Genomic DNA, 72,089 nt, shown 5'->3' with positions numbered 1-72,089 from the left:
TGTGAACTATGAAGGTCAAAGAGCTGTTATGGCTGAAATTCATATTCAGCTACCAACAATTTTCCTAGCGTCAAAGCAAGAATGGGCTACACAGATAGCTGCCTACTTCTTCATATTAGGGAGAGAAGGGGTTCCAGTCACTCAGGGGAACGTCCTCTTGTCCATTCATGTAAAAACATTGATTAAAGGTTTCTCAAGTGCCAGGCACTGTCCCAGGTAATCAAAGATGAAAGGGCTGCGCTCAACCCCCAGGAGCTCAGCATCTAAGGCGGTGTGGGGCGTAGGGGGATGTTTGAGGAATGCTGTTTGTGTACCCAACTATATGTCGGGCACTATGCATTTATTATGTACCTACTATATGTTACACACTATGCATTTTGTTTAAATTACAAATACTCATTCAGGTAGACATTGCTATCTCTTTTGCACAGATACAAAAACAGACCCAAAGAGTCTGTTCCCACAGCTGGTAAATACCGATGTTGGGATTCAAATCAAAGCCACTGTTGGTGGTCTCCTTAGCATCCATTATTCCCCCTTCTCTTTCCCAACAGAACCTCAACTTTGTTTAGTTATTTACCTCAAAAAAAAAAAAAAGCTTCTGTGGGCCAAGGGATGATGATCCTCTTCTGCACTCTTTGGGGTAGATAGGAAGATAGATCGGTCTAAACCAATCATAATCCCTTCGGCTTGGTGGTGACTGATTTAAGAGCCAGGGCATTTAAGTCACTCAATACATGGCATTCTCCCGGTGACTATCTTAGGTCTAGGATAACATAAGTGGGCATAATAAAACTGAAGGAAAGAGCATATATTCCTTGTTTGGGGGTTACATTTTTCTGTCTTGCCTATTGGAAATAAACTAGTAGGTGCATTGCTTTTTGTGACTCTGGGGGAAGCCCATGCTTCTGATGGAGTGTTGAGACACCAACCAGTACTGTGGTACACTTCCCCAGACACAAATGCAGACCCCACCTGCGCTAGTGCGATTGCACAGGGACAGGGCACCTTCCCCAACAAGACTGCTACTCAGATGCCAGCTGCAAGTGCGGTCTCAGCCAAAAGGCCTTATGACCAACTGGCTACAAATCTCTAGTGTTCCTACAACACCCCTCAGGTTCCATACCTGGTTAAAATGACTCATAAAACTCAGGAAAGCGCCGAAACCGGTTTGGCTCAGTGGATAGAGCGTCGGCCTGCGGACTGAAGGGTCCCGGGTTCGATTCCGGTTAAGGGCATGTACCTTGGTTGTGGGCACATCCCCAATGGGAGGTGTGCAGGAGGCAGCTGATCGATGTCTCTCTCTCATCGATGTTTCTAACTCTCTATCCCTCTCCCTTCCTCTCTGTAAAATATCAATAAATATATTTAAAAAAAAACAAAAAAAAACCTCAGGAAAGCGTTACTATGCGTACAATCCTATCTAATAAAGAGGGAATATGCTAATTAACCATCACTCCCTCACAAAGATGGCTGCACCCACAGCTGAGGCCAAGTTCCCATAAGGAGCCTTAACAAGCAATCAGCAGGGACCTGAGGCTACGCCCTCCCCTGCCCCCATGGGACTTGACAGGGGACCTCAGGCCGGCAGGGCTTCACAAGGGACCTCAAGGTGTGCTTCCCGTCTGGTGCTGGGCTAGGGGACCTCAGGCTGCTCCCCCGGCCCCAGCACCAGGCCAGGGGACCTCAGGCCATGCCCCCCACCCAGTGGGGCTAGACAGGGGATCTCAGGCTATGTCCCACACTTGGCGGGGCTTGATGGGGGACCTCAAGGCACACTCCCCCACCCCGGTCTGGGCTGGGGGACCTCATGCCATGCCCCCTGGCCTGGCACTGGGCCAGGGGACCTGAGGCTACGTTCCCTGCCTGGTGGGGCTTGACAAGGGTGGGACTAGCCAGGTCTGGATCTATCCCAATGAGGGGGGGCGGTGGCCAGGTCTGGGTCTCATGTGATTTTGAGGCGCATGTGGGTAGGAGGACTTGACTCTGGGTCCCGTGGTGTGCCCCAGACTCTGACAGGAGGAAGGTTTTCATATACATTTTACTAATTTTCTTTTATCTCTGACACTTCTATTATAGAGAAAGGGCAAATAGCAATATTAAATTATTTCCTCTAATTAATCCTCTTTTAATGTTCATGAATTTCATGCACCGGGCCACTAGTTCTAATATAAAGGATACAAATCAGGATCAACATGGAGCACTGTGTCCTCTCCCCAGGGAATTAGGGGGCCCTGACAGTGTGGAGGGCTGAGATGCTCCCCAGGGGGGAAAGGGGGTGGAGGCTGTGTTCAGCCAGGAAGCTCTGCTGAACTTGAACTTCAGCATCAAGGTTTTTATTGGAATTTTATTGACTAGGTATGATTGATTAAACATTGGCCACATGATTGCAAACTCAGTTTCCAGCTCTTTTCCCCTTCTTGGAGGTGGAGCTGCCTCAAAACTCCAACCCTCTAATCACACGCTTCGTCTTTCTGGTGACCAGCCGCATCCTGAGCCATCTCAGCAACGTCATCTCAGGGGTGATTCATGGGCTGATGAAAAACAGACACTGCTCTCACTCAGGAAAGGGTTTTAGAAGCTTTGTGTCCAAACCAGAACTGGGACAGAGGCCAGGTGTGGTCTTTATTCTCCACCCCGACCTTCAGACAAACATGGAGGAAAGTATTGATGGGAGCGCAGGACAGAGCAAAGCTGGAGGCCTGCTTAAACTGCTCCAAGCCCCCACTCTGGACCCTCGGAGATTGCGCCTGTCCTCATTGGGTAAGCCAGTTTCCGTTGTTTCTGTCACTTGCAGCTAATTGCTTTTATATTTGTCATTATGCTTTGAGCTGCAGGAAACAGAAAACCTGACTGAAAGTAACTTAAACAGTATGATCTTTTATTATTCCACATAATAAAAAGTCTAGAAGTAAAACAGTTCTACAGTTTTTATTTTCACTCTGGGCTGGGCCTAGGTGAGGTGAGGTGAGGTCAATTTTGGCTAGGGTGAAAAATTTAAAGGAGTACAAAAAATGTAATAATTAAGTTAAATAGTACTTAATGCAATATTTTAAAAAATGGAAACAGAAGCATAAATTCACAACGAACAGCATAGCAACATTTTAAAGGTATTATCAATATTACTAATTTTTCCGTTGGTCTCAGCACAGTGCTTGCCCATATCTAAACCAGCCACTAGCAAGGGTGTTGGAAGGCCCCCTTGGCTTAGAGCAGTCAAGGTCTGTGCCTATGGAGAGGACCACCTTCCCTGACCGCATGCCCCGTGGAGGTTGCATCCTATTCAAGCTCAGGGCTTTCTGTGTAGTCAGCCAGGACTGCCATAACCAACTACCACAGACAGGCTGGCTTAAACAACAGCAACTTATTTTTCACAGTTCTGGAGGCAGAAATCCAAGGTTCTGGCTGGGAACTCTCTTCTTTGGCTTGCAGACAGCTGCCTTATCACTCTGTCCTCACCTGGTCTTTCTTAGTGTGCTGTGGAGTTGAGAAGAGGGAGAGAAAGAGGGAAAAGGTGAGCTCTCTGGTGTCTCTCTTTTTTTTTTTTATAAAATATATTTTATTGATTTTTACAGAGAGGAAGGGAGAGGGATAGAGAGCTAGAAACATCGATGAGAGAGAAACATCGATCAGCTGCCTCCTGCACACCTCCCACTGGGGATGTGCCCGCAACCAAGGTACATGCCCTTGACCGGAATCGAACCCGGGACCCTTCAGTCCGCAGGCCGACGCTCTATCCACTGAGCCAAACCGGTTTCGGCATCTGGTGTCTCTTATAAGGACACTAATCCTACGGGACTAGGGCCCCACCCTTATGACGCCATATAAACCTTAATTACTTCATTAGAGGCTCAATCTCCAAATAGGGCCACACTGGGGGTTAGAATTTTAACATATGAATTTTGGGGGTGGAGTAGACACAAACATTCAGTCCATAACACATGCTATATAGAGTTCAAAAATAAGCCACACCAATCTAGGGTGTTAGAAGTCAAGAGATGTCACCTTTGGAAAGATGAGGAAGAGTAGTCATTGGAAAGAGAGACAAGCAGCTTGTGGAATACAAATAATTTTCCATTTCTTAATCTGGGAAGTGTTTCATGGGTGTGTTCATCATTAAGCTGCTGCTTATGGTTTGTGCATTTTTCTGTATGTAGAGTGTATCCTGCTATTCAAAGTGTGGTCCATGGCCAAGCAGCACCCACATTACCGGGGAGCTTGTTGGAAATGCAAAATCTCATGTTCCACCTACTGTGTCAGAAACTGCATTTTAACAGATTGCCAGGTGATGCACTCACACATAAAGTGGGAGACATGATATCATACATCAGTTTAAAAACTGCTTTCGTAGATTGTAAACAGGGCCCCAGTCCCTGGTCCAGTTGGCTTATCTCAGGGCTGGTGGGAATGGGGGAATCTGTGGAGGTGGGGGGTGTGGTGCCACACGTGGCTAAATCTTTCACAAGTATGAACGGGGCGGGAGGACAATTCAGAATCTCCAGAAATGTGGATTGCAAGAATATATGTTTTGCAAGAAGGAACATAAACTGGGATTCTAAACTCTAGTAACACAGACATTTTAGAAACAGTACACTTTATTCCTTTGCTCTGATTTAAGATAAAAAATCTGCTCTGATTCCCACCTACACTTTGAGCGCTCTCGACTCGGCTGTGCTCCCACCTGCGGGGCTGCAGAGTCCTGAGCAGTGGCAGAAGGAGCACGCAGAGGGGCTGTCCGCAGAGGAGAAAGGCGTCTGTTCACATGTATCAAGCACATCCTCCTTTTAAAGTCTCAGGTCAGGGTTAAAGGTCAGCCCTGGGGGGTGGTTCACGGGAGCCGTGGCTGTGACCACACAAAGGGCTCATCCACCACCCACGGGCCCAGGTGAAAGCTCTTGAATATCCCAGGCTTACTACGTCAGGGAGGTGACACTATGAGTGGCCTGGCCTCATGGGCATGTGACCTGTGCAGCCACTGAGAGCCCTTGTTCAGGAGACCCTTTTCACTGTCTCAAAATTCTTAATACATTTTCAAAATTTCATACTTCTCACACTGCATCACCGTGGCCACCCTCTTCCACTGTCAAGGACCCTCAGGCCCTCCTGCATGATCTGCGTCTCAGGGTGGCTTATTTTTGAACTCTATATAGCATGTGTTATGGACTGAATGTCTGTGTCTACTCCACCCCCAAAATTCATATGTTAAAATTCTAACATATCAGGGATCTCAGTTCCCCACTGGCTATGCAACAACATGCTCACAGATCTGGGCATTAGGATGTGGCCGTCTGGGATGGGAGGGTGGAGGGGACTCACTCTTCTGCCTATAACACCGTTTTGCCTTCTTCCCAAGCCTGAGGTCCCAGCTTATCTTGACCCTTGGCACACTTTTTAGCCCAGCAGGGTTTTTAAAGCTCCTCCAAACTAACCATAATAGAAATTGATGCAAAAAGAAAGGAGAGAAAAACGGGGGAGGGAGGAGATTTGTGATTTTACATTTTGCAACTCCCTGCACCACCTCCACCTGTCTTTAGCACATCTGTGCCTGACATATTTGAAGGTCATCAAAAATTTGAAAGTTTAAAAAATAAATTACTAATGAGAAAGTGGTAGGAATTATACCTATTGAGCAGGTACAATAATTAAGGTTCTAGAAAATGCATTTTAGAAGAAGACATAAGAGAGACCTTGAATAATTGCATCTCCCTCTTCCACTTCTGAATGTGAAATCTGTGCTCTGGACCCGGCGAGTTGCCCAAGACACTTACATGTCCTTGGAAAGTCTTCATTCCATCCCTCCTTCCAAGGTCAGGGCCCCCCCTTCCTTTGGGGGATTGAGGAGCTCTGGGGTGAGTGCAAAGGTGCCCCTGTGTGTTCCTGACCCTGCATTTCCCCCGGCTGGGGTTCAAGCATTGCAAACAAGAACTCTTGGGCAGATTGCTGAAAGAGGATCCTGGCTTGGAAAATGTTGCCAGCTGGTCTCGTACCCACATCTTTTCAGTAAATCTCTCTCAAGCATATGTACACATACAAATACGCCTTCTGTTGATGGCGATGAGATAATCTCTCACCATGGAGGCTGGAGGAAATGTGCCGAGCCCTGAGACTGCCACAATGCTCTCAGGTCTGGGTCCGGCTCTTCAGAGCAAAGGCCCTGTTCCACTGTCGCCAAGCAGTGCACAACTCGGACATTCCGCAGATGGCAGTGCCCTGGGAACATGATTCCACAGCGTGCAAGTCCTGCTGGGACGTGCTCACCTCCCCGCTGGCCACCTGGCTAAGGAGGCTCCACGTCAGCCCTGTCCCATCCCCATTTCACCTGTTCTCTGCACAGACCACTCTGGGAAATTGCCTGCCTGGCTTGTGTACGTGTTGTCTCTCTCCCCACAGGAATGTAGGTTCCTGATCTGTTTTGCTCATAGACGTATTCCCAGTACCGGGGACCTAGATGCTTGGTCCACACTGTCACAGTTCTGTCTGTGGATAAAGCTTGTCTGTTCTGGACTATCAGTCATTGCACCTGCCTTGCCTACAGGGAGTCGGGCCCCCTGCCCCTCAGCCACAGGGCTCTGGGCAGTGACTTCTGACCCACCAGCTTCTCCTTGGGAGTCTGACCTCAGGTTCAGGGAAAGGCTTTGCCAGTAGAGGTCACTCTGCAGGAGACCTGGGCCAGCCCGGGGCCACAGGGCAGCAGCGGCATCAGGTGCTGCCAGGGCTGGGAGACAGTGAGGAGGAAGCCAAGAGGCCGCCCTTTGTGGGTGTGCATTGAGGGGAGACAAGCAACGAGCCACTTACAACTCAGTGCAGTGGGCGCTCTCGGAGCCGCCGGCTCCGTGCTGCTGAGGGCCCGGGGTAGTCTCCGAAGGCTTCCTGAGGAGGTGCCCTCGAACACAAACTTGAAAAATGAGCGGGAGTTTGCCAGAAGCAAGGACACTCATGCAAAGGGGTCTGGGTTCAAATCCCATCCCTGCCCCTGTGTAAGGCAGGCACTCGGCTTCTTCCTCTTTGGAAGAGCGATCATGGCCGCCATGCTTAAGCTTGTAGGAGTCACAACATGGAGCAGAAGGGCCGGGCTCCTGCATTCATACGAGGCAGCGCTCATGCCAACAGTAGGGGACACACATTTCTTGTCCTCCCTCTACTCTCCTTTTCCTCCCTGTCACCTTGTCTGGGTTCAAACTCTTCTCCTGACTGGGCTTGCACCTGGACTCTGGCTGGGCCGACTTAACAGCTAAGACCCATGGCCTTAGCGAGAGCCCTACCTGGACCCCACCAGCATGGCTCCTGCCCAGCAGCCCAGGCGTGCCTATATCACCTGCACCTGCGTCTTAGCAGCTTTCCCCGACCCACCCCGGGGGCTGGCCAGGCGTGCCCATCTCTGCCTGTCCCGGGCTGCCCTCCCCACTTGCTGCTGCACCTCCACGCCCCTAAGCAGGTTGTGTCCGAGGAGCAGTGTGGAGGAGCAGATTGAAGGAGTGAGCACTCAAGTGGCATCCATGGTAAACTTTCAGCTGCCAGCTCTGCTGCTTGAGGAAGTCACCACATTTGTCCCCCGTCCTTCTTGCCGATGTTTCTCTCAGGGCTCTGGAAAGAGGAGGCCTGAGCTCATGCCTCAGAAATGCTTTGAAGATGAGAAGCACTGAGCACTTCCCCAACAGCCCTCAATTTACTTTTTCAACATTCTCTCTGGGCTGTCAAGCCTTTGTAGTTATTTTTATAAATAGCAATTGCTGGCTGTTTCCATTTTTACCCGGGAAAACTCCACCTCCGCTGGAACTGGCTACCACCCTCTAGCAGGCCAGCCATGGGGCTGGATTTGCCCTACTTCTCCTGAACATCCCCTTCTCTCCGCATCCCTTCCACACTCCCGCAGACCCCACTCTCACTGCCTCAGGTGTGTGTCCAATGTCACCCCATCTCCTGTAGCCAAGCCACTCATCTGTCCAAATTGCTCCCCTCCACACACAGACCCCACGGTCTCCAATATGGAACCCCAAGTCCTCCATTCACCTGCTCAGTTTCATCCCTTCCTTGTCCCCCGCCACGCCCTGGGCCCAGACCTGCTGAGCGGCCTGCTGTTCCCAGAGCACAGGCTCACTCACAGGCCGGGAGAGAAGCTGGCTCACAGAGAATGGGAATGGAGCCTGGTGGTGGGCCTGCCACAGCATGGAGGGGAAAGCAGGCACCTTGACTGATTAATGTATGTTTTTGGAATAAAATATTTAAATCATATAAAAATGTATGGGGAATAGTATAATGAACCACCTGGCTTATGGAACTAAATGCTATCTTTATATTTATGAATCTCTTTTTTCCTCCAACTTTGCCCCCTCCCCACACTCAGGGGACCCCCCCAAACATGTATACACACTTTGAATAATGATCTATTCCAATGGGTTAAATCCGAAAAGGAAGAAACATCAATTGGTCTATCAGCTGTTAAAGTGTGTATACATTTTTTGGGACACTCTGTCTATAGATGATTTTTTGTGTGTGTCACTGGTTATCTAGTTTGGCTTGATCTCTTCACTAAAAAATAATATCAATCTTACCTTTGCATAGTGTTTTCACATATTATTCATTTAGTTCTCACAGTCAGTCCACGAGGGAGCTTCTTTGCCAGCAACTTGGTCAAACTCAATGGTGTAGAAAACTGATGGGCCTGTGGTTGGCTGTGAGGCATCTGGGCCAGGCTGGGCTCCAGACTGAGGACTCCCGGCTCTGACCTCAGGCTAATGCTGCTGTTGGGTTGACATCTGCTCCACGTGTCTCTGCTCTTCCTTGGGACAGTGGGTGTTCAGGGCATGCTCTTCTTGTGGTGAGTGGCAGGGCACAGGAGCAGGGGCAGAAATGTGTGAAGCTTCTTGAGGCTGTGAACCCTGAGAAGAATTATATCTCCAAAATGAACTCCTCATGGTTAACTGGGCCCAAATTCACCACCAGAGTCTAGCAGCTATTGCTCACCCTCCCACACACGCTGCATGTGGGGAAAAGCCACAGGCTGAGCTGAGCTCTCAACCTCCAATACTGTGCCCTGCCTGTTTACCCTGCAGGAGTCAGCCACTATAAGAAAGTTCCTGGTTTCATCTGTCAGCCAATGGACTGAAACCTGCCCAATCCAATCAGAATTGCACAGATTGTATCCTCATTTGCATCCATATCAACAAGAACTGCACAATTTGGACCAATCAGATTACATGAATTGGAAACCTCATTTGCATAAAACAAACCAAAATGGGAACTATGGATAGCAAGTTTCTCTATAAAAGGTGGTCTCTTCTTTGTTTCTGCAGAGAACAATTTAGGTTGCTACCTGAATCTGTCTCCTAAGCAGTAGCTCTTTGTGCTCAAATAAATGCTTTTATTCCTTATTACAGTCTAAAATTAACTTTGGTCCACAGGCCTGGGATAGGAATTGTCACTCTGTCACTTCTGTCTATATTCCATTGAACAAAACAAGTATGACTGTCTTAGTCTGCTCGGGCTGCCATAACAAAATGCCAGATTGGGTGGTTTAAACAACAGAAGTTTATTTTTCTGACAGTTCTGGAGGCTGGAAGTCCAAGATCAAGGTATTAGCGGGTTTGGTTTCTCCTGCAGCTTCTTTCCTTGGCTTGCAGATGGCAGCCTTAGCATTCTCACTGTGTCCTCACCTGCTTTTCCTCTGTGACACTTTTCAATTAGAGAGGAAGCCTTCCTTATTTCTCATCCAGGGGATGAGAAAAACTGGGCCTTGTTTAAGAGGATTAGCTTCCTCTGGATATGGGTGTTTCTGCCTAGGAAAGTTACCTGTTCCTGAAAGCGCCTGCTCCAGTCCATGTTTCGTGGCTACCTAGGTGCCAGGTGTGTTGTGACTATGACTCCCTTGAACATTTGCAACTGCCCAGCAAGAAGGCATTATTGTCCTCCCTTTACAGATGAGAAGCAGACTCAGAATAAGCAACAGTTTGAACTTCCTGGGACACAAACATGAAATGGATTTACTTTTTTCTCCAATATCTTTTAGAGATTTATACCAATATCTTTTTCACAATCCTTAATAAAATTTTGGGCTGGTCCCAGAGCTTTTGAGTTGCTTTCAGGTATTAAAAATCAAACAAATCCTGTCCAACCTGGTCCCTTTTCAAGATCTTAAATCTTGAATCTGATGTGGTGCCCACTGCCGGCCCCTCTCCCAGCACCAGCCTGCCCTTAGCCAGGAGACCGGGTGTGAGGCTGAGGCTGTGCTCAGACTTCTCACTCTTTCGGTCCCTTTCTCTTCCTGTGCTTGGGGACCTCAAGAAGGGGCGGGGGGAGGATATGAATCCTTTCGCTTCATTGGGCATGTGACTGCAGCTGCCCTGGGCTTTGTGGGTCCTCTATTGCTGTCCTCAGGATGGCAGGTGTCCCTGACTGTGGGGCCGCTCCCCTGCTCCCTCAACAGCAGGAGTCCTTCTACTCGGGGTGGCTTTCATGGGGAGAGATGCTGGTAGGACAGCCAGAAAACCTACTGCCCCATGGTACTCCTGGATAATGCCTACACGTGCAAGCCACTTCATCGCAGCTGCTCCATTTTGCCCCAAAGTCTCTCTCCAACCCAGGAATACCCTTCTCACAGGCACCTCCGATTTCAAAAGGCAACACTGTGACAGGGGCTCACTTGGCTGAGAAGGGAGAGCCAAACAGTGCTCCCTCAACTCAGGTCTCGTCATCCACTGACATAGTCTGAGGAGGTGGGAAGGCTGGGATGTGGATCTACCAGAGTCTAGTTGAGACATTGATCCTGTTAAGAGTACTGTATTTATTTTTATTGGGCGGAAATCCACATAACATAAAATTAACCATTTTAAAGTGAACAGTGCCATGGCACTGAGTACATGGACAACAACGTACAACCACTGCATTGATCTAGTTCCAAAACCTTTTACCACCAAAGTAAAACCCCACACCCACTGGCCAGCTCCTCACATTCCTCCCCCTCCCCGGGCCCTGGGACCATGAGCTGCATTCTGTCGCTGTCGATTTACAGGTGGAGTGCATTTTGATACTTTTTTGGGACTCTTTTCCCTAAGATTAGCTGGCTATTAGCCAGCACTGTGACTTCCTGTGCCCAGTGGATCAAATGCTCCCTGAAAATCCAAAGGGACGTCGTTTGGAGTGAGATTTTAGCCAGAAACCACTATTTACTTTCACCAACTATCTCTAAAAAGCCACAATTTCACTCACCTCAAGTAACTAAAAATCAGACCCAGAGCCATAAGACATCTATTAGACAGCCGTCATTTAGTGAGCATTTCCCATTTTTCAGGGAAAAGGGCAGCCGGAGGCGCCTGGTCCAGAGGAAATCCCCCTCAGATGGTGCGTCCTGGGCAGCCAGCCGGCCACGGTCCTGAGATAAAGAATGGAGCTACCCCAAGCCTCAGTTTTCTCATTTGTAAAACGAGTGGTGGCCTGACTGATGCAATTTGTAAAGCCATAAAGAATAATCATGGCTTAGATGAGATGATCTTGGAGATCCCTTTGTGGTTAAAAGTCATTGAGTGGCTTAGTTTTTGCTTCCACTTGACTTTACACAATAGTATGGAAACAAAATAAACAAATGTAGGAAAAATTAAAAAGTTAAGTATTATGCAGTGGTGCAGTCTGTGGGGGCCACAGGAGGAGAGGGAAGGGCTGTGGGGACCACAGGGGGAGTGGGAAGGGCTGTGGGGGCCACAGGGGGAGAGGGAAGGGCTGTGGGGGCCATAGTGGGAGAGGGAAGGGCTGTGGGGGCCACAGGGGGAGAGGGAAGGGCTGTGGGGGCCACAGGGGAAGAGGGAAGGGCTGTGGACTGAAGCTGAGGAACCAGTTTGTGGAAGGGGCTCTGGGAGAAGTGGGCACAGCAGGGGGAGTCAGGGGCTCAGTGTGGCTGTGCTTCCAATCATGAGCACGTGTGTGTGTGTGTGTGTGTGTGTGTGTGCGCGCGCGCGTGTGTGTGTGCACGTGCATGCACATCTTGTGGTGAAAGGATTGTTCAAGGCGAAAAGCACTCAGGAAACATCTACCAAATACCATGCATGGACCTTGTTTAAATCTTGATTCGAACAAACCAACTGCACACTAAACACCGTTGGAACAATGGGAGAATTTGAATGTGGATTTGGTATTAGAAAACCGTAAGAAGCCTCTGCTCATTTTGTTAGATGTGAATGTGTGAACATGGGTGAGAGCAATTTAAATATGCTTGTTATGTAAGAAAATTTCCTTATTTTTTAGAGACACATACTGAGATCACTTAGCAGCATCATGATGTCTGGGATTTTTCCCCACAGAAATAAAAATAGCTGAAGTATGGCAGGATGGCAATGGTTGTGAAATCTGGGATGAGTGTTTGGGTGTTTATTGCACTGTTTGTATGAGTCAGGATCTAATGAGGAGTCAAAAACCACTTGAACATTTAAAGCAAAGGGACTTGAGAAAGAATATTGGTTGCACAGGATATGGGAGACTGGGGAGCCCTCAGAGAATCCAGAGATTAGGGCCAGCATTGCCAGCTCTGGGCTGGGGGGACAACGCCAGAAGGTGCTGTCCTGGAGCCCAGGGCCTGGGGTTACGTTGCCAAGTAGGAACCACAGCAGGCCATTGGTGGGAGGGGGTGCTGGGGTCACCGTGGAGCCACTGCTGCTGGGAACACTACCCAAGGCAGAAAGGAGGAGAAAACCCTGCCCCCGCACCCTCAGTCTCCTCCAGTGTTCGCTTTCAGCCAAGCATAACCAATCAAAATGAGCCTGTCAGGGGCCAGCCTCTCACACCACAGCGCAGAGCAGGGGGTGGGCACGTGGAATGGGTGTGAGGGCAAACAGGTCTGGGGCCTGTGTGGGATTCTCTTGATGTGTGTGTGTGTGTGTGTGTGTGTGTGAGTGTGTGTGTGTGTGTGTGTGTGTGTGTGTGTGCGCGCGCACACTTTAAAAAGGGAAGCAAAGGCCGAAACGGGTTTGGCTCAGTGGATAGAGCATCGGCCTGTGGACTGAGGGGTCCCGGGTTCGATTCCGGTCAAGGGCATGTACCTTGGTTGCGGGCACATCCCCAGTAGGGGGTGTGCAGGAGGCAGCTGATCGATGTTTCTCTCTCATCGATGTTTCCAGCCTTCTATCCCTCTCCCTTCCTATCTGTAAAAAATCAATAAAATATATTAAAAAAAAAAAAGGGAAGCAAAGGAGATCTTACCCTAAAGCATTACTTGCACTGGGACATCCCAGCCTTGCCACCCTGCCACGCTCTTGGGGTAAAGAGCATTAGCTCCATTTTTCAGCAGATGATGCCTTTCTGGCAAATAAAGTAGGAACCTCTGTGTCAGTGCCAGCTGCTGACAAGGACCCAGAAAAGCATTGACTGCAGAGCCTGCAGCTGTGCCACACCATGGAGATGAGGCCCAAGATGCCACAGCAGTCCTGCTGATGACCGACCCAAATCTAGCTCCATCTTCCACCAACAGGACCTGGATTTTGTTCCTGTTGGCAAGGTGCCCAGCTTAAAAATGTGCTTCCCCAGTTCTCTTGGAGTTACTGGTGGCACCTGAACATGTCTGGCTAAGATGGTGTAGTTGGAAGTCCTTGGGGAAGGTGAGCCTTCAGAGTGAAACGGCAGGTCTCCTTGCTGCCCCTGCTTCTGCCTGTGTAAACATGGTGCAGGCCTGGTGATGCAGCAGCAGGCTGTGACAATGAGGACTGAAGTCAGATGCTGGAGTGGGAGGGAGTCTGGGGTAACAATGACATCTTTGAGCAGCTGTACCAGGCCTGGCCTGCCTAGCCCTGGGCTGCCTGTTAGGTGAGTAAAATAGATCCCTTACTTATTTAGCCACTGAAGGGTTTTGTGTGATTTTCAGTTGAACACGTACCTTGACTCAAAGCAAAGAAATATGCTTTTACTCAACAGAAGGAAAAGACGGAAGTAAGTAAGTTGGCTACTGAAGAAGAGACTGGCAGTATGATCTCCGTGTATAGCACACAGCAGATGCTCGGAAACATATGCCAGTGCCTGGGTGAATCGATGTGGACAAGCAAGTAGTGAATCTGAAGGGTATAAAGGCTTCAGGTGGTAAGATGACCTCTCCCATCATCAACTCAAGAGAAACCAACAACAAACATGGCCCGCATGCCTGCTGTTATCACAATTATCTTGGGATAAAGAATATTATTTCCCGAGTGTTCTGGTAAAAAATGCAAATAGTGTACATGAAAAGCAAATACATGTTTGTTCACCACTCAATAGATAACAGGACTCTGAGGGGATAGGTGTGGTACACACACTCTAAGGTGACCCCCAATGAGTCACACTCTGTATAATTCCCACCCTCTGTCATTCCGTTGATAACGTTACATTACAGGCATGCCTTGTTTAATTGTGCTTCACTTTATTGCGCTTTGCAGATACTGAGATTGTTACAAATTGAAGAAAAAACCCTCCACCAGCGAAAAGATTATGATTTGCTGAAGGCTCAGATGATGGTTAACATTGTTTTTAGTAATAAGGCATTTTAAAATTAAGGTAAGTACATTGTTTTAGACATAATGCTATTGCATATTAATAGACTACAGTATAGTGTAAACATAACTTTTATATACAATGGAAAACCAAAAAATTCATGTGACTAGACTTATTGCAATATTCACTATTTTTGTGGTGGTCCGGAACTAAACCTGCTATGTCTCTAAGGTATGCCTGCATATGGCAAAGGTAATCATATATGTGTGTGTTCACACACACACACACACCCCTGGGCAGACTGGAGTGAGAGATTCTTCCATGCTGACTTTGAAGAAGGAAGCTGCCATGTGGTGAGATGGCCACTTGGCAAGGAACTGTGGGCAGCCTCTAGGACAGGGGTGGGCAAACTTTTTGACTCAGGGCCACAATGGGTTCTTAAACTGGACCGGAGGGCCGGAACAAAAGCATGGATGGAGTGTTTGTGTGAACTAATATAAATTCAAAGTAAAGGAGCGGAGGGGAGAGCAAGAGAACCCTCCGCTCTTTCAGCTCCGCGGGCCAGATAGAACAGCCGAACTGGCTGGGTCCGGCCCGCGGGCCATAGTTTGCCCAAGGCTGCTCTAGGAGCTGACAGCCAGCAGGAAAACAGAGACCTTCATCCTACATCTAAGGAGATGAATTCCATTACAAGCTGGATGAGTCAATAAGCTTGGGAGTCGACTGCCTGTGCCCAGGCTCTGAGACCAACTCCAGCCAAACCTTCAGATAAGAACTCAGCCCCTCCAGCCCCTTGATTGCAGTCTGTCATCTGAGCAGCAGCCACAGCTAATCTGTGCTCAGAAGCTCTGAGATAATAAATGCGTGTTGTTTAAGCCACTACGTGTGTGGAAAATTTTTACACAGCAATAAAAACTAATACAATGGGACAGAGAATAAAGATCCTCTCAGAAGAAAAGGCGTCCTAGGACCCAGCCTGGGGAGGGCTGATCCTGGTAAAATATTCATTTCTTCCTTCATTGATTTGTCAACTACTTATTAAGAGCTACTATAATATACTGGGCACTAGGTCACAACATACAGCTTTTGTCTCTTACACCTCATTTCTTCTTTACCAGGCAGCTATAGCTGTAACTTTTCCAGTCTAGACAGGGCTGCAGGGATAGAAGGGGAAGTCACAGTTCCAGTTCCCATGATGACCTGGGCATAGGGCCAGACTTTACATACACTGACTCATCCAGACATCACAACGACCCTTACGGTATGTATTAAAATAATCATTTTACAGATTTTAAAAACTGAGGTCACACAGCAGTGGTGGAGCTGGGATTCTAAGAAATTAAGTCCCCTCCTCCTGCTCCACGTTGGGTTAGAATTTGGCGTTGGGAAAAATCAGGTCATCTGAGCTCATGTGGCCTATTTTATCAAGCAGCCTCCGCCTTGCCCTATTCCTCTCCTCAGAAGCACCTTCTTGAAAGAATTAAAACATTATGTACTTAAAAATACAACCTGTAACTTATGGCTATTTTAAAATGAAATAAATGTCGAGTGTACCTTTTTACCTTTCCTTTGTTGGCATGCTCTTCCCTTCCGATAAAGACACAGTCAGAACATCCCTTCAAACATTTCTAAATGTGAGCCTGGTGCCAGCCCTCCTCCTGGCCTCCGGCGGCACCGCTGTGAGGGATCCGTGGCATAATGCACCTGGCCTTTCTTCTCTGCAAAGCTTTGTATTCTTTTCTTTTCACTTAACATGTTACCAGTCAGAGTCCTGGCAGGAAACAGCTCTCACCCTGATGGCTCAAATGGAGAGCCATTTAGTGAAGGATGAGTTACTGAGATGTGGGTAGGTTGAAGCCATCCAACAAAGGCTGCTGAGGCACCCAGGAGCTGGCCATAGCTGGCAGCTGTTACCACTCTCCACCAAAAGGGCAGGGGGAAAATGGTGGTAGCAGGGCCCCAGAGGGCTGCAGGCTTAGAGGAGGGCGCCCAGCAGGACCTGTAATCCTAGAGGCACTGAGACAAGGATTGGATGGAGAAGATGTATCACAGCCTCTCCGTCCTCCCACCCTTCCATCTCCTGCTGATGTTCCCCATTGGCTGAACCCAATGCAGTCCGAAGGCAAGGGAGTCAGGATAGAGTAGTCGGCTGGGGTCAACTTCCTGGCATGCAGAGCAAGGCGGAGAATAATTCTGGAAGGACAAATGGAGACGAATTAGCACATTATATTATGAGCACTGTCCCATGTTGTTAAATGTCCTTTGAAGACAGTATGCTTAATGGCTAAGTAATATTTCATCATTTGGTGGGTCTACAATTTATTATTAGTAGTAGCAGCAGCAGTAGTAACATTATTGCTATTCTCACCTGCCATTTCTAGTGACTCAGTTCATGGAGGTCTCTCCACAGTTCACAGGCTTGGAGGGTCTAGGCAGGAAATATCAGAGGCCCACCCATCCCAGGATCCCTGGAAACCACCTTGAGCCATCAAGTCCTAAAGTTTCTTTGCCCAGTTGCAAGTCAGGAGAAGGCTTGGGCGGCACCTGAAAGAACAGCTCTTCAGAAAATGCAAGGCTGGGCTTGGGGCTGAGGGAGGGCGATGGACGCCCAGGGTTGGGTCTGACACTCACAAAGGTGCCTTCTCCCTAGAAAACTATTAAAGGCCAAGAGACTCAGCACTCTGGGCTTCCACCCACCCTTCTGCCTGTGGCTTCTGGGCCTTGGGCTGAGGTGAGCTTGCTCCCCCTGCTGGCCAGCCATGGCATCTGCATGAACCGGTACCCAGCCCTACTCCGGTGGTCCTGTGCATCATCAGCCCTGAGCATAGTCACCGGTATGGGCCCAGGCTCTGGGACTGCCTCCTGAAAAGTTCCCACAGGGCTTTGAGCACCAGAGGGATGCTGGGATTCACCTCCCTGTGAAACGGAATTTTTGGACTGGAACCCGGATTCTTTGTCCGCCGGAGTCGAAGAATGAATCCACGGACAGAAGGTGGTATAGCAAAGGTGGAGATTTATTGAAGAGCAAGTACAGACTTCCAGGTGGGGAGTGGGAGAGGGTCCCACAGACTTCCTGTTTCCATGGTTTATAAAGACTGAAGTTCCTGTGTTCTGATATCCCCTCTGATTGGTCAATATTCCCTTTCCAATTGGTTACTATAGTAACTCCTGAGGCCCTCCTCCCTCATTGTCCTCCTATTCCCTATGGGCTTTCTTCCTCCTTCTTTATTTTGTAAATATAGACCTCTTGTCTGCTTCCAGTTCCTTTATCTTATGTAGATGTAGTTGTTGCCTCTCCCTTGTGTTATGGAGATGTAATTGCACCTGGCTTCCTTGTCTTATGAAAATGTACCTTCTCCCAGTCTGTAGCCCTGTGTTTTTTTTCATGGACCCCAATTCTAAAAATTCCCTAAGCCTGCCTATATTCCCCTAAAATTCCTGTTTCACCTGGAATAGAAAATGTCGTGGTTAGAACAGGATCTCTTGGACATTGGTGGAAATTTACTGAAAGTGGTCTATCTACTGAAAGCCTTCATATTTTTTATTCAGCCTCACCTCCTCCAGGAAGCCTTCCAGGACCACACTTCCAACCTCCAGTGTAATATATATGCTCCCCTTTTCTGCTCCTGCAGCTTTTCTGCTGGTCTCTGATTCAGGTGAACAGTAACTTTATTTTGCTCTAATTTTTTAACATCTCTATTTTGAACTCCAATTCTGCGAGATATTGTAGTAACTTGATTTCAGTCATTTCAGGGTTTTTCTCTGTTCTTTCCCTGGGATTGTGAACTAGAGGGAGGTGGAGGGAATGCCTACTAGCCAAGACCCAGGGGATGTGGACAGCCTCTAGGCCTCTCAGTCATCTGTCCTCACACAGGCACCTGCTGAGATGCCCCTGGGCAGCAGCCAGGGAGTCCCTACCAAGAGGCCCCGCATTCCTGACTGTGGGCTTCTTTACTGGCTACATGGGATCCCTGGCAACCCCTCTGAGGTCCTGTGCACAGGGGCACAGGACTTTCTGAAAGAATAGCTAAGGAATAAAAAAAAAGCAGAACTCTTTTGACCTCTCCCCTCCCCCCACCTGGTGCTTCCCTGGAAAAGAGGTCCTGGTTCCCTCTACTCTCACATCATTGCCCCGGCTGGTCCTGTCACACCCCCGGGGGCTCAGCTCAGGAAGCAGGGCCAGGGCCCACCTCTCCCCTCCTCCCCTCTGACGGGTCTCCGCCCAGCCTGGGCAGGAAGCCTGGCTCTCATTCCCCTCCCAGATCTTTTGTCCTTGCCCAAGTGACTCTTCCTCTAACAATCTGGGAGGGATTTTGAAAAACAAAAGCCAGGAAGTGACTGCTTTCATTCTGCTTTCCTCTCTCACACTTCTTCCCTCTTCCAGGAGGAAGGGAATGCTGGCTGAACAGTGGGGAGGAAGGGAAGAAGGGAAAAGGAGATGAGGAGCCCTGGCTGGGTAGCTCAGTTGGTTAGAGCACTGTCCCAATACACCAAGGTTGTGGGCTCCATCCCCAGTCAGGCACAGATAAGCATCAACCAATGAATGAATAAATAAGTGGAACAACAAATTGACGTTTCTCTCTAAAAAATAACAAATAAACAAATAAATAAATAGTTTAAATAAGAAAAGGAGGTAAGGAAGTGGAGGAGAAACCCTCTGATGTTTTAGTCATGCCACCACACATTCCTGCTTTCATTCTTGCATCACCTGTCCTCACCCCTCCTGTCCCAGGGTTGGGGTGGGGCAGTCAGGACTTGCCCTCTCAGAGGCAGAGGAGGGGCTATCTATGAGCCCTTGGCGGCAGGCCTATCCCTGTTGGCACTAGCACGGGCCTGATCTGCAGCTCATCCTCAGTCAGTGCAAGCCATGAGAAAGATCTTAAGACAGCCAGAAAAGAAAGGAGGTAATCTACTCCCGGAAGAGAGAGTCGAAGATAGCGAGAGGCAGAGAGAAAAACAAAGGGGGAGAAATCTGCCAGGAGAAACATCCTTTGGAGAAATGAGCACTTGCCTGGAAGCTGGGAGACCCATGTGCATGGAGACCTTTGAAATGGTGCTTCCACCTTATTCTGGGCTGGTCTTTCCATTGAGACCGAGAGGCAGAAGAAGACAGAAGAAATCATGGTCTTTGCTGTTGATACTGCCTATGAAATAGCCTACTGGTAGGTGTGACCGTGGGCAATTAGTTAACCTTTTCTAAGTCTCATTTTCCTCATCTGTAAAGAATTTCCACATTGCAGTGATGGTTTTGAGGATTTGTTGCAGAAGACCAAAGAAAAACCAAACAACGCTTTTAGAGAAAAGGAGTTACACTGTTTAATATACTGGCGGACTCAGCGGAATAACTTCCCAAATCTGAGTAAAGTAACATGCAGGGGGCTTCTCTTTTATATCTTTCTGGGGTCTTTGTCCTGCAAATATAGATTATGCTTCCGGTCCTTTTCTCAGCTTAGCAAGAAGGCCCCCAGGTGTTGGGGGTCTCCAGGCCATATCTGATGGTTTGGCCTGGTGCCAGCGTTAATAACTTTCCCTCCGGGGCAGTGCACTGTTCACAGTTTTATGGCCTCTGTAACAGGTTCTGCAAGACCAGTTTCTGGGAAAGAGGCAATGACTTAATTATAGGTCATCAAGAATGTACACTGGGTTTGCTGGCACAGATCCAGATTGCTAGCCCCCCAAATATGGGTTACATTGGAATTAGCCCTTTTTAGCCTTCTCAGATTAAGTGAGAATAGTTGTGAAAGTGATACCATTGTAATTAATCCAGTTATTAATTAGCTGGAAAGGGGCAAAGAGAAGGCCAAGTTTTGTAAGCATGCCATTTGTGCAGCTTTGCCAGGAAGCTGCCCTTGAACACTCCCCAGGTAACCACCGGAAGGGACAGGACGGGGGAGAATAGACACGTGCCCAGGAAAGTCTGGATGAAAAGGGAAGGTACTTGTCTGTCAGTCACACCTGGGAACAGGTCATTGGCCAGAGTAGGCATGGCCACTGCAAGCTCAGAAAGAACTGAGATACTTAAACTCCTAAACAGAGGTGCTCTCTCTCTTGTCTCTTGCCTCTTGGCGGTTGCACTTGGCTCCTGCCTGCAGGGGCTCTCAGGTTCCTGCACTCGCCCACACACAATGGACTGCGACTAGCCCTGATGCTACACAGGACCAGCTCCACCCGGGAAGGAAACTCTGGACGCTGGCTTTGCTTCTAGCTCTGCTGAAGCCCCAGCTGCACCTCTCAGGACTGGGTTAGGGAAAGTTGACTGTGCAAACCCAGGGGTGCAATTCCATGCAAATAAAGCTTTTCACCACATCTCATCCTCCTGTGGGGGCCTCCGGAAATGCTTATTCCAGCAGCACCCCAAGAACCCCACTCCCACTGGCAATGGAGAAAGGCCATCCACGCATCTCTCTGATAACAAAAGGACCCATGGAAAGCCGGCCTGGCATGAGCATTCTCCCGAGGTGGACAAGCCATTGTTTAAATGTCAGCTCCCAGCACAGGTAAATGGAAGACTCAGTGATGTGTTACCTTGGAAGCCTGCAGGCTCCGACCATATCCTCCCCCTCGGCCCCCACCTTGTCCCCGCTTTCCTTCCAGGGCCTGGGAGCACGAGCCTCCTGTCCCCAGCTCCTGTTTCACTCCCAGCCCTGGTCCTCTCCACCCTAAAGTCCAGCCACCAGAACCAGGGAGCCAACACTTGTTGTTAAACAAGAACTTCCCGAGATTTCATGCAGAGGCAATAATGCCTGTGTACAAGGAAATGAAATCGACACTCAGGAGGAGAAAGAAGCCAGGAAGTCCCCCCGGCACAGTGATTTAGCATGATGACAGAGGAAGACAGAGGGAGGGTGTGAGGAATCAGCCGTTTCCTGGGGGAGCAAAGCCTGAGGAGCCAGACGACGAAGGCTGCTGTGCTTCAGGCACGTGCAAGTATCCTGGTGACAGAAGAGCCCGCGGTTACACAGCTGGATGCTGAGCCAGGCCTGTGGCCATGGAGCACAGGCAGAGGCAGACCCGTGCCCTGGCCCTCAGTCCTATGACGGGGTTGGTTCCGTGTTCTGGGGCAGCACCACTCAAAGGCAAGTTGGTTGTGATCTGCACCTCTGAGAGCTGTGTCTTCAGGCCTCCTGGGAAGGGCCACAGTCCCGGGAGCTGTGTCCAGCAGCCTGCAGATGTCTGCACAGGCCTGTCTGCCATAGCGGCTACGAGCGGGCCTCAGGCAGGCAGGCTCCTTCCCAGGCTGAGAGGGCTGATGTCAGCAGCAGAGGCAAGAAGATGAGCAAAGGTTTCAGGATGAAGCAGTCGTCCTTCACAAGACCCTGATAGACCACAATTAACGTCAGGCTGTGATGAAGACTAAAAGGCAGTTATTTGAGCAAAAAGGAGCTGCAGCCTGGGAGACTGATTCCGTTGCAACCTACACTGTGTTGCACGGAGACAGAGGGGAGGACATCCTTCACAGAGAAAGTCCTGCCCAGGTTTCCAATTAGTCCATTTTATGGGAATGAGGGACCAAATCGTGCAGTTCCGTTTGGACCGGGCAGTTGGTAGGAAGAGACACCAGGGCCCTGCAGGGTTGAGCAGATGGTGTCAGCAGCAGGTGCAGGGGGATGCGGGGGTGGGGGGTGGGGGTGGGGAGGGAAGCCGGGAGTTCTTCCTGGAGGCAGAGCTGTGAGGAGCCCCTGTCAGCAAGTGCCACCAGGCTCTTGTTATTCATAAAATTTGTGTCCTCAGATGACCACGGAGAGTCCATCTCAGCAGATAAATTCCTTCTCAGCGTTCATATCACATGGATCTTCTCAGGGTCCACACCCTACATAATCCAGCCCCTTCTCTCACCTCTCTCATTTCATCTCCCGCTATTCCCTGCTCCCTCTCCTGCTCCAACATCAAGCTGCCGGGCACAGCTCCTGCCCCACAGCCTTTGCCCTTGCCCTTCCCTTAGCCCGGATGCTCTTCCCCCGATTTCCACTTGGCTCCCACCCTCCCTTTGCTCAGGTCTTGGCTCCAAGGTCACCTTCTCAGCCTAGTCCTTCCTTGGCCACCCTACTTAGGAAAGCCCTGTTCCCCACCCAGCACTTCTAATCCCTCACCCACAGCTGTCCTTATCAAAATTTTATTTGCTTGTCCTAGCCAGGTTTGGCTCAGTGGATAGAGCGTTGGCCTGCAGACTGAAGGGTCTCAGGTTCGATTCCGGTTCAAGGGTACATGCCTGGGTTGCGGGTTCGGTCCCCAGTTGGGGGCGTGCAGGAGGCAGCCAATCAATGATTCTCTCTCATCATTGATGTTTCTATCTCTCTATCCCTCTCCCTTCCTCTCTGAAATCAATAAAAATATATTTTAAAAAATCTTATTTGCTTGTCCTAGCTGGGTTTGGTTTAGTGGATAGAGCATTGGCCTATGGACTCAAGGGTCCCAGGTTCGATTCCAATCAAGGGCATTGTGGGCTTCATCCCTAGCAGGGGGCATGCAGGAGGCAGCCAATCAATGATTTTCTCTCATCATTGATGTTTCTATCTTTCCCTCTCTGAAATCAATAAAAATACATTTTAAAAAATTTTACTTGCTCTGTAACTACTTATTCCTAGTTTATTGTCTAGAGTCTAGACTCTAGAATATAAAGGCGGCGATTTTTCTCCATTGCTGTTTCCAGAGCCTAGAATAGAACCTGATACCTAGCAGGTGCTCACTAAATGTGTGCTGATGAGTGAAGGGCTGAGGAGGCGGGGTGTAGATCTATGTCAGGATGCCCCCTGCAACATGGCGGTTACCACAGGTCAGTGACACACGAGCTGTCCAGTCCTCCTGGGGTGTGCAGGGCTCTCAGTGGGGACCTCGACAGCTGTCCACCCAGCCACACCCTCCCTGGGCATGGCCCCTTGGGCCAGATTTCTTCTCTGAGAACTGATCTTTGCCCACGTGCTCTTGAGCAACTGGGATTTCTGGCCACTGTCCCATCCATGCTGCCCATTCCTCGATCATGCCCATTCCTCACTGCATGCCTCCTCAGCCAGGCCCTGAAGGATGCTCTGTGGACCTGGAGATGAGGGGGTTCCACCTGCCCCCAGGCCTGAGCCTGCCATCACACTCAAGGCACCTGCACACTCTTGCTCAGTGAATCAAGCAACCCAGGTTTCAGGCCAGGCTGGAGTGTGGGGAGAAGGGTGTGGTTGCAGGGCCAGCCCCCTCCTTTTATAAACCAGATGCCAAAGTTCCTATGGTCACTTGCCATTGGGGGCAAATCCAGGAGGACTCAAAGCAAGGTGTACGGTCCAAGGCCACTCCCCTTTTGTCACATCTCATGTAAGCTCAGTAAACCCGCTCTCTTCTCCAGCAGAACAGGATACTTTATGTACAATTTGCCTCGCCACAATGTTGTCAAGTTCACAAAACAAATATAGGAAGTGTTCATGATCGGGACTTGCCCCCACGCCTCACCCTGTGACTGCACAGTGGGTGCTCAGTAAATGCGTTTGGATTGGGTTGCTCTCAGGCCCACGGATGTCCTCCTCTCCCGGGCCTCCTCCTGGCCTTCCCCCACCTCCACCTAAAGCGCAGGTGTTCAGCCAGGTGGCCAACACACAGGAAGGAAGGGCCTGCCCTGCCGACACATTCACAGCCCAGTTGGGAGAGACTGACAAGGTACCAGACAAAATGTGGTGTGAACAGTGCCTGGCAGAGCGTGCCAGGCTGCCATGGGAACCGAGGAGGGCTTGCAGCCACAGGGATGAACACAGCTCCCTACATTTGTGCATTGCTTTCAGCTTTTCAAAGAACTGGGTGTGAAGGCAGAGGTGTGTGGTGGGAGACAGACACTGAGAAATTGAGTTTTCCCATCCCAATTTGCTCACAGTCCAGGACTGTCGCCTCAGTGGAGCCCTTTCAATGGAGAAGAAAGAAGAAAGACACAAACTCACCCACCTGTGAACGAGGCATTTTAGCAGCTCCGAGAAGCAGGCATTTCTCGGTGTGTTTCTTGGCAAGGCTTTGCAGCATCAGCTGACCGTGCTGTGGAGGCTGAGCATTAAGAATCTATAGGTAAGCCCTAGCTGGTTTGGCTCAGTGGATCGAGCATTGGCCTATGGATTGAAGGGTTCCAGGTTTGATTCCGGTCAAGGGCCCATGCTGGGTTGTGGGCTCAGTCCCCAGTAGGGGGCGTGTAGGAGGCAGCTGATCAATGATTCTCTCTCATCATTGATGTTTCTATCTCTTTCTCCCTTTCCCTTCCTCTCTGAAATCAATAAAAATACTTTTTTTAAAAAAAAGAACCTGCTGGTCTGCTTCCAGTGAGCAGAGTCCTCGCCCTGTGAACGAGCCACTCCACCCCCACCTCTAGTTTAGTGCCCCAGTTACATGCTTGTCTAAGCAGAGGGACCTTAACCTGGTGGTGGTTTGGGTCTTAAGTGTGGCATTGCAGCAGGAGGGGTAGGGAAGTAGGTAGTCACAAATAACCCCAAATCTGGGCCTTAAAACCATGAAGGTTTATTTTTGCTCTCACTACATGCACGTCCGTGGGTGGGCAGGTCTCTGCTACAGCCATCCCCACCTGGGGACCCAACATCTGGAGGCCCATTGGGAAAGGGAAGATGGAGACACCCTGGCTCCTGAATGCTTTCATGTGGAAATGATGCTATGATCTAACAAATCCACTGGCCAGAGTGGGTCCTGTGGCCATGCCCCACTTCAAAGGGGTAGGGAGTAGTGGGAACAGAACCTGGTCCACTGTGACGTTCACACAGATGGCAAAGCATGGGATCCATCCCTGCCAGTCACCTAGGGTCTTAAGGCTTTCCAGGCCCCACCACAGGTGGGGCTTAACCCTGGGAGAGAATGGGACAGGGCCAGGGAATTAATATCACCCTTATTAGGGCTAGACTTCCAAAGGCTGCCTGGGGCATGGGGTGTGTGTGTGTGTGTGTGTGTGTGTGTGTGTGTGTGTGTGTGGTATGTAGATTGCATGTCCGTGTGTGTACTTGTCAAGGCTCCCATTGGTGTGCAGAGGTCACATGCGTGGGCCACGTGGTTCCTGCAGCAGGCCTTTGCTTCAGGCGTGGCCCAGGCCTTTTGCCATAGAAGGAGCTGCATGGATTTGAGAGGCTTCACTCCTCAGGCATTTAAAGATATTAACCTGCCCAGCCAGTGTTGCTCAGTGGTTGAGCATCAACCTATGAACCCAGAGGTCACCAGTTCGATTCCCAGTCAGGGCACATGCCTGGGTTGCAGGCTTGATCCCCAGTGGCAGGTGTGTAGGAGGTAGCCAATCTATGATCCATGATGTTTCTCTCTCATCAGTGTTTCTATCTCTCTATCCCTCTCCTTTCCTCTCTCTCTAAAAAAATCAACAAAAACATATTAAAAACAAAACAAAACATAGTATTCGTATTTTTTAAAAAAGATATTAACCTACATGTTGGCTTACCCAAAAGCAGTGATTCTCAAATTTTAGGGAACTCACAGATCACCTCAGGGACAAGCCTGTGAGCGATGAGGCTTCCTGCACTTGCCCACACCAGGTCTGACTCAGGGGTTCTCAGGTGGGCCTGGAATCTGCATGCCACAGAGTCCCAGGTGGCTCAGAGCTTCCCATTCTGAAAGCTGATGGAATTTCACTCTCCATCTTTCTCTCCTTAGAGGAAGTTTACAAAGAACCCAATGTTCAGAAGAGAGCCCGCAAGACAGCATCATCTCCCTGTATGACAAAATGACAAAGCAGTGACCCAGGGACTGAGCTGCTCCAGCTGGGGCTCCTGGGGCCACATGTGCTACTGCTTTAAACCTGCTCAGTGAGAATGCCCCAGCAGGGGAGTGGGGCTCCCCGGGGTCTCCAGGAGGCTTTGTCACTTCACAAAAGGACGCTGCCGTCCCAGCTGTAGAAACCTTAGGTGACCCTACTTCCCCAGTTAGGCTGCAGCCTTGCTAGAGGAAACAGCACTGGCTTTGCATGAGGGCTCAGGAGTATCATTCTGGTCCCACCAGCAAGAGCTGTGTGTCCTCGGGCAAGTTACTTAACTTCTCTGAGCCACTGTTTCCCATCTGGATCAGGACACAGCCTGGCACAGAGCAGCTGCTCCAGGCATGGGGGCTGTGACATTGGTCTGTGGAGGGAGTCTCTGAGAGGGCCTGGGGAAATATGAAAGCTCCACCTACCAAAAGCCACCCCTGCCACCTCTGCTGAGGACCAGCCCAGCATCAGCCCTGTCAGGGGGCGTGGCCCCAGCACCACAGCAACTTCCTCCTTAGACCACAGGGCATCCTGCTTGCTGGGCCTCCTTAGTTGTCTCTAGGCCTCTAGCCTCTGCCCTTCCCCACGGCTGTCTGTTCTGCCTTCAGGTTAATGTAACCTCTGAATAATTTAGCAAATCTCCCCTTGCTCAACTGAAGAACATGTCATGAGGCAAAACAAAATTGAATCATATGTATGCAAGCATTTCCCCAACAGCTGTCGCTGGCTTATGCAACAGATGGCTCCCGACATTCATTTGGCTGGTGAGGAGGCCTCGGGGAGCAGGATCCAGAATGGAGGGGATGGGAGTTAGGGAATGAAGGAAGCTGAGTCTGCAGTTAGGAGGTGGGCCAGGGCCTGAGTGGGGCCGCTGTGGCCCAACTCCCGAGGGTTCCCTACAGCCCAGGCCACTGCACAGGCTCCTCTGCAGGGCTGAGTAGGACCCAGGCTGGGACAGCTCGCCCCCCAGGACCAGCAGAGAACGATCAGTGTGCCACCAGCACCTGGGGGTCGCTGCCTGAGGGTGGCCTCCAGCTGCTACCGGGAGCAACATCAGAAGGTGCTGGAGGCCCCTTTTGAGGTACCCTTTCCAGAAGGGGCAAGACTGAGGTTCAGAGGCCTTGCTACAGCAGCAAGGGTCCCCTGTGGGTCCCCGAGAACGCTGGGCTGAGCTGAGCTTCACAGGCCAGCGCGTCTGGGTCCACGTACCTACCTCTTCACGCCCGGCACAAGTCACTCCTGTATCCGCAGACTTCCTGAACACCGACTGTTTGGCGCTGGGAGTAGGAGAGTGGATGGCCCTGGGCTGCCCTTGGAGAAGTTCCAAGCTGGTCTGGGAGTCAGACACAGGAATAAGACTGCCAGGGGGTTGAGGACGCTGTGGAGGGCAGCACTGCCAACCCTGGCTCACATCAGGTGATTACCTGAGCCATTTCCAAAGGTGCCACCTGAGCCGCTTCCCAACCACTGTGCTGTGGCGAATAAAGGTAGACTCACTTGCTCAGCTGTCCAGGTGCCAGACGCTGTTCACAGCGCTTTACAAATACCAACGGTGTTACATTCTTAACAACACCCAGGAGTGGGCACTGCCATAGCGCCACTTATGGATGGAAACGGAGGTGCAGTGAGGATAAGAACATGCCCAAGGAAGTAAGTTGCAAAGCCAGGATCTTAACTCAGGTGTCTGGTCCTGAGGCCAAAGGCTGCCTGGAGTGGCCCAGATCCAGCCCCTGGCCAATGGCCCCCGTGGACCCAGTCTCCTCGGACCCCGACTCCGCTTCTTTCCTGCCTCAGCAAGTGGACAGGCCCCTGTCTCAGGCCCGTGGGACGTCTCAGGAGCAGAGGGAACTGGCAGGGGCCTCCCATGTCCAGCTCTGGGAGGTCATGGGAGTGAAGCTCGGGGACCCAGGACAGTAAGGGAGGCCTTCTATTGGGAAAAGGGGCTGGGCCCTACGTCTGCTCACAGGTGGGGCACACAAAATTCCACGCTGACATTGACGTGGGGTCTTGGAAAACCGAGCCAGTGAGCAGTGTCTACCTGACCGTGCCGTGGGAAAGACACAGATTACAGCCAGGCCGTTAAGGGTCCCTGCCCATGCACCGGTCAGCCCGAGGTGTCAGGCTCTGGCAGGTCTTGTCTGATGACAAGTACTATCTGTACGATCATCAGAAGGTCTGATTATGAAGCAGCAACACTGCTGTCTGTGTGCTCTCACCCCTTCCCCTCTTTCCACGTGGGCTCTGGCTCCAGTTTGCCCCTTCGCCAGGCCTGCAGTGCCCGCAACCATCCGCTGCAGCAGGTGGGGTGGGAGGGAGGGTAAAGGCGGGAGAGAACCTGGGTTGATCCTGGAGGTGATTTACCCTTGAGGCGCAGCAGGGAGCAGGGCCCTCGGGGAAAAGGCTCTAGGGGCGTGAGTTGGAAGAACTCCAGGGCCAGGGAGGCTTTGAGTCCAGGGGGCTCAGGCAGCACAATAAGCATGTTCTCCCAGCCTGCGAGAGCTCCGGGCTGAGTTAGAGGGTGCAGGGCGGAGAGCAGGGGGAGAGGCACACGGGAAGGAGCAGGCAGGGTCCAGCCACGAGTACCGGGGCTCACCTCCATTAGCCTTTGTTCGGAACAATCTGTGATGCTTTACAGACCATGTTTGTTCCTCTTCCTCACTCTGCCTCAGTCAGGGAGCTCTCAAGCATCCCTGTGGGTTGAAAGGCTTCACTCATCATCATCATCAGTAAGAACAACATTGTGTTCCGAGAAGGCATCATCAATGAGGGAGGAGCATCGTGCAGGAGACAGAGAGAGGGCATCTGAGAGCTCCGCCGTAGGGAGAAGGGGCGGAGGGGGCACCCCAGACACCAGCTTCCAAGCCTGATCCCCGCAGACATTCCTCACCCACACCTCAGACCCAGTCCACCAGCACATTTCACCTCTCACAAACCCATTCTTCATTGCCTGCTCGGGGAAAATGGAGATGGGCACGCTAAACATCTCCCTCCCCACCCCCACCCTCTTCCCGCTGGCACAGTACCATCTCCTAACTGCAGCCCGGATCCTGCTTCTTCCATCCCCACTGCCACCGCCAAGTTCAGGCCACCACCATCTCTCTTATGTTACCATGCCTTCTCTTGCTAGAACATTCTCAAAGGCTCCCACTGCACTTAACAATAAACCCTGGAAATCTCGCCATGGCCCACAAGGCCCTGCGTACTCTGGTCCCTGCCAGGCCCCTCAGCCTCATCTCTCCCCGCACCCTCCCTTGCACTCTATGCTAGCATGCTGGGTGCCTTATTTTTTATTGTTGACAGTATTACAGATGTCCCCCACAATTGGAGCAGTTATTGACTTATTGCCTCACAATTACAAATCCATTCTTCATTGCCTGTTCTGAGAAAATGGAGACGGGCATGCTAAACACCTCTCCCCAGTTGGCACAGTGTTGGATTTTGTTAGGAGAGGGCGCTGGAGGGACACTGGGGCAGGACTGGACTTTTCTCTTCCTGCTTCCATTGTGCCCCTTTTGCCGGGCTCTTGCAGGGCCGTTGCTCCTCTTGCGGGCTCCTCCTGGGTGTCGGGGCCCTGCAGCTGCCCTGGCAGCCCTTCTGTGGCTCTCAGCAGAGTGCTGTTGGTGAGGCCCCTTCCCACGGACCCCAGCATTCCCTCAGGTGGCTTTGAATCAAGTTCCGAAGTGGGGCACCTGCTGTGGATGTCTTCCCTGTTATTTCCAGCAAGTTCTGCCAGTGTGGCACCTGACTGAGCAGCTTCTCAGCATGAGCCATGCTGGCACCTTCTCCAATGAGGCCTGCCTCTCAGCCAGGGCAGGGGCAGGGGCTGCTCCTCATGTATTCCTAGAGTTCTCTTCATTTCTATAAGCTAATCCTCATCACTCTAATCCCCTGTTATAACGGCAATAAGAACTCCTTACAGAATAATAATTCTTCATATTGAACTTTTCTTGTTCAAATTCCTGTGCGGTGTCAGTCCCTGGTTGGGCCCTGACTACACAAAACCACAGAAACCGTCGCAGTTCTGGCTTTTGTAGAGGCTATGTGCACATACGTGGCCTGTTTCACTCAGCGAACTCGGGATAGTGCTAAGAGCATGAACGCTAGAGTCAGACTACCTATTTCAGATCCCAGGTCTAGCACTGGCTGGTGGAAAACCACTTACTCTCTCTATGCCTTGATCTCCCCATCAGTAACATGGAGATAATAGGATTGCTGTGGGGATTACATAACTTAATACATGTAAAGGGTCTGGCATGTCACTGTTATATGCCTTTGATATTATCAGCATTAGCTTTTATTAACTCACACTTAGGGGTTTCAGCACCAGGGTCCCCTCTTCTGGGAAGTCCTTCCTGCCCACCTCCCATCCCAGGCTGTTAGGTGCCCCTCCCCTGTGCTCCCACAGGAGTCTGTCCCTCATACTCCTTCACTGCACAGATCTCACTGTGTTATCACTGCAGGGTTACTTGTCAGTTTCTTCTGCAGGACTGCAAGCTCCATGAGGGCAGGGCATCCTCAGGACCTCCTTGCACCTGACTGAGGGGGTAACCTGTTAGTTCAGGTCCTCTGAGAAGCGGACACTGAGACAGGGCGACCGAGGAAGAGATGTGTTGGGGGAAATGCCTGTGAAGGATAGAAGGGGAAGGGACAGGAGAAGGTGGGGAGAGCCTTCAGCTCACCATGCAGGTCTGACACCTGTGGAGGAGAGAGGGAAGGAAGGAGGCTGGGTAGGAAGGGTCTCAGGTGTCAGAGCAGTTCTAAGAAAGATCTGCCCAGGCCACTGGCACATCCTTGAGCCTTAGTCCCTCCCTGGAGGATTGCTACGGTTCACTGGAATGGGCCTGAGTTAGTACTGCCACAGTGATCAGGCCTTTGCTGGAGCAGCCCGCAGGAGGACAGCCTGGGTGAGAATGTGGTGGTGGATCTGGAGAAACAACAGCTGGGGCTGTCAGTCAGTTCTGCTCCCACAGCAGATCCCAGCAGCACATTTTCATGACTGACACAGTAACTGACAGACAGAAGGTTGGCTACATCCCAAGGATACAAGGCCAAAAGCAGTGAAACCAGAGTATGTCACCTTGATGCAGGGAGGAGTGTGGTCCATGGACTCCCCCTCAAGTAAGTTGTTGTACATATATATAAATACACATAGTGCTAAGTTTATATATATATATACATATATACACACACACACACACACACACACACACACACACACACAGGGTGTCCCAAAAACACAGGGTGTCCCAAAAATGTGTACAAAATCTAACAGCTAATAGCGCAATTTTGAAAATAAAATATATTTTAATAAACACTGCCTTTATAATTATTCAAAGTGTGAGTATACATTTTTTTAGGACACCTATATATTGAATGTATAAAGTCATTCAAAATTCTACCATAGCAGAATTACTTTCAGTGTGTGAAATTTCTTTCCAAGTCTTATCATGTTTACATTATTGCAATCATTGTGCAAGTAGTATTTCATATTTTTAAATATTTAATATTTATAACTAATATTTCCATGTTTTTATAATTATCTTCATAATTACAACTTTTAAAATGGTTTTATTTTATTTTTACTTTTGTTAATCCTCACCTGAGGATATTTTTCTTAGAGAGAGTGGAAGGGAGGGGGAGAGACACAGAGAGAGAACATGAATGTGAGAGAGACACATCGATTGGTTGCCTCCTCGCACATGCTCTGACCAGGGCCAGGGACTGAGCCTGCAACTGAGGTACGTGCCCTTGACTGGAATCGAACCCAGGACCCTTCAGTCCATGGGCCAACATTCTATCCACTGAGCCAAACTGGAGTGACTGGACAATATTCAACAAATGGATGTACCACAATTTCCTAAGTTATTACTGTTCAAGATTTCCATTATTCCTATTTTTTCGTGTTATAGTTAATGCTCTTATATACACACTAGAGGCCCGGTGCATGAAATTCGTGCACAGGGCGGGGGGTGTCCCTCAGCCCAGCCTGCACCCTTTCCATTCTGGGACTCCTTGAGGCCTTGGCTGGAGCAGCCCGCAGGAGGACAGCCTGATAGGATCGGACCTAAACGGGCAGTCAGACATCCCTCTCACAATCCAGAACTGCTGGCTCCCAACTGTTCACCTGCCTGCCTTCCTGATTGCCCCTAACTGCTCTGCCTGCCAGCCTGATCACCCCCTAACCACTCCCCTGCCAGCCTGATTGATGCCTAACTGCTCCCCTGCCAGCCTGATTGCCCCTAACTGCCCTCCCCTGAAGGCCTGGTCACCCCTAACTGTCCTCCCCTGCAGGCATGGTCACCTATAACTGCCCTTCCTTGCAGGCCTGGTCCCCCCCAACTTCTCTCCCCTGCAGGCCTAGGTTCCCCCCAACTGCCCTTCCCTGCAGGCCCGGTTGCCCCAACTTCGCTCCTCTGCCAGCCTGGTCACCCCTAACTGCCCTCCCCTGCAGGCCTGATCACCCACAACTGCCCTCCCTTGCAGGCCTGGTCCCTCCCAACTGTCCTCCCCTGCTGGCCATCTTGTGGTGGCCATCTTGTGTCCACATGGAGGCAGCCATCTTTGACCACATGGGGTCAGCCATATTGTGTGTTGGAGTGATGGTCAATTTGCATATTTCTCTTTTAGTAGATAGGACTAGAGGCCCAGTGCATGAAATTTGTGCACTGGGGGGAAGAAAGGGGGAGGGTACCTCAGCCTGGAATGCACCCTCTCGCAATCTGGGACCTCTTGGGGGATGTCCGACTGCCGGTTTAGGCCCAATGCAGGATTGGGCCTAAACCGGCAGTCGGACATCCCTCTCGCAATCTGGGTCCTAACCGCTTGCCTGCCTGCCTGATTGCCCCTAACTGCTCACCTGAAAGTTACTAGATCAAAAAAGCAACTTTATGATTTTATCAAGTTTTGCCAAATTACTTTCTAAAAACATCATGTCAGTTAATAATGTGTATTAATTGTATATTGCTACATAAAAAATACCATAAAACTAAATGGCTTAATACACATTTGTTGTCTCACTGTTTCTGTGGATCAGGGATGCAGACATGGCTTAGCTGTGTCCTCTGCTTTAGGGTCTGTCGGGCTGAGATGAAGGTGTTGCTGAGGCTGGGGTGTCATCTGAAAGGCTGGCTGGGGAAGGATTCTCTTTCATGCTCACATGGTTATTGAGGGCTGTTGGACTGATGACCTCAGTTCTTAGCCAGCTGTTGGTCAGAGGCTGCCCTTTGTTCCTTTCCATGTGAGTCTCTCCAACAAGGCAACTTGCTTTATCAAAGCATGTATCTGAGAAGATAACATTCTACCAGCAAGATAGAAGTAAAAATCTTTTGTAACTTAATTAAAGAAGTGACAGCTGCTTAATGTTGCTGTATTCTATTGTTTTAAAACCAAGGGGAGCAAAGGAAAGGATGACACCAGATCAAGAATTCAAAAGCAGAGACCAGTGGGAATCACCTTGGAAGCTGCCTACACAAACATCAACAAGATTTTAGGGATTTCAAGATGGCAGCAGAGTAGGTGGGAGCTACATTCACTTGCTCCTAGGATCAAACTGGGATTACAACTAAATTAAAATACAAACATCCTGAATAACCAACTGAAGACTAGCTAGGGGAATCTTATAACCAAGGATTCACAGAAGCCACACTGAGACTGGCAGGAAAGGTGGAAACGTGAAAAGGGCTGGCTTTGTTCCCACAGGTGGTGGCTGAGGTTCCAGAGAGATATCACAGTTGACCCTCTTAAAGGGCCAACACACAAAATTTTGTTCACAGGCACTCACCCTGGGCTCTGGCAAAGGGAGGATGGACCAAACTAGAGTTGCCTGAGGAGAGTCTGGGATTTGTGGCTCTGGGGAGAGAGCTGAAGGGACAGCCCCCAGGATCCCTGTGCTGAGTCATTCTTTCATACTTCAGATACCATCTTCCTTGGGTGGAGCACTCCCCTCTGTGTGGCCTGCACCAAAGTCCTTCCCAAGAGGCCCAGAAACAATACACTAGTGGCCAACTTCAGACAACATCAGAGCAGGATCCGATAAGCTTCACAAACAACATATTGAAAGAGAGATCTTAAAGGGAACCAAACCCTGCTGAGGCAAATTCCACTTCATGTGATCAGCACCTGCACAGCAGCTTGCCATGGTCAAGGTTGAGCCTCACAGTCAGTCAGGGTTGATCCCACATACAAATGGGCCAAAGCAATCAAGACTCAATTACAAGAGGGCCCACATAACACACAGAAGGGACATTCCTAGAGCACTGATGATCAAGGAGATTGTACCGCTAGATTTCACAGGCTACCCCATGAACACTGGGAGTCATAGAAAATCCATCTAATACATAAAAACAAACACAAAGAGGCAGCCAAAACGGGGAGACAAAGAAACAGGCCACATATGAAAGAATAGAAGAACTCTCCAGAAAAATAGCTAAATGAAATGGAGGTAAGCAATTTATCAGACATAGAGTTCAAAGTAATGGTGATAAGGATGCTCAAGGAATTTAGTGAGAACTACAACAACATGAAGAAGGATATATAAAAAAGGACCAGTCCAAAATGAAGAATATAATATATGACATCAAGAATATATTGGAAGGAATAAAAAGTAGATTGGATGAAGCAGAAGATCGAATGAGCAATTTGGAAGACAAGATAGAACACCCAATCAGAGCAGCAAAAAGAAAAATAATTAAATAGAATGAGGATAGTTTAAGGGAACTTTGGGGCAACAAGAAGTGTAACAACATCCACATCATAGGGGTACTGGAAGGATGAGAGAGTGAACAAGGGATTGAGTACCTATTTGAAAAAATAATGACCAAAAACTTCCCTAACCTGGTGAAAGAAAAACACACACAAGTTCAAGAAGCACAAAAGTCCCAAAAAAAGATGAACCCAAAGAGGCCCACAGCAAGACACATCATAATTAGAATGGCAAAGGTTAAAGACAAAGAGATAATCTTAAAAGATGTATGAGAAAGACAATTACCTACAAGGGAACTCCCATAAGATGGACAGTTGATTTCTCAACAGAAACATTTCAGCCCAGAAGGAATTGGCATGAAATAGTCAAAGTGATGAAAAGCAAGGACCTACAACCAAGACTACTTTACTAAGCCAGGCTATCATTTAAAATTTAAGGGGAAATAAAGAGCTTCTCAGACAGAAAAAAGCTAAAGGAGTTAGTTACCACCAAATATGTATTCAAGAAATATTAAAGGGCCAAGAAGAACAAGAAAGAGGAAAAAAGAAGGAGGAAGAAGAGGAAGAGGAGGAGGAGGAGGAGGAGGAGAAAAAGAAGAAGAAGCAACAGAAAAACATAGTTAAAAGAATAAAATGGCAATAAATATTTCCCTATCAATAATCACTTTAAATGTAAACAGTTTAAATGCTCCAATAAAAAGATATCAGATAATTGAATGGGTAAGAAAATAAGACCCATAATAAGCAGTCTACAAGAGACCCATCTCAGAGCAACAGATACACAGACTAAAAGTAAAGGGATGGAAAAATATATTTCATGCAAATGGAAATGAAGAAAAAGCTGGGGTATCAAAACTTATGTCTGACAAAATAGACTTTATACAAAGGCTATAGTAAGAGACAAAGAAAGACACTACATAATGATAGAGGAAGCAATCCAACAAGAGACTATAACCCTTGTAAACATTTATGCACCCAACTTTGGAGCACCTGAACATGTAAAGCAAATCTTAGACATAAAGGAAGAGATTGACAGTAATAGAGTCATAGTAGGATATTTTAACACCCCATTGACATCAATGGATAGATAGTTCAGACAGAAAACCAACAAGGAAATGGTGGTCTTAAATGACACACCAGATTAGGTGGATTTAAATAATATCTTTGGAGCATTTAACCCCAAAGCAGCAAAATATACTTTTCAAGTGAACATGAAACATTTTCTTTTTAAAAAATAAACGTATTTTTTATTGATTTCAGATAGGAAGGGAGAGGGAGAGAGAGATAGAAATATCAATGATGAGAGAGAATCATTGATTGGTTGCCCCCTGCATGCCACACACTGGGGATTGAGCCCACAATTGGGCATGTGCCTTGACTGGGAATCAAAATGTGATCTCCTGGTTCATAGGTCAATGCTTAGCCACTGAGACATGCCAGCAAGGTGAATGTGGGACATTTTCTAGGACAGACCACATATTAGGGCAGAAATCAATCATAGGAGAAAAAACAATAACAACAGAAAAACACACAGAGACATGAAAGCTAAATTACATGTCATTAAACAATGAATGGGTCAACAGTGAGATCAAGGAAGAAAGCAAAAGATACCTTGTAGCCGAAACCGGTTTGGCTCAGTGGATAGAGCGTCGGCCTGTGGACTGAAAGGTCCCGGGTTCGATTCCGGTCAAGGGCATGTACCTTGGTTGCGGGCACATCCTCGGTGGGAGGTGTGCAGGAGGCAGCTGATGGATGTTTCTCTCATCGATGTTTCTAGCTCTCTATCCCTCTCCCTTCCTCTCTGTGAAATATCAATAAAATATATTTAAAAAAAGATACCTTGTAACAAATGAAAATGAGAACACAACAACCCAAAATCTATTGGACACAGTGAAAGCAGTCCTAAGAGGGAAATTCATAGCATTACAGGCCTACTTCAAGAAACAAGAAAAATCTCAAATAAACAATCTCACTTTCTACTTTGAGGAACTGGAAAGAGAAAAACAATTAAAGCCCAGAGTGAGTAGAAGAAAGGGAAATAAAGATTAGAGCAGAACTAAATGAAATATGGTCTAAAAAATATAAAACATCAATGAAATCAAGAGCTGGTTCTTTGAAAAGATAAACAAGATTGACAAACCTTTAATCAGACTCTTTGAGAAAAAAAGAGAGAGGACCCAAGTAATTAAAATCAGAAATAAAAGAGGAGCCTGGCTGTGGTGGCTCAGTGGTTGAGCGTTGATCTATGAACCATGAGATCACGGTTTGATTCCTGGTCAGGGAATATGCCCCAGTGCAGGCTCAATCCCTAGTAGGGGTCTTGCAGGAAGCAGCCAATCAATGTTTCTCTCTCTCCCTCTCCCTTCCTCTCTGAAATCGATAAAAATATTTTTTAAAATAAAGAAATAAAAGAGGAGATTAACAACTGACTCCACCAAATAAAAGGGATTTAAGAAAACATTATAAACAGCTATATACCAACAAATTGGACAATCTGGACATAATGGATAAATTCTTAGAAACATACAATACAACCTTCCAAAACGGAATCAGGATGAATCAGAGAATCTGAAGAGACAGATTACAACTAGTGAAACTAAAGTAGTAATAAAAAAAATTTCCAGATCAGATAGATTCACAGGTATATTTTACCAAACATTTAAAGAACTAACACCTATCCTTCTCAAACTATTCTAAAAAATTCAAGAAGAAGGAAGACTCCAAAGTTCACTTTATGAGGTCAGCATTATCCTAATTGCAAAACCAGATAGAGACACTATGAAGAAAGAAAATTATAGACCAATATCCATGATGAACATAGATGCTCAAATCCTCAACAAAATATTAGCAAACCAGATACAGGAATACATTAAAAAGTCATACACCATGATCAAGTGGGATTTATTCTGGGGATGCAAGGTTGGTAAATATCTGCAAATCAATAAATATGAAACAGCACATAAACAAACTGAAGAATAAAAAACAAATGATTATATCAATAGATGAAGAAAAAGCACTTGATAAAATCCAGCACCCTTCTATAATAATAAAAGCATAGTATGCTAATTAGACCAGATGGCCAAACAGCAGAACGACTGTCCGGATGAAGCTGGGGCTGTGAGGATTGAGCCCCTTGCACAAATTTTGTGCATCAGGCCTCTAGTTTATGATAAAAACTCTAAGCAATGTGGAAATAGAGGGAACATAACACATATATCAATGTAATAAAGGCCATATTTGACAAACCCACAGCCAACATCATCCTCAAAAGTATTTCTCTTAAGATTGGGAACAAGACAGGGATGTCCCCTTTCACCACTCTGATTCAAAACAGTACTGGAAGGCCTAGTCACAGCAATCAGACAAGACTAAGATATAAAGATCATTCAAATTGGAAAGGAAGAAGTAAAATTGTCATTATTTGTGATGACATGATACTGTATATAGAAAACCCTAAAGATTCTATCAAAAAACTTCTAGAACTGAAAAATTCAGTAAAGTAGCAGGATACAAAATAAATATCCAAAAATCAGTTGCATCCCTATATATCAATAATGAACTATCAGAAAGAGAAACTAAAAAGACAATACCACTTATAATTGTTTCAAAAATACTTAGTAATTTATTTAACTAAGGATGTAAAAAACCTGTACTCAGAAAATCATAAGACACTGAGGAACGAAATTAAGATACAAATAAGTGGAAGCATATGCCATATTCATGGATAGGAAGAATTAACATCATTAAAATGTTCACACTACCAAAAGCAATCTATGAATTCAATCAATGAATTCTATCAAGATACCAATGGTGTATTTCACAGAACTAGAAACAATATTCCAAAAATTTATATGGAACCACAAAAGAATCTGAATAGCCACAGCAATTTTGAGAAAGAAGAACAACATTGGAGGGATCATCTACCCGATATCAAACTATACTGTAAGACCACAATAATCAAAACAGCAGGTACTGGCATAAAAACAGACATATAGATCAATGGAACAGTATAGAGAGCCCAGAAATAAGCCCACGCCTATATGGTCAATTAATATGTGACAAAGAAGACAAAACATACAATGGGCTAAAGATAGTCTTTTCTATAAATGGTATTGGGAAAATTGGACTGATGCACTAAAAAAAAATTAGACCACCTTCTTCCACCCTACAGAAGAAAAACTCAAAACAGATTAAAGACTTGCCCTGGGAAGCGTTGCTCAGTGGTTAGAGAGTCAGCCTCCCACCAGAGGTTCTCAGGTTTGATCCAGTCAAAGGCATGTACCTGGGTTGGCTGCGTGACCCCTTACCCCCAGTAGAGGTACAGGTGGGAGGCAACCAATTGATGTGTCTTTCTCACATCAATTTTTTTCCCGCTCTCTCTCTCTCTCTCTCTCTCTCTCTCTCTCTCTCTTTCCTCCTCCCCCGCCCTTCTACTCTCTCTCTCTCTAAAAAAATCAAATATCCTCATTTCTCAGGTGAGGATTAAAAAAAAAAAACAGATGAAAGATTTAAATGTTAGATTGGAAACCATAAAAACCCTAGAAGAAAGCACAGGCAGTAAAATCTCGGACATTTCTTTCTTTTTTTATACCTAGCATGTCATTTTGATTCACAAATGCAAAACTATAACTATACTAGAGGCCCGGTGCACGAAATTTGTGCACAGGGGGAGGTGTCTCTCAGCCCAACCTGCACCCTCTCCAATCTGGGACCCCTTAAGGGATGTCCGACTGGGTAGTCGGACATCCCTCTCACAATCCAGGACTGTTGGCTCACAACTGCTTGCCTGTCTGCCATCCTGATTGCCCCTAACCGCTTCTGCCTGCCAGCCTGATCACCCCCTAACCACTCCCCTGCCAGTCTGTTTGCCCCTAACTGCCCTCCCCTGCAAGCCTGGTCACCCTAACTGCCCTCCCCTACAGGCCTGGTCACCCTTAACTGCCCTCCCCTGCAGGCCTGGTCACCCCTAACTACCCTCCCCTGCAGGTCTGGTACCCCCCAACTGCTCTTCCCTGCAGGCCTGGGTCTCCTGCAACTGCCCTTCCCTGAAGGCCCGGTCACCCCCAACTTCCCTCCTCTGCCAGCCTGGTCATCCCTAACTGCCCTCCCCTGCAGGCTTGATCACCCCCAACTGCCCTCTCCTGCTGGCCTGATCGCCCACAACTGCCCTCCCTTGCAGACCTGGTCCCTTCCAAATTCTCTCCGCTGCTGGCCATCTTGTGGTGGCCATCTTGTGTCCACATGGGGGCAGTAATCTTTGACCACATGGGGGCAGCCATCTTGTGTGTTGGAGTGACGGTCAATTTGCATATTATCCTTTTATTAGATAGGATTAGATAGGATAGAGGCCTGTTGCACGGGTCGGGGCCGGGTGGTATGCCCTGAAGGGTGTCCCGGATCAAGGTGGGGGTTCCCTTGGGACGTGGGGCGGCCTTGGTGAGGGGTCTGTGGTGGTTTGCAGGCCGGCCATGCCCCCCGGTGACCCAAGCGGAGGCCCTGGTATCTGGGATTTATTTATCTTCTATAATTGAAACTTTGTAGCCTTGAGCGGAGGCCTGGGCCCAGCAGGGCAGGCGGAAAGCTTGGCTTCCTCTATTGCCGGGGGCAACCCAAGCCTCCTCCTCTCACCGTGGTTGCAGCCATCTTGGTTGGGTTAATTTGCATACTCTCTCCTGATTGGCTGGTGGGTGTGGCTTGTGGGTGTAGCAGAGGTATGGTCAATTTGCATATTACTCTTTTATTAGATTGGACTAGTGGCCTGGTGCATGAAATTCGTGCATGGGGGGGGGTGGTCCCTCAGCCTGGCCTGCATCCTCTCCAATCTGGAACCCTTGTGGGATTGGGCCTAAATCGGCAGTTGGACAACCCCCTCGCAATCTGGGACTAATGGCTCCTAACCTCTCACCGTCCTGCCTGCTTGATCTCCCCTAACCACTCTGTCTGCTGGCCTGCTTGCCCCCAACTGCATCCCCCCGCCAGCCTGATCACCCCCAACTGCCCTCCCCTCCTGGCCTGATCACCCCTATCTGCCTTTGCCTCAGCCCCGCCACCATGGCTTTGTCCGGAAGGCTATCTGGAAGGTCTCATGGTCTAATTAGCATATTACCCTTTTATTAATATAGATAGGATATGACATACTGCCATAACTATAACATATCTACCAGTATTACTCTATGAGAATACGTACTTCATGCGATAGGAAGGCATCTAATATATTACATTGTATATGTTGTAAGCAGTAGGAAATACTGTATTCATAGCAATAATATACACCCTGTGACTTCCCTTCCTGATTTGGGAATGGTTCCCCAGTTCTTTGAACATTTCCTGGCCCCTAATGCATTTTTTTTTTCTGTCATTCAGTGTAACTTTACTTACTGTTTATTGCACATGATTTGAGGTCTTTAATTTCTAACCACCAAAGATTCAAAGAACTATTTTTTCCATGAAGTTTAACATTAACATTAGTGAATTTGTGTATTTATGTGTTTTTATTGTAAACATCTGAATTATTCACATTGTCATAGATCCTGAACTCATAAGCATGGACCATGCACACAGGCTGGCAGCAAGCCAGGAAGCCACTCTGCAAGCAAACTGATACTCTGCATAAGGAGAAAAGTCATAGCATAACATTTAATGTCCAACCTGAGTCACCTCAGAATGTTATATATATTGACTTCTTAAATTCATATAGTATTGGGAACTCAACTGCTTGGTTGGTGATGGGGTTGACCTGGTTTCGGGAGGATTATTTCTGAAATAATTAAGGAAAGGGGGGCTTAATCTTTCTTCTTAGTTGCTTGCTCCTCCCCAGCACCTCCATCTTTCTTCTCGTCCTCAGCTTCTTGGGCATCTTCTTTTTCACCTTCACCTCCTTCTTCCTCCTTTGCATCCTCAAATTCTTCCTTGGGACCTTCTTCCTCCTCCTCTCCTTCCTCTTCCTCAGCCTCTTTCTTCACCTTCTCCTACTCTTCAGCTTCTCCTTCAGAAGGGGGTTCATCCTTAGCTTCATCTGCTTTTGCAGCCTCATTGGTCTCTTCCACCTCGATCTGCTCCTCCTGGATGTGGCTGGTGTATTAAGAAGGGAAGGAGTGAGCGGACATCAAGTAGGAGCTGGTCTGTAAACCACGGTAGGCAGATGGATCAAAGACCTGGGAACTCTGGGAGTAGCCGCTGGCTATGCTTCCCATGCTGGTGAAACTGAGCCGGATCTCCTCACCTTCCAAGAATTTCCTGTAAGCTGCAATGTCAATGTCCAAACCCACTTTCACATTGAGGAGGTCCTGGTATTCTTTTAAATATCGTGCCATTTCACTCTTTGTAGTTCTCAACTCATTTTCTAATTTGTTGATTGTGTCCTGCATAGCACTAACGTCTGCGTTCTGCTTATCCTCCAGCTCATATATCCTTTCTGATTGGTGTTTCTAGTTTCTTGGGATATATTGCTAGAAGTAGGATTACTGGATCAAATGGGAGTTCCATTTTTAGTGTTTTGAGGAAACTCCATACTGTTCTCCACAGTGGCTGCACCAGTCTGCATTCCCACCAGCAGTGCATTAGGGTTCCTTTTTCTCCGCATCCTCGCCAGCACTTGTCCTTTGTTGATTTGTTGATGATTGCCATTCTGACAGGTGTGAGATCGTACCGCATTGTCGTTTTGATTAGCATCTCTCGGATAATTAGTGACTTTGAGCATGTTTTCATGTCTTTTGGCCGTCCTTCTGTCTTCTTTCAAACAGATTCTATTTAGGTTTTTTGCCCATTTTTTTATTGCATCATTTATCTTCCTTTTATTAAGTTGTATAAGTTGCCTGTAGATGTTGGAGATTAAACCTTTATCAGTGATAACATTTGCAAATATGTTCTCCCATACAGTGGGCTTTCTTATTGTTTTGTTGATGGTTTCTTTTGCTGTGCAAAAGCTTTTTATTTTGATGTAGCCCCATTTGTTTATTTTCTCTTTAGTTTCCATTGCCCTAGGAGTGGTATCGGTGAAGAAATTGCTTCGGCATATGTCTGAGATTTCTCTGCCTTTGGATTCCTCTAGTATTTTTATGGTTCCCCGTCTTATGTTTAAGTCCTTGATCCATTTTGAGTTTATTTTTGTGTATGGTGTAAGTTGGTGATCTAGTTTCATTTTTTGCATATATCTGTCCAATTTTCCCAATTATTGAAGAGACTGTCTTGATTCCATTGTATGTTCATGCCTCCTTTGTCAAATATTAATTTAGCATAGTGCTTTGGGTCGATATCTGGGTTTTCTATTCCATTCCATTGGTCTATATGTCTGTTCTTGTGCCAGAACCAGACTGTTTTGAGAACAGTGGCTTTGTAATACAGCTTGAAATCTGGTATTGAGATCCCACCTACTTTGTTCTTCTTTCTCAGGATTGCTGTGGCTATTTGGGGTCTTTTTTTATCCCAGATGAATTTTTTGAGAGTTCTTTCTATGTCTGTGAAATATGTCATTGGTATTTTAATGGGGAGTGCATTGAATCTATAGATTGCTTTGGGTAGCATGGACATTTTAATGATGTTGATTCTACCAATCCATGAACATGGTATGTTCTTCCATCTGTTTACATCTTCCTCTATCTCTTTTTTCAGTGTCCTGTAGTTTTCCGCATACAGGTCTTTTACCTCCTTAGTTAAGTGTATTCCTAGGAATCTTAATTTTTTGGTGCGATGATAAATGGGATTGCTTTTCTAGTCTCTCTTTCTGTAAGTTCACTATTGGTATATAGAAATGCCATAGATTTCTTGACATTAATTTTGTATCCTGCTACATTGCAGAATTCATTTATTAAGTCTAATAATTTTTGATGGAGTCTTTCAGGTTTATTATGTACAATATTATGTCATCTGTGAATAAGGACAGCTTTACTTCTTTTCCAATTTGGATGCCTCTTATTTCTTCTTCTTGTCTAATTGCAATGGCTAATATTTCCAGCACTATGTCGAACAGGAGTGGTGAGAGTGGGCATCCCTGTCTTGTTCCTGTTCTTAGGGGAAATGGTTTTAGTTTTTGCCCATTGACTATGATGTTGGCTGTGGGTTTATCATATATGGCTTTTATTATGTTGAGGTATGATCCTTCTATTCCCACCTTGCTGAGAGTTTTTATCAAGAAAGGGTGTTGGATTTTGTCAAATGCTTTTTCTACATCAATTGATATGACTATGTGATTTTTATCTCTCAATTTGTTTATGAGATGTATCACGATTATTGATTTGCGGATATTGTACCATCCTTGCATTCCTGGGATAAATCCTACTTGGTCATGGTGTATGATCTTTCTGATGTACTGCTGGATCCGATTTGCTAGAATTTTGTTGAGGATTTTGGCATCTATGTTCATGAGGGATATTGGCCTGTAATTCTCTTTCATTGTGTTGTCTTTATCTGGTTTTGGTATTAGGGTGATGCTGGCTTCATAGAAGGATCTTGGAAGTGTTCCTTCCTCTTGAATTTTTTGGAATAATCTGAGGAGGATAGGTTTTAGTTCTTCCTTGAATGTTTGGTAAAACTCCCCCATGAAGTCATCTGGCTCCAGGCTTTTGTTTGCTGGAAGCTTTTTGATAACTGCTTCAATTTCTTCCATAGTTATTGGTCTATTGAGATGTTTAGATTCTTCCTGATTGAGTTTTGGAAGGTTGTATTTTTCTAGGAGTATGTCCATTTCCTCCAAGTTGTCCAGTTTGTTGGAATAGAGTTGTTCATAGTATTTTTTAACAATCCTTTGTATTTCGGTGGGTTCTGTTGTTATGTCTCCTCTCTCATTTCCGATTTTGTTTATTTGGGTCCTCTCTCTTTGCTTCTTGGTGAGTCTGGCTAGAGGTTCATCAATCTTGTTTATCCTTTCAAAGAACCAGCTCTTGGTTTTGTTGATCTTTTGTATTGTTTTTTTGGTCTCTATGTCATTTATCTCCACTCTGATCTTTATTATTTCCTTCCTTCTGCTTACACTGGGATTTTCCTGTTGCTCTCTTTCTAACTCTTTGAGTTGTAGGTTTAGGTAATTTATTACCATTGTTTCTTGTTTTTTTGCATTAGGCTTGTAGAGCTATAAACTTCCTTCTCAAGACTGCTTTTGCTGTGTCCCATAGATTTTGGATTGTTGTGTTTTCATAGTTGTTTGTTGCCATGATGTTTTTTATTTCTTCTTTGATCTCTCTGGTAATCCAGTCATTTTTTAATAGCATGCTATTTAGTCTCCACGTGTTTGATTTTTTTGGATTTTTATTGTAGTTGATTTCCAGTTTTATGCCACTGTGACCTGAGAAGATGCTTGAGATGATTTCTACCTTCTTCAATTTGAAGAGACTTTGCCTGTGACCCAACATATGGTCTATCTTTGAAAATGACCCATGTGCACTTGAGAAGAATGTATATTCTTTTTTTAAAAAAATATATTTTATTGATTTTTTTTACAGAGAGGAAGGAAGAGGGATAGATGAGAGAGAAACATCGATCAGCTGCCTCCTGCACACCTCCCACTGGGGATGTGCCCGCAACCAAGTTACATGCCCTTGACAAGAATCGAACCTGGGACCTTTCAGTCTGCAGGCCGACGCTCTATCCACTGAACCAAACCGGTTTTGGCGAGAAGAATGTATATTCTGTGGTTTTGGGGTGAAATGTTCTGAAGATGTCAATTAATTCTATCTGGTCTAGTGAGTCATTTAGGATTGATGTTTCTTTGCTGATTTTTTGTTTAGAGGATTTGTCCAATGGTGATAATGGGGTATTAAAGTCTCCTACTATGACTGTATTGCTGTCAATCTCTCCCTTGATATCCTCCAGGAGTTTTGTTATGTATTTGGGTGCTCCCGTATTGGGTGCGTATATGTTTACCAGAGTTATTACTTCTTGTTGGATTGCTCCCTTTAGTATTATGAAGTGGCATTCCTTATTTCTTTTTATGTACTTCACTTTGAGATCTAATTTGTCAGATATAAGTATTGTTACCCCAGCTTTTTTTTCATTTCCATTCGCCTGAAAAACCTTTTTCCATTCTTTCACCCTCAGTCTGTGTGCATCTTTTTTTCTGAGGTGGGTTTCTTGTAGACAGCAGATATATGGGTCATGTTTTCTTACCTAATCCGTTACTGTATGTCTTTTGATTGGGGCATTTAATCCATTTACATTTAAAATTATTATTGATAGGTACTTGTTTGTCACCATTTTTATTCTTTACTCCTGTATTCCTTCTTTGCTTCCTATTTTTTTTTTTTTACAGCAGACCCTTTAGCATTTCTTGCCTTGCTGGTTTGGTGGTAATAAACTCTCTTAGTCCTTTTTTGTCTGTGAAGCTCCTGATTTCACCTTCAATTTTGTTTGATAGCCTTGCTGGATACAGTATTCATGGATTCAGACCCTTCCTTTGCATGACTTTGTATATTTCATTCCATTCCATCCTGGCCTGATGTGTTTCTGTTGAGAAATCAGTCACTAGTTTGATGGGGGATTCTTTGTAGGTAACTTTCTGTCTCTCTCTGGCCGCTTTTAAGATTCTTACTTTGTCGCTGGTGTTTGCCAATTTAATTATAATGTGCCTTGGCGTCGGACTTTTAGGGTTCATTTTCCTTGGGACAATGTGAGCTTCTTGGATTTGTGTGGGTTTTTTTCTTCCCTATTTCACGGAAGTTTTCTGTCATTATTTCTTCAAACAGGTTTTCTATTCCTTGCTCAGTTTCCTCTCCTTCTGGCACTCATATTATGCAGATGTTGTTTTGTTTCGTGTTGTCCCAAAGTTCCCGTAGGCTCTCCTCCTGCTTTTTAATTTTTTTTTCTAGAAGCTGCTCTACTTGGGTATTTTTTCCTACCTTGTCTTCTAGCTCACTGATGTGGTCCTCTGCTTCTTCTAGACTACTCTTATGCTTTCCATTGAATTCTTTACAGCAGCGATGTCATTTTTCATTTCTTCTTGGTTCTTCTTCATTTCCTCTTGGTTCTTACACATATTGTCGAATTTGTCTTCCATTCTTTTCATCCACCTTATGACCATTTCTCAGAATTCTTTCTCTGACAGGTTGCTTGCCTCTATTTCGTTCACTTCCTTTTCTGGTGATGCCTGCTTTTCTTTCATATGCAAGCTGTTTCTTTGTCTCCCCATGATCTCTCTTCTCCAGGTGTCTGGTTATGCAGTTCTCTCTCCCCTGTGTTGATTTAAAGGCAGAAAATACAACACAACAAGGTACAAAGCACAAGGCACTGAACACAAATGTATTCGTGATATTAATAACCCAAAATAAAGGTGACCACCAGAGAAAGGCGAATTAGAGGATAGGAGAGAAAGAGAAGAGAAATAAAAAGGATTGCAAAAATTAAATTGGGAGTAGGAAAAAAAAGTAAGAGAGAAAAGAGAGAGCATAAGAAAGAAGAGGAGAAAAAACTATATATATGGGGAGAAAACTCCAATAGAACAGCCACTAATCCCAACACATCCCAGCAACAAGTACCTGGAGATGAATGCAAACTACAAACAACAACTAATATCAATTGAGGTGAGGGAAAAGAGAAGCAAAAACAAAACAAAAAAAACAAAAAGAAAAAGCAAAACAATCTCACAAACAAGCATAAAAATTCATATAATCAACAATAAAGCAAACAACAACAAAAGACAGAGAGAAAAAAATTTGGATAGTGAAGAAAGAGAAAAGAGAGATGTGTATGGATTTGGAGCAGGGGATTGGAAATAGATATATAAGTAGGGTGAAATTTTAACAGGGAATAAAAAGAAGGAATAGGGAAAATCTAAAGCAGGAATAGGGTAAGAGAAACAGGACAACAAAAGGGGAAAGTGAGGAAGAGAGTGATGGCATAAAGGTAAAGTTGACATAGGTAAAATGATGCTAAAGGAAAGATGAAAATAGAATGTAGAACACTAATCCCAAAGTAAGAGAAAATAAAATGACACTTTAAAAAAATATGTAAAATCGTAGTAGTAATAATACTGATTGAAAATAAAAATGTGATAATTAAAAAGGTAAAATCAAGTGAGGAAAAAATTAAAAAGAATTAGTTTCCTAAGATAAAAAAAATGTGCAGTAGTGAAGTCATTCACTTCCTCTACTGTTCTGTTTGGTACGCCTGTTTCCTAGTCCGGACAGTATTGAAGTTCCCTGTGTTCCACTGCTCCTCAGTGTTGTGAGCCAGTCCTGATTTTTAAGCAGGCAGTACGTCTTGATTTCTTATATTCCTTTATTTGTGCTTACACAAGAGTCAATTTGTGATTCAACCCCTGGGTCGCAGTGTTTCTGGATTGACCTCCAGGTCTACAGGTCCTCTCTAGCTAGTGTTTAGATTTTGCTTTCCCTGTGGCACTTAATACCAGTTTGGGGGAATGGGTTTCCCCAAAGTTGGTTCTCTGATGGTTATTCCCCACTCTGATCCCCAGGTTCCAGAAAAACAACTTTCCCCTGCAGTCTCTTAGAGTGTCCCCAATTGGGTGATCCTATGTATTGGGCTTAATAATCAGACGTAAGGATTTAAAGAGGAAAAAAAAAAAGAATAAGAAAGAAAAAGAGCCAGAGTGTGCGAACTCTGGGGCTGCATGCAAGTCTGTGCAGTCTTTTTCCCTCCTTGGGTCTAAGTAGCCGGCATACTTTTAAAATTTTTAGGCTGTCCTTTTGCGCCCAGATCAAAATGGGTTGCTTTTTAGAGTTCCCTTTTGTTAGCAGCTCTGAGGACCCCCTTCCACGTTCACGGATCACGCCAGCCCTAACAGCCACAGATTTTTCTAGGCGCAGACTTTTCCAGGTCCTCCAGCTTCTGCCGTGTGCGCATTTCTCTCTCCTGCTGGGACCACAGACCTCACCTTATCCCAGGCAAAATCTGACCTTTCTGTGAGGGAGTGTAGAGCTCCGCTGAATCCGTGTGTTTGCGCCACTTGGGGAGCAGTTTTCTTGCGTTTGCAGCTGTTCGGTGGGTGCCGTAGTTGTAGATTCCCCGGGCTTTTCAGGCTTCAATAACATCCACTTTCCCCTTCAAGATGGCACAGTCTCCGTGTCCAAGCTGTTCACTCTGGGAGGGAACTCAGTAGCAGTGGGGGCTGCCTGGTCCGGGGAGCCCTGTCCAGCAGTCCCCCACAGTCTCCTGGAGTATAGTTGTCCCTCAACTCACCAACAAACACTCACCATGCGACCACACACTCTCCCTTTGTTTTCTAACTCAAACACTATCTTACAGTCTGCCTTCCCGTCGGCAGCCATCTTCCCTGTCTCTGAGGAGGATACGTTTTAGTTCTTCTTTACATGTTTCGTAAAATTCACCTGTAATTCCATCCAGCCCAGTTCTTTTGTTTGCTGCAAGTTTTTTTAATTACTGCATCAGTTGTTATTGGCCTACTATCTCTGCTCTGATCTTTATCATTTCCTTCCTTCTACTTCCTCTGGGCTTTTGTTGTTCTCTTTCTTTTTTTTTTTTAAATAGATTTTATTGATTTTTTTACAGAGAGGAAGAGAGAGGGATAGAGAGTTAGAAACATCGATGACAGAGAAACATCGATCAGCTGCCTCCCGCACACCTCCTACTGGGGATGTGCCCGCAACCAAGGTACATGCCCTTGACCAGAATCGAACCTGGGACCTTTCAGTCCGCAGGCCCATGCTCTATCCACTGAGCCAAACCGGTTAGGGCTGTTGTTCTCTTTCTAATTCATTTAGTTGTAGGGTTATATAGCTTATTAGTCCTTTTTCTTGTTTCTCGAGGTAGGCTATGAACTTCCCTCTCAGGACTGTTTTTGCCATGTCCCATAGGTTTTGTGTTGTGTTCATTTTCATTTGTTTCCAGGAAGTTTTTAATTTTTTGCTTGATCTCATTGGTAACCCATTTATTGTTTAATAACATGCTATTTAGCTTCCATGTATTTGAGTGTTTAGGTTTTTTTTATTGTAGTTGACTTCTAACTTCATGCCATTGTGATCTGAGAAGATGCTTGGTATTATATCAATCTTCTTGAATTTGTATAGATTTTTGTGCCCTAACATGTGGTCTGTCTTTGAGAATGTTCCCTGTGCACTTGAGAAGAATATATATTCTGTTGCTTTGGGGTGAAATGTTCTGTAAATATTGGTTTGATCCATCTGATCTAATGTGTTATTTAAGGCCTCTGTTTCCTTGTTAAATTTCTATCTGGAAGATCTATCCAGTGATGATAATGGGGTGTTAAAGTCCCTTACTATGACTGTATTGCTGTCAATCTCTCCCTTAAAGTCCATCAAGAGTCTTTTTTTATGTACTTGGTACTCCTATATTGGATGCATGTATGTTTATGAGGGTTATATTTTTCATGTTGAATTATTCCCTTTAGTATTATGAAGTGGCCTTCTTTGTCTCTTGTTATGGCCTTAGTTTTGAAGTCTATTTTGTCTGATATGAGTATTGCTACCCCAGCTTTTTTTCCCTTCCCATTTGCATGAAATACATTTTTCTATCCCTTCACTCTCAGTCTGTATGTATCTTTTGTTCTGAAGTGGGTCTTGTGTAGATAGCATATATATAGGCCATGTTTTCTTATCCATTCAGTCACCTTGTGAATTTTGACTGGAGCATTTAACCCATTTACATTTAAGGTTATTATTGACTAGAGGCCTAGTGCATGAAATTCATGCACTTGCGCCCTAACCGATTTGGCTCAGTGGATAGAGCATGGGCCTGCGGACTCAAGGGTTCCAGGTTCGATTCCGGTCAAGGGCATGTACCTTGGTTGCGGGCACATCCCCAGTAGGGGGAGTGCAGGAGGCAGCTGATCGATGTTTCTCTGTCATCGATGTTTCTAACTCTCTATCCCTCTCCCTTCCTTTCTGTAAAAAAATCAATAAAACATATTAAAAAAAAAAATTCGTGCACTTGGTGGGGGGGGGGGGGGTCCCTCAGCCTGGCCTGTGCCGTCACAGTGCAGGAGCCCTGCGATCAATTGCCCCAAAGAGGTAGGCCCCACCAACCTATCCGGGGATCCTTGATGGATTGCCCCAAAGAGGTAGGCTGGAGCCGGGGGTCACGCCTACATGCCACTTGGAGTCAGAAGGTGGGACCTCTAGGACCCCCAGGCAGGCCTCACCACATGGAGCTGGGGGACCCCCAGGCAGGCCTTGCCTCATGGAGCTGGGAGGAGGCGGGACTCCCAGGCAGGCTCCATGCTGCGCACTCAGCGTCAAGCCCAGCCTCACCCACCTGCACATGCCCACTGTGCACACAGCCATCTTGTGATGGCATGAGGGCATCACGGCATGACGACCACTTAGGTTTTTATTAGTAGGGATAGGTATTTATTTATTGCCATTTTTATTTTCGTTATGCCTATGATCCTCTCTCTCTCTCTCTCCTTTTCTTCTTCTTAAAGCAGTTCCCTTAACATTTCTTGCATTCCTGGTTTGGTGGTAATGTACTACTTTAATTTTTTTTTTTGTCTGGAAAATTTTTATTTCTCCTCCAATTTTAAATGACAGCCTTGCTGGATACAATAGTGTTGGATTTAGGTCCTTGCTTTTCATTACTTTGAGTACTTCATGCCACTGCCCTCTGGCCTGAAGTGTTTCTATTGAGAAGTCAGCTGACATTCTAATGGGGTAATTTTCTGTCTCTCTCTCTTGATGCCTTTAAGATTCTTTCTTTATCTTTAACATTTGCCATTTTAATGATGAGTTCATCTTGATTGGCACTTTCTGTGCCTTCTGAACTTGTGTGACATTTTCCTTCACCAGTTTGGGGAAATTCTCTGTTATTTCTTTTTTGTTTTAATTAAAAAAAAATGATTTCAGTGAGGAAGGGAAAGGGTAGAAACATCAGTGATGAGAATCATTGATCAGCTGCCTCCTGCACACTCTATACTGGGAATAGAGCCCACAACCCAGGCATTTGCTCTGACTGAGAGTTGAACCGTGAAATCCTGGCTCATATATCAATGCTCAACCACTGAGCCATGCTGGCTGGGCTGTCATTATTTCTTTAAACAGGCTCTCTGTTCCTTGCTCACCCTATTCCTCTTTTGGTATTCCTATAATGCAGATGTTATGATTCAAGGTGCCCCAGAGTTCCCTTAAGCTATCTTCCTGCTTTTTAATTATTTTTTCTATTTGCTGCTCTAACTGGGTATTTATTTCTACCTTGGATTCTAAATTGCTGATTCAATCCTCTGCTTCATCCAATTTACTTTTAATACCTTCTGATGTGTTTTTTTAAAAAATATATTTTTACTGATTTCAGAGAAGAGGGGAGAGAGAGATAGAAAAATCAATGATGAGAGAGAATCACTGATCGGCTACCTCCTGCAAATCCCACACTGGGGTTCGAGCCTGCAACCTTGGCATGTGCCCTGCTCAGGAATCAAATCTGCAACTGGTTCATAGGTTGATGCTCAATCACTGAGCCATGCTGGCTGAGCCCTTTCAGTGTATTCTTAATGTCAGATATATCATTCTTCATTTCTGTCTTGTTCTTGTTCATGGTCTCTATTCCCTTTTCATGCTGTTGTAATTTATGCTAAGTTCCTTAAGCATCTTTATAACCATTGCTTTGAACTGTGTCTGATAGTTTGCTTACCTCCATTTCCTTTAGTTCTTTTTCTGGAGAATCATTTTTTCCTCTCATTTGGGCGTTCTTTGTCTCTTCATTTTGGCTGCCTCTTTGTGTTTGCTTTTATGTATTTGCTAGGACTGCTTTGACTCCCAGTCTTTGTGGGATGGCCTTATATAGAAGTATGATGAGGAGTCAAGTGGAGCAGTCTCTTTGCTCACCTGAGCTGGTTGCTCTAGGAATTTCCCTTGTGTGCATTATTTTGGCTCTCCTGTTGTAACTGGGATTTGATTATTGATGTCCCATTCATGAGAGGGATCTCCCCTCCAACTTGCTTCCAGTGAGTTTCAGCCCCAATGTTGTCATGCCAGCTGTTATGCAGGTACTTTGGGTGTGCTATTTGTGGGGCTTGCTGGACTTTAATGATATTGTTGAATCTGGTCCCTTGGTGTGTCTATCCTGGGCCTCTTGGGAGCTTCTCTTGTGCAGGTGAATGTGAGTCACTGCCCCTTTCTGGCCCTGGTCAACATGATTGAGATCCAAGAGATTGAAACCCTGAAAGTCCAGTGGTTGGGGACTCCTTAGCCCAGAGGCCAAGTCTGCCTTGAGTCTCATGCCTTGATTTTAGATCAGGCAAAGACTCAAAGCGTCCATAGACTCACCTCTGCCTGCAGACTAATTGGCTTCAGCCTTGAGTAGCCTCAGGCATCATCTACAGGTGGGGTGAGTTTTTCCAACAGGGTGGGCAACTGCTTTTGCCTAGAGGCTAATTGTTATTCTCAGTCTCTTAATGGGCCCCAGATACTCCACTGGGTGGCACAAGGGGTTTTCCAATAGGGTGGGGCAATTGTCTTCCCCCCAGGCAAAAAAAAGGTCTGGATAACAAAGGTTGGCCTGAGAAAGTTGACCTTCGAAGCATGAGGGAATGACTCGGCATAGGAAACTGGGGTGTCTGCTTTCCAAGTTCTAACCCCAGAGCCCCCAAACCTGGCTTATGCTTACACAGCCACAGTCCACTCTGCCCTCCCTCTGCTTGAGTCCAAGGTGAGTGGCTGCACTCAAAATTTTGTGTGTTGACCCTTTAAGAGGGTGCCTGCATTTCCACCTTGTCGCTCCCTGGCTGACAGCAACCCTGCTGCTTTTTACAGCCAGATGTTATGTGGGCACTTTTCTCAGTTCAGGTGCTTTCTGTTGGGAGGCCCAGCTTGTTTTTTAGACTCCGGAGTTTTCAGTGGCAATCCCCCAGAGCTGAGATATCTCTCCAGAACTTTAGCTGCTGTCTGTGGGAGCCCAGCCACCCCTTTCCCGCCTCCAACTTCTGACAAGTCTCTATTTTGGACATTTCTCATAGCAATATATTTTTTTTGAAATATTTCCTTGGGCAAGGGGAAAAAAGAAAAAAATCAAAAACAAAAACAAATGGGACTACATCAAACTAACAAGTTTTAGCACAGCAAACCATCAACAAATGTAAAGACAACCCACTGAATGGGAGAATATATTCATTGATACATCTGATAAGGGCTTAATATCCAAAATTTATAAGGAACTTATAAAACTCCACACACAAAAAAAATCCAATTAAGAAATGGGCAAAGGACCTGAATAGACACATCTCCAAAGAGGATATACAGATGGTCAATAGACATATGAAAAAATGCCCAACGTCAATAATTATCAGAGAAATACAAATTAAAACCACAGTGAGATATATACCTCACACCTGTCAGAATGGCTGCCATCAATAAATCAACAAACAACAATTGTTGGTGAGGATGTGGAGAAAAGGGAACCTTTGTGTATTGTTGGTAGGAATGCAATTGGTGTAGCCACTGTGGAAAGCAGTATGGAATAACCTCAAAAAATTAAAAATGAAACTTCCTTATGACCCCACAATTCCACTTCTGTGAATTTATTCAAAGAATCCTGAAACACTAATTCTAAAGAATATATACCACTGTATGTTCATTGTAGCATTATTTAAAACTAGAGACCTGGTACATGAAATTTGTGCACGGGGAGGTCCCCTCAGCCCAGCCTGCACCCTCTCCAATCCGGGATCCCTCGAGGGATGTCCATCTGCCAGTTTAGGCCCAATCGCCGGGACTGGGCCTAAACCAGCAGTCAGACATTCTTCTCACAATCTGGGACTGCTGGCTCCTAACTGCTCACCTGCCTGCCTGCCTGATCGCCCCTAACTGCCCCCCTCCCCCGCCTGCCTGATCACCTCTAACTGCCTCTGCCTGCAGCCTGATTTCCCCTAACTGCCACCTCTGCTGGCCTGGTCGCCCCCAACTGCCTCCACCTGCCGGCCTGGTCACCCCTAACTGCTCCCCCACCAGCCTTATCGTCCCCAACTGCCTCCCCCGCCGGCCTGGTAGCCCCCAACGGGATCCCTGCCAGCCTGGTTGCCCCACGCAGCCTGCTGTTCAGTTGTTTGGTCATCCCTCACTAACCCCCCTGCTGTCCTGGTCACCCCATGCAGCTTGCTGTTCGGTCATTACTATTACTGTTACTGTGATGGTGTCCCGGACAATTTGCATATTCCTCTATTATTAGCATAGATAGCTAAGATATGGAAGCAGCCCAAGTGCCCCTCAGTAGATCAGTGGATAAAAAGGCTGTGTGGCTCAGTAGATTGAGCATCATTCCATGTACCAGTTCGATTCCTGGTCAGGACACATGCCTGGCTTGCAGGCTCAATCCCCATAAGGGGGCTTGCAGGAGGAAGCCGATCGATGTTTCTCTCACATTGATGTGTCTCTCTCCCCCTCACCCTTTCTTTCTCTCTCTCTCTCAAATCAATACACACACACACACACACACACACACACACACACTTATTTTAAAAGCAGTGGTACATATACACAATTGAATACTACTCAGCCATAAAAAAGAAGAAAATCTTACCCTTTGCAACAGCATGGATGGTCCTGGAGAATATTAAGCTATGTGAAATAAGCCAATCATGGAAAGGCAAGTAACATATGATTTCACTTACACGTGGAATCTAATGAACAAAATAAACAAAGTGGAGACAGACTCATAGATTCAGAAAACAGACTGACAGCTGTCAGAGGGGTAGGGGTGGGGAGCTAGGTGAGAAGAGTTAAGGGATTAAGCAAAGAGGAAAAAAAGAAGATTCATGCACACAAACAACAGTATGGTGATTACCAGAGGGAAGAGGGGGATAAGGTAGAAGAGGGTAAAGGGATAAATGGTGATGGAAGGCTACTTAACTTGGGCTGGTAAACACACAATTCAATATACAGATAATGTATTATAGAATTGTATATCTGAATCCTATATAATTTTACCCAATGTTACCCCAATAAGTTCAGTTTAAGTACCTAGGATGCAGGCTCCTCCCCGGGCCTGGCCCAGGTCAGGATGTATGCAGGAGGCAACCAATAGATGTGTTTCTCTCACATCGATATTTCTGTCTTTCCCTCTCTCTTCCACTCTCTCTAAAAATCAATGGAAAAATATCCTCCCGGTTTCTGGGGCTGCGAATGGTCTGGCCAGGGAGAACATGCAGGGCAGGAAAGAAGAGTTGAGCGACTGCTCCGGCTTAGGCCCCAGGCTCAGTAGGCTGGCTGCAGCTCCGCGGCCCACGCTCCTATATTTCGCTGGTGGGCATCCTGGCTGTGGGCACCTGCGGGGCGCGGGGCTGCTGGGGTGCGACATGAAGATCACGTTGCTCGATGGGTGCCAGCTGCACAAGATGCTCCGCAAAGAGGCAGCTGTGCACTGCATGGTGCTGGCCTGCCGGCCTTATCTGGCCTTCAGCGCCTGCAGCGGGCGCAGCTTGCTCAACGTCAACCTCAACTCTGTGGTGCTCCGGTGGGCGCAAGGCGGGCAGCTGCTGCAGGAGGGCAATGGGGGTGTGGTGGCTGTAGTCGCGCTGGACCAGGGCAGCCACCACTGACAGAAGCTGCTGGAGGAGAGTGTGGCATGCATTGTACTCACCTTGCTGCTCACTGCCTACCTGCCAGCCCATGGGCTACTTCTTCAAAGGGGGATAGGAGACTTTCTACTCAGAATATCCTGATTGTTGCGTGGAGGTAGAACCCATCTCACAAGAGAAGATTGAGACCCAGAGAGTCCCTATCAGCCAGTGTGGGAAACCTGTGCTCAGCATCAGCTACAGGCCAGCTTATGACCAGGCAGCCCAGTTGAAATCCTTCTGTTCCTCTACCTTGGAAGTGCCTACCGTGCATCCAAGTGCGAGTTCCTTGCCAACCTGCACATCAGGCCATGTTGAATGCCTTGTGGCCGACCACCGAGGCCTGCACAAGCCACCTACACTACAAATGGAAGACAACCACACGGCTGACATTAGCTCCCACTTTCAAGAAGCAATAGACTTCATTGACTGTGTCAGGGAAAAGGGAGGCAAGGTCCTGGTCCGCTGGGAGGCTGGGATCTCCCGTTCACCCACCATCTGCAAGGCTTACCTCCTGAAGACCAGGCAGTTGCACCTGAAGGACGCCTTCAATCACATCAAGCAGAAGAGGGGTGTGTTCTTGCCCAACTTTGGCTTCCTGGGCCAGCTCCTGCATATGAATCTGAGATCCTGCCTTCCAGCCCACCCCCCAGGTTCCCTCCTGCATATGAATCTGAGATCCTGCCTTCCAGCCCACCCCCCAGGTTCCCTCCTGCCAAGGGCACAGAATGGAGCCAGAGCACTGAGTGCCAGCCCACAGCGAAGGACACAGCAGGAAGGCATGTTTCCTCATCATGCTCACTCTCCATTCACAGTCCGCTGCAGGAACTATGTGCCACCGAGTGGCCGCCCATAATGCTATATACCCTTCCCTGAGTTACATGACACCAGGCCTGAATTCTTCAACTCTTCCAGGGAAAGCATAATCACCAACAAAAACAACACAGGAAGCCTGGCTTGCTGATCACAATTCTCCTCACCATCCCCATTTGATCAAAAGTGGGCTCTGGCTCTATCTACCACCAGAGGGCTCAAGGAAAACGGCAGGCTCAAGATGGGACACCAGGCCAGGTCAACAGTCCACCTCCAGCCCTGTGCTCTCATCAGTCTCCTGTGAGCCAACTTCATCCCATCTCCATCTCCCTTATACCCCACCTCACTTCCTCTCCTCTCCAAGCCCTGACCATGCTCGATATTACATCAATGGGCTCTGTCCCTGCAGGGCCACAGTTTAGCAATGGCTTGTTCCTTCCTCTTCCTTTGGCCAGAGCTCCAGCCAGGTTTCCCTTACCATAGGTCCTACCAGGTTCCAGCCTCACTTCTCCCCTTCAGGCCCAGGGGCTCTCCTGGGGCCCACCGCACCCTGTTGGCTTCCCAGCCCTCTCTGAGCATGCCAGCTGCACTTGGACACACCACCCTTAAAGCCCTACTGCAAGCTCATATTTCCCAGCGTCACAGACACAGTAGCTTCTCACCTTAACCTCTCAAAGCTTTTTTTTTAAAGATGTTTTTATTTATTGATTTTTGAGAGGGAGAGGGGAGATAGAAATATTGAGAGAAACATCATCAACTGGCTGCCTCCTGCACACCCCCTACTGGGGATTGAGCCTGCAACCCGGACATGTACCCTTACTGGAAATCAAACTGGTGACCTCTTGGTTCCTGGGTCGATGCTCAACCACACTGGCTGGGCACCCTCTCAAAGCTTTTAATCCCTACCACAGAAGGAAACTGGGATCTGACCAACAGGCAAACCATGGGTGATTCTTTGCTGTAAGAGTGACGGCCCTGGCAGACTAATGATACAGGCAGAGTATTTGAACACATCCTGCAAGCACCTCTGGTGGTGAGATATGTATGACCTCATCCCCACAGTTTACAGGTTTCAAAGACCTAGAAGGAGGGACATCCCATTTATTTATGCCACACCCTTTTTGCCAGAGGACCCCACAATCCTGCCAGAAGTGTACATTATCCCCATTTTACAGTGGAGTAAACCAAGGCTCAGATTCATAAAGGGATGTGCCCAAGGTCGCTTAGATCATAAGAGGTGGGTTGAGGTAGAATCCAGGCTGTTTAGCTCCAAAAACATGGGCTGTGGGTGTGGAGATCCCCCAGGGTCAATGGCGGGGTTGTACCTGCACGAACTGGAACTGTCCATGAGATGAACCCCTCAGGAGTGGCCTGGGTTGCGAGTTGCCCTCCACATCTGCAGCATGGAATCCCGGCGGGCCGTGTAGGGTAAATGTTTGATGCGGAACCAATGTCTGGGGACGATGTTCCCACTGGGCGTATACAGCTTCTCTCCGGGTGGACCCAAGAGACTGCGCAGGGCCAGGTTGCCAGAAAGAACCTTCTCATAGAACTCCACTCCACCCTGGGAATAGGCTGCAGACATGGAAGCTGTGCGGCGGTCCAGCCAGGCTTCCAGGGCATGAGTGAGAGAGTCTGTGGAGAAGGCGTAAGCCACAAAGCCTACCACTGCTGCCACCAAGTTGAAGGCAACTCTTAAGTTCATGGGGCCCCCATAGAGCCCCAGGGCATGCTTGGCACTTATGCTCAGTGTCCAAGTTCCTGCCAGACAAGCTGGGGCCGGCAGGGCCTGCATGGCAGCTGTACCACTCTCCAGGTACACCACCTCCCTGGCCAAGGCAAACTTCTGGGCATCATGGGACAGGGTCAGGGCATCTCTCAGCCGGGTACCTTCTGGGCTTTTCCAGTCCACTCTTTGCCCATGTACAATCACAGGGCGGTCAGTGTTGGTCACCGAGTCACCCAGGAAGCTGGCGGGGATGCCCACCATGGCCCCAGCAGGGAGTCTTGGGAAGCCAGCACTCACTGGCTGGAAGGTGAAAGTGGTAAAGGCCTTGTAGCAATGGCCCGACGGGACGCCAACATCCTGTAGCACCTCTCGGAAAAGTCTCTGAAGCTTTGGGGAGAGCGGGGCTGGCTGGCCCTGAGGCCAGTACTGGAATAGCCATCGAACCACAGGATCTGGGAAGAGGTGGTATAAGATCTGGGCCCCAAACAGGCCTGCACAGGAACCCACCAATAGGCCTGTCCTATGTCTCTGCACAAATGCTGCGGCCCGCCACAGGGGACCTGCCATGGATGCTGCTACTGCTACAAACCTGGGTCAAGAAAGAGAGAAGTCAGCCAACGGTTCCCTGGGTCTGCCTGTAGACTGAATATCCTCCCAGGGCCACATCCTTTCTAACTAGGGCAATACAACACAGTGGTGAGAGCCTGAGTTCACCAGCCTCTCTATTTGCCAAACAGCCATGTGAAAATGACCCACCACTAGGTGGCTGTGATGAGTAAATGAATGAACATATAAAGCAATTAGGGTCTGGCACAGTAGTGGGCAGCCCATGATCACTTCTGTGATTATTATTTTTATTCCTACAGCATTACTAGTAAGTGCCCAACTGCCTTACTCCATTATTCATCCCAGGGTGAAGCGCTACGACCACTAATTTACTGGTGAAGCATATGTTCAACTTACTGTGTACTATTGGTATGTTAGACAATTCTGACAGCTTTGCATTTATTATCTCACAATTAAATGCTCACAACTCCATGACCTAATTACTACTACTGGCCCTATTTAAAGCAGTGAAAACTGAGGCATAGACAGGCTAAGTAAATTGGTCAAAATTCTAAACTAGTAAAGTGGCTGTTATGGGCTGCATTGTGTCCACCCAAATTCATATGCTAAGTCTTAACCCCAGTACCTCAGAATGTGACTGTATTTATAGAGATGGGGCCTCTAAAGAGGTAATTAAGTTAAAATGAGATCATTAGGGTAGGCCCTAATCCAATATGATGTCCTTATGAGAACAGGAGATTACAACACACAGAGGGAAGATCATGAGAGGTGACAAGCCAGAAAGCGATCACCCACAAGCTAATGAGAGAAGCCTCAGAAGCAACCAGCTCTGCTGACACCTTCATCTTGGACTTCCAGCCTCTAGAGAATCATTAGAAAAATAAATCTCTGCCATCCAGTTCTTGCCATGACAGCCCTGGCAGACTAATGATACAGGCAGAGTATTTGAGCACAGGTTGTCAGGTGTTCACAGAAAACTTCATTTTAGAAAAAACTTTAGCCCTGGCTGGGAGACGCCGTTACTTGCGGAGTGTCATCCCTACACCAAAAGGTTGGGAGTTTGATCCCTGGTCAGGGTACATACCTAGGTCAGGACTGGTATGGGGAGGCAACTGATTGATATTTCTCTCTCACATCGATGTGCCTCTCTCTCTCTAAAATCAATTTAAAAACAACATATCCTTGTGTAAGGATTAAACCAAAATTGTAATGCCAAATCGCAAACATATAAAAGTAGAAAAAAATATTACATCAACTTTAATCACATGGCCAATCTTGTTTCATCTCTACTCCCATCTATATTCCCCCTCTAATTGGTTTATTTTGAAAAACATCCCGGGCAACCCATTATTTCAAATGTAAATATTTCAGAAAAGTTCACAATTCATTTAACTTTTGTTGAAGCTTCCTGTCCTCCTGTCTATAAAAAGTGTGTGTGTGTGTGTGTGTGTGTGTGAAAAGTGTTTAATTAGAGAATAAGTTGGTGCAAATAAGAACGTGGGGCACTTATTTTAATAACAAATTCCTAGAGTCACAAAACCTGGCCCTTTTTTCCAATGAGAAAACTGAGGCCAGGAAAGGAAGTGTCCTGGCCAGGTCCCAATGCCCCCAGCACCAGCGCCCAGGCCGCGCCACGGGTCGGCACGCACCCGTTGGCAGCTGTGAGAAGACTTCCTGCGGCTCCCATCCGCGCCCCTAAGCTACGCTCGGGACTCCAACTCGCTACCTGCAAGGAACCTGGGGAGGGGATCGGCCCCTGGGTGCCCGCATCGACCACCCAAATCCGCACGCTCACCTCCTCCGCCTCCACCACCGCAGCCTAGGACGCCGCAACGTGAGCGCGGGGTGGCGCCAGGAGCAAAGCACGCCGGCGGGGGCGGGGCCTGTCGCAAAGCACGCTGGGCCAGCGCGGGAGGCTCCTCCCCCAACTGAGCGCCTTGTGGGTGGTCTGCGACCTGCAGAGTCCTGGCGGCGGATTGGTCCCTCGGTTTAACTCTGGAGGATACCAGGGCTCCGCGGGGTAGGAGGCGGTTCATAGCACAGCCTCTGTTGGAGCCCTCGCCTGCCCGACTGCAGGGTCCGTGAGCTTTTCTGTGAGGAAGCGCACCGCCGGCGGGTGCGCTGGGCTTTAATTACCATGCCCTCTGCCCCGCACACCAATTCCTCTCAGGTGATTCACACTGTACAGTCCATAGAGCAGCGTCACATCTGTCACCTCGCCTTCCAGCAGCTCTATGAGTAGGTCAGGGGTGCACTTGCCTGTGCACCAAGCCCCGATTGCCACCTGTTTTTGTAAATTAATGTTTATTGGAATATAGCCAATTGAATGGGGATGAGCGCACCAACTACCTCCTGGGGATTCAATGAGTTCATGTGTGTATAGTGCTCAGCACAACCCGTGCCATGTAACTATTAGCTGTTATTATTAAGATCTGTTCTGGTTCTGAGACTCCAACTTTGGCTGCTCAGTTTGTATGCAAATGATGCTATAACATCTTTTAATATGTGACCTCAGCCAGATCCAGATGTGGGATATTCTGCAGGGGTCCTCAAACTAGGGCTGGCGGGCCACATGCTGCCCGCCGAGGACATTTATCCCCCTGCTGGATGCCGCTGCCTGGCCTGCTTAGCAGCTGACCCGTCCTGGGCCCGCAGTGTGCATAGGAATTTGTTCATAGTTTTTTTTTTTTTAAACTATAATCCGGCCCTCCAATGGTCTGAGGGACAGTGAACTGGCCCCTTGTTTAAAAAGTTTGAGGACCCCTGTTCTACAGGGCAAATGATGTGGTTTTTCTAACAAATCAATGACATGGAAAATGATGGAGGCAAAGGAGACTTGAAAGATAGCAGTTAAATGCAACGTGTGGCTTTTATTAGGGTCCTGAATTAAGTTAGTTTGCTAACTGTCAAAAAAGACGCCATATTCAGATTTTCCCCAAAGACACCTTTGGGGAAAATCTGAATATGGATTGAGTATTAGGTGAAATTAATAAATTGTTTATTTTGTTAGGTGGGATGAAGCATGATATTTAAGTAAACAAAAAAGCCCTTATCAATTAGAGATGCATATTGAAGTACTGAGAAGTGAAAAGACATGATGTCTGCTAGTTAGTTCAAAAGATTACAGCCAAAAACAAAACAATAAAACAGGCATATATGAAACAACACTGACAAAATGTTGGTAGTTGTTGAAGCTTCATGACAGGTTTGCGGGGGGCGCGGGGTGTTCATCAGACCGTGCTGTATTTTATATATGTCTGGATACTTCCATAATAAATTTTTTAATGTGTCTTTAAAAATAGGCTGACCATTTTGAGTTTATTCTAGTGTACAGTGTAAGTTGGTGGTCTAGTTTCATCTTCTTGCAGGGGTCTGTACAGTTTCCCAGCACCATTTGTTGAAGAGACTGTCTACTCCATTGTATGTTCTTACCTCCTTTGTCAAATATTAATTGACCATAATGGTGTGGATTGATTTCTGGGGTCTCTGTTCTGATCCACTGGCTTATATGTCTGTTCTTGTGCCAGTACCAGGCTTTGATTACAATGGCTTTGTAGTATAGTTTGATATCCGGTATTGTGATCTATCCAACTTTGTTCTTTCTCAAGATTGCTGTGGCTATTCGGGGTCTTTTTTGGTTCCATATAAATTTTTGGAGTATTTTTTTCTAGTTCCATGAAGTATGCTATTGGTATTTTAATAGGAATTGCATGGAATCTATAGATTGCTTTGGGTAGATGGACATTTTAATTATGTTAATTCTTCCAATCCATGAACATGGTACATACTTCCACTTGATTGTGTTTTCCTCTATTTTTTCCCCCCAACCTCCTATAGTTTTTCTAGTGTAGGTCTTTTATCTCCTTGGTTAAGTTTATGTGAGAAATGATCACCTGTCTGAATTCAAATAACAGACTCAGAGACAGAAATATGGCAAAAATGAGACTTTTAATACACCCTCCAGAGTGGGTGTCCCATCCGGTTATACAGGCACACCTGGGGCAGCAAACATAGCCCATTTATTCAGTCCCTCCTCTGGTTCCTCATTGGCTGAGCACCATGGGGGTCACCTTTTTCCTCATACATCAACTATGTCTTGCTGTCTCTCCCATTGGGCCATTAAAAAAAAAAAATTGGGCTGAGGCCTTCTCTAGCTGCCACCACTTCCTCCTGTCTAGCCGAGGAGGCGCCTGGGCGGGGTGGGGGTGGGAGGGATGTTTCCACCATGATACTGGCCCACGTGCACAGTTCTTTGTTCTTACATCCTCTTTCCTCCTCCCTACATTCTGTTTGCCCTGGGGAAATTCAGCAAATTCCATCAAAAGCTGACCATGATGGAGATGGATCACAGAGGTCCATTTCCTACAGTTTATTCCTAGGTATCTTTTTTTTTTTTTTTTAAATGGGATTGTCTTTTTAAATTCTCTTTCTGAGAGTTCATTATTGGTATATAAAAATGCCATCGATTTCTGGGTGTTGATTTTGTATCCTGCTACTTTGCTGAATTCATTTATTAAATCTAGTAACCCTGAAACACCAATCAGAAAGAATATACACTGAGTGGCCAGATTATTATGATCTCTGAATGCATAATAATCTGGCCACTCAGTGTATATCCTATATAATAAAAGGCTAATATGCAAATTGTCCCCTCTACCAGGAGTTCGACCAGCAGGCAGGCCGGCCAACCGTCTATGTCCCCTCCCCCTGGCCAGGCTGGCTGGACCCCACCCATGCACGAATTCATGCACCAGGCCTCTAATATATATATGTATATACACTGAGTGGCCAGATTATTATGCATTCAGAGATCATAATAATCTGACCACACAGTCTATGCACCCCTATGTTCATAGCAGCATTATTTACAATAGCTAAGATTTGGAAACAGCCCAAGTGACCATCAATAGATTAATGGATAAAAAAGCTGTGGTACATTTACAATAGAATACTATCAGCTGTAAAAAAGAAGGTTCTCTTACCTTTTGAGACAGCATGGATGGACCTGAAAACTATCATGCTAAGTGAAATAAACCAATCATAGAAAGACAAATATCACATTGAAACAAGAATTTTAGGGTTTAAGAAATATTAAAAATTTTGGAAATTGGGGGAACCATGGAGGAAAACACAGGGCTGCAGAGCAGCAGAAGGCATATTTTCATAGCATGGGGGAGCTGGAAAGCTGCAACAGGTACATTTCCATAGAATGAGGAAGCTGGGAACAGCAAAAAGTCTATATTTACAAAATAAAGAGAAGGAAGTCCTTCAGAGGAGAGGAAGAAAGTCCAAAGGGAATAGGAAAACAATAGGGAAGTAAGTGGGGGTGGGGGGCGGGGGCTGGGAAGAACCTTACTAGTCCCTTGTGAAGTTCAACCTTTGAGCAAAGGAGTTACTATAGTAACCAGTCTAAGGGAATAGTGACCAATCAGAGGGGATATCAAAGCACCAGGATCTGCAGCCTATATAAGCCATAGGGAAAAGGAACTCAGTGGGACCCTTTTCCCCCTCTCTACTTGGGAGTCTGTTCTATGGGACTCTTTCCCTCTCCCCATGTGGGAGTCTGTACTTATTCTTCAATAAATCACAACCTTTGCTATACCACTTTCTGTCTGTGGATTCATTCTTCAATTCTGGTGGACAAAGAATCCGGGTTCCAATCCAAATATTCCATATCAACATGATCTCACTTATTTGTGGAATCTGATGAACAAAATAAGACCCAAGACATGGAGACATAGAACAGACTGACATATCTCAGGGAGTTGGGAGGATGAGAAAAGATAAACCAAATAACTTATATGCTTACTAGAGGCCTGGTGCATGAAAAGTCATGTGCTCAGGGGGTTCCTCAGCCTGGCCTGTGCCCTCTCGTAGTCCAGGAACCCTTGGGGGATGTCCACCTGCTGGCTTAGGCCCACTCCCTAGGGGATCAGGCCTAAGCTGGCAGTCAGACATCCCTCTGGCAGCCCGGGAGCCCTCGGGGAATGTCTGACTAACGGCTTAGGTCCGCTCCCCATGAGGAGTGGGCCTAAACCATTAGTTGGACATCCTTAGCGCTGCCGCGGAGGCTCTTGCCACCACTGCTGCAATGGTCAGCCATGTGCTGGCTTCTGGCTGAGCGGCGCTCCCCCTGTGGAAGCACACTGACCACCAGGGGGCAGCTCCTGCATTGAGCGTCTGCCCCTGGGTGGTCAGTGCATGTCATAGCAACCAGTCGTTCTGGTCATTCTGCCATTAGGGTCAATTTGCATATTACCCTTTTATTATATAGGATATGCATAGCCCATGGACACAGACAATAGGGTGGTGAAGGCCTGAGGGGGTAGGGGCTGGACAGAGGGGGAGTAAATGAGGGGGAATGGCGAACATTTGTAATACTGTGAACAATAAAAATATATATTAAAAAATAGGCTGACCAATTTGACTTACTGATAATCAAATGAAAAACTTTTGGGCATTAAAAAACATTATTAAGAAAGTTAAAAGACAAAAAAAGTCAAAAGACAGTTCACAGAATGGGAGAAAATATTTGCAAATCATATATATGGTAAGGGTCTAGTATGCAGAATATATAAAGAACTCCTAACAACTCAACAACAAAAAGATAACCCATTTAAAAAATGGGCAAATGACTCGAAGAGACATTTTTTCAAAGAAGATATGCAAATGGCCAACAAGCATATCAAAAGATGTTCATCATCATTAGTCATTAGGAAATCCACACTAAGATACTACCTCATCTACTAGAATGGTCATGAAAACAACAAACGAACAGAAAATAAATGTGAGAGTGTGCAGAAACTGAAACACTCAAGCATTACGGGTGGGAATATAAAACGGTTCAGCCACTGTAGAAAACAGTTTGACAGCTCCTCACAAAGTTAAACAGAACTACCATATGATTAAGCAATTTCACTTCTAGGAATATACCCAAAAGAATTGAAAGCAGGTACTTAAACAAATACTTATGCACAAATGTTCACATATAATCACAGTAACCAAAAGGTGGAAACAACCCAAATGTCCATTAACTGATGAATGGATAAATAAATAAAATATGGTATAATTCACACAATGAAATATTAGCCTATATAATAAAAGCCTAATATGCAAATTGTCCCCTCCACTGGGAGTTCGACCACTTGCTATGATGTGCGCTGACCACCAGGGGGCGGCATGGACCATGGTGGGCATTTGTGACATGGTGCTTGGCAGCAGGCAGCAGTGGAGGCACTGTCAGCCCTGATGGGCCTGACAAGAGTGGGACCATGCAGGGATGGTGGAGCAGGGTGAGTGGGCAGTGCCAGGTCAAGGCAGGTGGGAGTGGGGCCTGATTGCCCCGCAGACAGTGACCAGTGGGGGCAGCGGAGGGCAGGCCGCCACCCAGCTCCCAGGTGCTGAGGGAGCTGGACAGGGACTTGATTGCCCCGCCGATTGCCCTGCAGACTGCGACCAGCATCCATTACAGAGAAAGGGCAAATAGCAATATTAAAATATTTCTTCTAATTATTTTCCTTTCAATGTGCACTAATCTGTGCACTGGGCCACTAGTTTGGTCATAAAAAGGAATGAAATGCCAATATACACTGCAACATGGATGACCTTGAAAATATTATGCTAAGTGAAAGAAGCTCATCACAAAAGGCCATATATTGTATGATTGCATTTATGTGAAATGTCCAGAATCTATAGGCAAATCTATAGAAACAGAAAGGCTGTCAAGGGATGAGGGAGGGATAATGAGGAGTGACTGCTAATGGATATAGGGTTTCTTTTAGGATCAATGCAGTCAAAATATTTATTTAATGTGTTATTTAGCAACATAAGAAAATAAGATAATTTCCAGGAGGGATAAGGCTACTAAGGAAATAAAACTGGTACTAGGATAAAAATGATAGGGTAGGGAGATTCTTTAGCTACGGTGTTTAGGGAACGCCTCTCTACAGAGGTGAAGTTTGGGCTGAGTCCTGAGTAATGGGGAGGATAAGATGACGATCTGTATGAAAGTTGTCCCAGCAGAGAAGACAGCCAGATCCCTGGCCCAAGGACAGGAATGAGAGTGTGTTTGAAGAGCAAAAATTCTGATGTAGTTGGCGGGGACTAGGATGCCTTAGGCCCTTGCGTTTTATTCTAACTGCAATGGCAGGTCACTGGTGACTTAGGCAAGAGCTATTCAGTGGAAGGTGAGCAGGATAGTTTGTTTGGGAGAAGAGAAAATGGGAGGAGGAGTTGAAGAAGTGGAGGCAGGGAATATAGCCAAATATTTTAGCTGTGAAAGATAGAGTCTAAGAAGGGTTTTGCTTTGTATGACATGTTTATATGATAATTATCTCACTGAGAAATATTATTATTGAAACAATCTCATTGAGAGAGACAAATGGAAGGTCCCAGGGAGAGGGGATCCCACAGGAAGGAATTCCTTGTGTAGGGAGAGGACATGGGTGGGAGGAGAAGAGAGATCAGGACCAATTCTACATTATAACAAGGGGGAAGCTGCTATCAAATCAACACTGTGCACACCTTAACCTTAGTGTTGTGTATAAACGATATATCAATAAAGCTGGGGAAAGAGGAGACCTGTGGTCACTGGGCCCAGGCCAGTGGTTTCATGATGGAAAGATGAGGTTGCTTTTATCTGATTGCTTCTTTTCTCCTCGGTGACGTACGGAGTAAGAGTGTAGAGGGGAGTGCCTGGTGAAGGCTTAAAGAAAGCAGAAAATAAGGGAAAATTCCATTTGAAGGGGGAGAACGAATCCACCAGGAAAATGTAATGATTGTTGTACAGAACTGAGTGCCTGTTGGAGATTCAAGACTAGTTAGTACTGTTGTGTGATTTTCTCCAACAGTGTTCAGGTGCTCGGGTGCAGGGATAGGTAGATGGAGTTTGAAAGTCAAGTACAGAGTGGGGAGCAATAGGCAAGGGAGGTGGGGCCATGTGCAAAGAAGTGATTATGTAGTGGTGGACCATGAAGTCTAAGCTGTTGAGGAGGATGGTGAGGACCAGTGGGAGTTATTTATGTGCTTAACACTTAAATGGTGCATACCATGTGCCCAACACTGTTTCTACGCACTTCACAAAAGGCAAGATTACTGGCCCAGTCGGAATGGGGTCACCATAATAAGCCAAGTAGAAGTATAAGGAGGTGGTAATTAGAGAGTGGGAAGCTAGAAATAAATACTTTAGAGGTATGTCAGTATTGGCACTGGCAAGGTCAAGAGTATGACTGTGGGAGACAATGACTGAGGTAGAGTCGAAGAGATTATAAAGAATTGAGAAGGTGTATTAAACATGTTTTTATTTTCTATATTTTATAATGCTTTGACAATTTATGGGCCTTCCTAATCTGAAGAGATTACCCCTCCCAGAGAGAGCAAAGGACTCCATCCATCCTCACTCTAAGGGTACCTTGCATAATCAAACCAATGAATCCAGAATCCATACCCTCCACCGCTTCTTATCTAACTCTCAGTCCAAGTCAATATTTCCCTTGTTCTAAATCACCAGGGCCAGGTACCAGACAGCTAGAGACCACCTGATAGCCCAGAGCCTGCCAAAATTATACAAACTAGCCAAACCTAGACTTGCTCAAACTTCCCTACCCTGCTTTGCTCACCCACCACCCCCCCACCTCGCCCCATGGAAACCACAATAAAGGCTCTGAGCCATGTTTTTCACTTGTTCCTTCTGCCTCTTGTCCAACCCTGGTACTTCCCCTTGTGGCCCTGCATGGCATGGCATGATCCCTCCTCTCAGGAAATATAAATATTAAATACTTTAAATGGCATTGACCTTTCCACATTGTTTCTCATTCACCTCTATAAATTAAATCTCAGGTACAATCAAAACAGGAGGCTCAGTTACAAGAGGCCAAAATGTGGGGTGGATTGTCTCTGCCAATGTTGAATTTGTCATGAATTGTGAAAAGGGGAATGGTGAAGAATACAGGAATCCAGATGCTAAAATAATTCAAGAATGAGAGAGTGACCAGGAGTTTGGTGGATAAAAGCAGCGTGAATGGTGGTATACTGGACCGGTCTGATGGGATGCATTTCAGAGGACTGAGATTTGTGAAGAAGAAAATGGCCACAGGGAGCAAAGAGGACATCTATTCTACCCTGATGTTCATGGAGCATGAGGAAGAAATTGGTTTTGCTTAAGGAGGCTATGCTATCCTCAGGGAAGACAGAATGTTTTGGTGAAGGCAAGCAAGAGAAATGAATGTTCAAAGAAGGAGGTGAAGGTGAATGTTCAGAGAAGGAATTTGCTGAGGATGGACCAAGAACTCTAAAGGTCACAGTGCAGTTTGGGAGGCCTGTAAGCGGTGGGTGATTGGGAAAAGATTAAAGGAAAAACAGGAAATAAAAACAGGGACAAGCATCATGGACATGATGAATTCCAGGACATTTGATGCTTTTTTTTTCCCATTGCAAAATGAAAAAATACACATAATATTTACCATTCTGAATATATTTAAGTGTATATAGTTCCATGGTATTAATATATTCATAATGTTGTGCAACTATCACCACTATCCATCTCCATGTGTTCATCTTGCAAAATGGAAGCTCTATATCCATTAAACACAAATTCCCTATTTCCCTGCCCCCAAGCCCCTGGCAACCACCATGCTACATTTGTTCTCTCTAATTTTGACTACTTTAAGTATCTCATATAAGTAGACTCATACAGTTTTTGTCTTTTTATCACCGGCTTATTTCACTTAGCACAATGTCCTCAAGGTTTATTTATATTGTAACATCCCCTTTTTTAAGCTGAATAATATTCCATTGTATGTGTGTGCACATTTTGCTTATTCACTCATCTGCTGATAGACACTTGGGTTCCTTTCACATTTTAGCAGTTGTGAATAATGCTGTTATGAACATGGGTATACAAACAATCTCTTCAAGATCTTGCTTTCAATTCTTTTTGGGTATATGCCCAGAAGTAGAATACCTGGATCATATGGTAATTCCATTTTTAATTTTTTGAAGATCCAGCATACTGTTTTCCACAGGGGCAGCACTGTTTTACATTCCCACCAACAGTGCACATGGGTTTCAATTTCTCCACATCCTTGCCAACACTTGTTTTCTGGCGGGTATGTGTGTTTTGTAGTAGCCATCCTAATGGGCGTGAGGTTTTGATTTGCATTTCCCTAATGACTAGCAATGTTGGACATCTTTTCATGTGCTTATTGACATTTGTATATCTTCTTTGGAGAAATGTCTATTCAAATCCTTTGCCCATTTTTGAATCAAGTTTGTTTTTCTGTTGTTGAGTTTTAGTTCTTAATGTACTGTGGGTATTAATCACTTATCAGATATATGATTTGCAAATATTTTCTCCCTTTTAGTGGGTTGCCTTTTTACTCTGTGGGTATTGTCTTTTGATGCACAAAGTTTTCATGGAGTCTAATTTGCCTATTTTTCTTTTGTTGCCTGTGTTTTTGACGACATATCTAAAATATCTTTGCCAAATCTAGCTTTATGAAGTTCTTGCCCTGTGTTTTTTTCTAAGAGTTTTATATATTACATTTCAGTCTTTGATACAGTTTTAGTTAATTTTTATATATGGTGCTAGGCAAGGATCCAACTTGTGTTTTTTTTTTTGTGTGTGTGTGTGTGTGTTTTTGGTATGTGGATATCCAGTTTCCCAGCACCATTTGTTGGAAAGACTGTCCTTGCCCCATTGAATAGTCCTGCCATCCTTGTCAAAAATCATTTGACCAGCCAAAACCGGTTTGGCTCAGTGGATAGAGCGTCGGCCTGTGGACTGAGGGGTCCCGGGTTCGATTCCGGTCAGGGGCATGTACATTAGTTGCGGGCACATCCCCAGTGGGAGGTGTGCAGGAGGCAGCTGATCGATGTTTCTCTCTCATCGATGTTTCTAGCTCTCTATCCCTCTTCCTTCCTCTCTGTAAAATATCAATAAAATATATTAAAAAAAAAATCATTTGACCATGTATGCAAGGGTTTATTGCTGGACTCTATTCTGTTCCATTGGTCTCACTTTATGATAGTACCACACTGTTTTGATTACTGTAGCTTTGTAATGAATTTTGAAATCAGGAACTGTGAAACCTCTAACTTTGTTCTTTTTCAAGATCGTTTTGGCTATTTAGGGTTCCTTAAGATTTCATATATATTTTAATATAGGTTTTTATATTTCTGGGAAAAAATAGCATTAGAATTTTGATAGGGATAGCATTGAATCTGTAGATTGCTTTGGGTTGTATTGACACCTTAAAAATATTAAGTCTCCGCCTCATGAATAAAAGGCAGCAGGAAAAGAGGAAAACCAAATTATAATATGGATTAACTCCATAAAAGAAGCCATAAGCAAGAGTTCCTTGGAGCTGAGTAGGGTTGTTAAAAATGGGACATTGTGGACTTCACTCATTAATAAAGTCTACAGGAGTCAGAGCTGACTCAATGGTATTAACACATACAATTCACAAATATGGATGTGTTTCCATTTATTTGTGTCTTCTTTAATTTCTTTCAGCAATGTTTTATAGTTTCATTATACAAGTCTCTCACCTAAAACACAATTCTGGTGTGTTTTATTCTTTTTGTTGCTATTCTAAATAAAATTGTTTTCATAATTTCCTTTTCAGATTATTTATTGCTAGTGTATAGCAACTGAT

At 46.4% G+C, this 72,089-nt stretch overlaps 1 protein-coding gene and 1 pseudogene across 2 annotated transcripts; one reads left to right on the top strand and one right to left on the bottom strand.

Moving 5' to 3' along the window:
- Nucleotides 1-14,357: 14,357 nt before the first annotated feature.
- Nucleotides 14,358-61,276, bottom strand: TMEM177 (transmembrane protein 177). Its single transcript, XM_080668151.1, has 3 exons — nt 61,232-61,276; nt 58,466-59,458; nt 14,358-16,635 (listed from the first exon to the last, which is right to left on the bottom strand). Exon 2 carries the CDS (start codon nt 59,434-59,436, stop codon nt 58,501-58,503), a length of 936 nt encoding a protein of 311 aa, XP_080524277.1. The 5' UTR covers nt 59,437-59,458; nt 61,232-61,276; the 3' UTR covers nt 14,358-16,635; nt 58,466-58,500.
- On the top strand, nt 56,067-56,998 carry LOC308248250 (dual specificity protein phosphatase 5-like; annotated as a pseudogene). The gene has a single exon. The product of its transcript is annotated as a dual specificity protein phosphatase 5-like (transcript).
- Nucleotides 61,277-72,089: the final 10,813 nt, after the last annotated feature.

This window comes from Plecotus auritus (assembly GCF_963455305.1).
Source record: "Plecotus auritus genome assembly, chromosome: 5".
Lineage (NCBI taxonomy): Eukaryota > Metazoa > Chordata > Mammalia > Chiroptera > Vespertilionidae > Plecotus > Plecotus auritus.
The sequence above is the reverse complement of the archived record's forward strand: the minus strand, read 5'-3'. Positions and strand labels throughout refer to the sequence as shown.

Bases quoted from the DNA above. Each gene is read 5' to 3' on its own strand.
- TMEM177 (XM_080668151.1), bottom strand. From the start codon at position 59,436: ATGGCAGGTCCCCTGTGGCGGGCCGCAGCATTTGTGCAGAGACATAGG.